Source organism: Silene latifolia, chromosome 6, assembly GCF_048544455.1.
Source record: "Silene latifolia isolate original U9 population chromosome 6, ASM4854445v1, whole genome shotgun sequence".
Taxonomy (NCBI): Eukaryota; Viridiplantae; Streptophyta; class Magnoliopsida; order Caryophyllales; family Caryophyllaceae; genus Silene; species Silene latifolia.
Window position 1 is genome coordinate 79066582 of NC_133531.1, and position 72089 is coordinate 79138670.

At 40.5% G+C, this 72089-nt stretch overlaps 1 protein-coding gene across 2 annotated transcripts; it reads left to right on the forward strand.

Annotated features, from left to right (window-relative positions):
• The first annotated feature begins 20119 nt into the window (after positions 1 to 20119).
• LOC141586908 (putative aarF domain-containing protein kinase At1g71810, chloroplastic) lies at positions 20120 to 35862 on the forward strand. 2 transcript variants are annotated; one of them, XM_074408308.1, is made up of 21 exons: positions 20120 to 20584; positions 21506 to 21550; positions 22658 to 22696; positions 23565 to 23735; positions 25589 to 25741; positions 26053 to 26088; positions 26774 to 26817; positions 27612 to 27702; positions 27903 to 27944; positions 28039 to 28147; positions 28701 to 28815; positions 28906 to 28955; positions 29398 to 29476; positions 31953 to 32003; positions 32284 to 32425; positions 32538 to 32582; positions 33193 to 33291; positions 33715 to 33756; positions 33889 to 34062; positions 34988 to 35107; positions 35579 to 35862. In XM_074408308.1, the coding sequence occupies exons 1-21, from the start codon at positions 20216 to 20218 to the stop codon at positions 35681 to 35683; spliced, it is 2121 nt and encodes a 706-aa protein (XP_074264409.1). In that variant the 5' UTR covers positions 20120 to 20215; the 3' UTR covers positions 35684 to 35862. The 2 variants fall into 2 exon arrangements, with proteins under 2 accessions (XP_074264409.1, XP_074264410.1); XM_074408309.1 differs by lacking the exons at positions 29398 to 29476; positions 31953 to 32003 and having other exon boundaries at positions 20126 to 20584; positions 28906 to 28960; positions 32333 to 32425.
• Positions 35863 to 72089: the final 36227 nt, after the last annotated feature.

Consider the following 72089-nt stretch of genomic DNA (forward strand, 5'->3'; position numbering starts at 1 on the left):
GATTACATAGACATAATTGAATAAATGAAATGAATAATACAACTCATGATCACTAAACTAATCTAGTCAACTATGTTTGACTCGAATGTCATCACGGATCGTCCCGTCTCCCGCATGCAATCAAAGTTAACCTGTAAACAACTGCTCCCTATATGATCAGAATTATCATATGGATCGACACAGGCCACCCCGTAAATAGGTGACATTTACACGGACACAAAAAACGTCAGTTTCAATACACAAATATATGACACGACTCTATAAGTGTAGACGTGACATAATGATGTGATTGAGACTCGACTATACAATCACCATATCGGTACCGGGACACGCCAAATGTACCCATAACCACTGCTGTCAGGGACTTGCCCATGACACCATATCTCACAAAAGGTACCTGGACATATCCAAACGTACCGGATCCGGAAGCCAACCGGATCCCCTGCCAGACGTCGTGCATCAACCACACGAGTCCCTCTGTGACTCAAGTCATTAATGCGCACATCCCCCTTGGAGTGGGAAGCTCCAAGGGGCGACCCGAGCGTAAGACGGTTTCCCAACCGTCTTACGTCTCCTCAACAATCAAGTATCACCACCAAGGTCCTCCAACACAACACAATCACAAACATACATGACAAATGGAAGAACAATATTTAACATGTGACCAAATTCATGAATTCAATCCACGTAAATACTAACCGACTCATGAATGCATTAGTGAGGAAAGACACCCAAATATGCATACACAATATTTAAACCGAGTAGGATAACCTACCTTTTAGCATAATCCACTAGCTAATCGATATCACCAAGTATCAATCTCATAAAACTGTCTCATCCTACATAAATCATGTCATAACTATCACAATTCACTCTATACTAAACTAAAACATAAAATCCCTCATTATTAGTCACTAATTATTCATTTTACATAACTAAATACTAATTAACCTCTCTTAGTAAACCCTAACTCGAATTTACTCATAAGACAAAGAGGACAAGGTGAGATTTCTACTTACAAAGGTAGATCGGGATATAGGACAAGTGTTCCACTATTAATCAAAGCTTGAAGGCCAAGGGAAGGGCATTGGGAGCATTTTAGAGAGAAGAGAGAGGGTTTTAGTGTAAGAAGGAAGAAGGAGAAGAATGAATGGGATAGGGTTGGGATAGAATGAAATCCCGAATATCCTTTCTCGAGTACAACTCAGCACCACTCGACCGAGTGGCACTCACTCGGTCGAGTATACCCTTACTCGACCGAGTGCCAACTCACTTGGTCTACTTGGTCCACTTGGGATTCTACTCGGTCTACCAGAAGTCTACTAGGTCTAGTTTAGGTCTTAGTTGGTCTCGTAGAAGGGTCATCCCTTACTTCCGAGTACATGTGGGTTCTCTCACGTGTCCCTAGGTCTAAGTACGAGTCCCATAAATCTCGGGTATTACAATCTTCCTCCCTTAAAATGAACTTCGTCCCTGAAGTTCGCCACTCCCTCTCTTTCCCAAATATTCCTCGGTCTACTCTCGAACCTCTTTCTCGGTTCTCGTGTGTTCTCTTGCCATCATCACTCTTATTGTTACACAAATATATCCTATCTATCCTATGTCTTGTTCATTCTCAATACTTTGCCACGTATCGTGCTCTTTCTTTTCTAAATTTTCCGAGTTCTTACATTCACTCCCCCTAAAAGATAACTTCGTCCCAAAGTTCGCTATAAGTCTCACATGACACTCTCCCGGTAACCTACCATTGTTGTCACAAGTTGTGTTCTCCAAAGGGTCTCGGCTTGTTTTACTATATCTATGTTATGCATGGCCAAGGTCGGCTAGTTTGTATGATTACTATATATATATACACATGCATATGAGTACTCTTTATGACTAGGCTTAACCACTCTTAATATTCAACATATCATATTGAACCGCCATAACACGTACTAATGTTACAAACTCGTCACGTGGTGTGTACTTAATACTATTATTTACTTTGCCACTACTATTACGGAATGCCTACACATTTTCATATACTTTATGCCATCATATAAACATTTTTAGGTTAACTATGTTTGTATACCACCCAAGCAAGTGATAATATCAAGAGTAAACAATTCATAAAGGTCTATCGTGTGGGTTTTCTATGGTCAATCGACTCTTAGTAGGTCGGCATAGTCCAAAATCAAGGTCAAATGCGTCGTAGGTGGTCTAAAATTTCTAGAAAAGGTCAAATTCCATTGTACTCGGTCGAATTCAGCAGTTACTCGGCCGAGTCAAAGTCAGTCGGTCAAGTGGTCACGCCACTCGGTCAAGTAGGGGTCTTTACAAGAAGTTTTCGGGTCTGTCTTTCGGCCTACTCGATCGAGTGGATCTGTCACTCGGTCGAGTGGGCCATCACTCGGTCGAGTAAGAAGGGTACTCGGCTGAGTGTTGTTGGGTAGTCCAAATTTTCGGCCATTAATGGCCTCCAAGTTCCCCATTAGTCGAGCATACATGTAATGGAGTCCAAACGGTGTTTACCACACCATTCAATCATACAAGGTTCACTAGTATTGGCCTTATGTCCGACTTACAACACGAGGATTAAAGTGTTTAAAGTTCTAAACGATAATGAAAAGTCCTAAGAAGTTCGAATCATAAAACCACCACTACGCGGAGGGCTTTCTCTTCTTGCCAATGCTTGACACTCATCTTTCCCACCCGGAACGACTCTTCCCCATCTTGCTCCTCCTCCTTGTCCTCTTCCTCTTCTTCATTCTCCTCCTCATCCCCCGGTGCCTTACAAGCCGCCTCCTCCCATACTTCATCAAGGTCCATGGCCTCCGCCGCCGTAGATGTTTCCGCCTCACTTCCACTCCCTTGCTAGACATTGCTAGGATAGATCCCAGTATCACCCATGTATGGGTCACGCAATTGTCCCACGTTGAAAGGAAAGTTGATCTCCTAATCTGAAGGTTGTATACCATAGGCCTTGAAGACTCCGTCTGGAGGTGTCTCCGGGTCCGGACCAAAAGCTAGGGTGGTGGAAGGGTCGTACTCCTTGGTTATAAGCTGCCTCGTGCATGTCTCTCAACACAATGTTGGTGTTCACTCGTTGGATGAGGTACGACATGGGATAGTTGGAGTCAAAGATGGGTGGGGCTTGGCGAAATTTCCGACACATGGTGGGGGCATCATAGTTGTAGGTAGAGGGAGTTGGGGAAAAGATGTGGGAGCTTGCTCGACGGGAGCACGAGGTGAGGGAGGTAATGGAGTTGCCTCCCGCTACTCGGTAGCATCATCTAGGTTAAAAGTAAGGCTATTAGGAATAGTATACGTTTGGGCCTCGGGGCGGGGTGATCCCGCTCTCTCTAAAGGGAAAGTAGGGGGTAGATCCTCACCGGCGGAGAGCTTCATATACCACTTATCATCAACCCTCCAAGAGTAGGTGTTGTCCTCCTCTTCATCTACCACCCAAGACTTAGCTCTCAACCAATCAAGATCGAAATAAACCACTTTCTTGGACATGGGTGCATCCACCGCCCCCGATTCTTAAGCTAACAAGTTCTTGGCCAATCGATTCACCAAGGCCCCACAATATAAGGAGCATTGGTCCGCCTCAGTCATCCTCCCAAGGGCAAGACACACCAAAGACACGACATTGAAGTGGAAACAGCTTTCATGGCGGGGGTTAAGGTAGGAGCTCAAGATCAACACCTCCATGGAGTTAAGTTCGCTCGGGTCCTTCCTCCCATAGAGGAGGTTGGTCAAGGAGCGCAAGAAAATATTTAGGACGGGGTGCTCAATGTCACTAGTCTTCATATTACTCACACTAACCTTTTCCTTATCGCGTAAAGATGATAATACTTTGAAGCTTTCATGTCTTTCTCAACCTTATCATGGTGACCCACAACTCGCTTACCCACCCCTAGATGGTCGGCGAAAGCATCACTACCTATGTTAAAAGGGGTATTCTTGAGCCTAAAACTCACATTATGGGTCTCCTTGTCATAGGTGAAGGAGCTCAAAAACTCAAGGGTGAGGTTGTGATAACTTTTCTCCTCCAAATTTTACAAACCCTCCAATCCGAGAACCGTGAAGATGTTATGCACCTTCTTCTATAACCCTAGGACCTCCAAGGTACTTACCGACATGCACTAGGTCGGGGCCATCCTCCTAGTGGCTAGGACCTCGAACTTATCCCAGTGCTCCACACTCCCAAAAGGTATAGACAAGTAGTCCGGGAGGGTGATAGCAGGCGGTGCCTCTTGTTGAGGTTGGTGAGCATTCCTTCCACGACCGGTTCTATCGTTCCTTGTCATGCTACAAGAGAATCACACACAAGATATGAAATGGAAAAGGTAAGAATTTGCAAGCAATTGTTGGATGTGGATGCAAAATTTCTCAACTTCTCAAATTGATGTATATCAAATGAAAGGAATCTCCAAGATAGTTTTTTTGCAATTTTAACCAACTTTTCAAAATTTTCACATGTTACAAATTCTTTTCCGGAAATTAAACTCTTGTGATATAAAATGGTTTTAAAACATGACTTTCATGATGCGTATTATTCTTATTCATCATTCAACTCGATTAATCTTGACTCAACCATGACACATTACACTAGTTTCTTATCATATTAGGCATTTACCAACACTTTAAGGTCTTACTTGAGAGGTTACATGTTGATGTTGTCAATTTAATTTGTTAAACTCGATAAAATGAGAATTAGTCGGGCAGATTTTTAAAAGAGGTCCGGGCAAGTAAAATGCTTTCTTGTCATTTTAAAATCTTTGAGTCGAACAAATTTTAAGTGTAAGGCTACTTCAAGCATTATGGTTTGGAGTTTCGGAGAAATCATGAAAAAGTGACTCAAGTAATAAACAAGGAATTAAAAATTTGACATGGCTAGTGCCGGATTTTTCAAGAAATTGAGACAAAACTTCTTTTAATCCCTCTTATGGAATAGTAATAACCATAAAATTCTCAATCCCACAAAATGGAAAAAAGTATCCTTAAGACATGAAAAGGCATTGTTCATGGAAAAATTTCTCCCAAATTTTAAGACAAAATTGGTTTCATTTTGGGACCACATACCACATTATCAACCAAAATAATGGTCTCATAAGACAATTAAACCAAGTTTTTACTCATGAAAAATCGAAAACTTGGCATGACTTGTCTAAAATTCGAAAATTTAAGACGAAATTTTAAGACGAAATTTATACATATTAAATAAGATTCACTCATGACAACAAAGGTTAAGCCTTTGTTGTCCAATTAGACACAACAACCATCAACAAAATCCCATTATTGACTCAGGAACACCATTTTCGAGTTCAACAATGGTGGACAAAATTTCATCACAAAAATTTGATTTTCATTAACAACAATTGTGTAAAAAGTTTGCTAGTATCATGAATTAAGCAAAATGAACAACTAATTAACAAAACTCAAAGGATTTAAGAGTAGATCTAAGAAACTCAAATTGGGGAAAAAGATGGAAGAAGATGAATGTGTTTACCTTGACTAATTAGTGGGATTAGTTGAGAAAAGTGAAGTAATAGGATGAATTCCAAGCAAAATAGAGCAACAATGGAGGTTTTTGAGGATTTTTGGTGAGGAAAGGGATGAAGATAAGAATGAGGAATTGGGGGAAAATAAGAGCTCTTAGCCGAGCGGTCCATCCCGTGTGAACCCACTCGGTCGAGTGCCGACTGTACTCGGTCGAGTACGATTCCACTCGGTCGAGTGGATGACCCACTCGGTCGAGTGACGGTTTTTGCCAGAATGTATTACCTCCTGGAACTATGTCCACTCGGTCGAGTGCTTGCTTACTCGGCCGAGTTGGTACTCTCACTCGGTCAAGTGATCCCGTTGGGTTTAAATTTTTAATATAATTTTATCGGTATATTTCCTGCAAGACCATGCAAAGTTCGGGAGTCCACCGTCTATTGGTGACCCGTCCCGAGTTATTTCATACGGCGTTCTACTCACCATCTATGGTGCACTACCGTAACACTAGTGGCTACTCCATTAGCATCCATTACTATTCAGACATGATCAAGGACACTAATAGGCATTCAATTAACACACAATGTGATGCAAAGATTGAAACTATTACCCACGCACCAACACATGTTAACCATTTCCCAAACACGCTACTCGCACCAATGTAAGAATTCAACTTCCATACACATGTGAAATTCATAGCATGTAAGAGTTTAACCACAACCATATCATTCATGCAATCACACGACATTGTCTATATCATTCATCCTTATTTGTAACCACCTTCGTAGTGACCAACCGAGACAATAAGTACTAATTTTGACATAAGGGCGCCCACTCATCCAAAATCGATCTCTTATTGTACTCGTGTCGGGTTCATTTTATTAGACACACCTAGGTTCATTTTGGTTCATTGGTTAGGTTCCAAAATCGAGGCTCTGATACCACTTTGTAACACCCCATTCTTACCCGGCCAAGGTAATTGGGAGATGTTACCTTCTCGGTTTTCCGAGGTAATGAAATCGGAGTCGCAATTGAGAAACAATTAACTTAAATAAGTATTTAGTGGATTACATAGATATAATTGAATAAATGAAATGAATAATACAACTCGTGACTTCTAAACTAATCTAGTTAACTATACTTGACTCGAATGTCATCACGGCTCGTCCCATCTCCCGCATGCAACCAAAGCTAACCTGTAAACAACTTCTCCCCATATGATCGGAATATCATATGGATCGACAGAGACCACCCCAAAAATAGGTGACATTTACACGGACACAACAAATGTCAGTTTCAATACACAAACATATGACACGACTCTATAAGTGTATACGCGACAAATCATGTGAATAAGACGCGACTATACAATCACCATATAGGTACCGGGACACGCTCAAACGTACCCACAACCACTGGTGCCAGGGACACGCCCACGACACCACATCTCACACAAAGTTACCGGGACACGCCCAGACGTACCGGGTCCGAAAGCCAACCGGATCCCCTGCCAAACGTCATGCCTCAACCACACGAGTCCCTCCGTGGCTCAAGTCATTAATGTGCACATCCCCCTTGGACTGGGAAGCTCTAAGGGGCGACCCGAGCGCAAGACAATTTTCCAACCGTCTTACGTCTCCTCAACAATCAAGTATCACCACTAAGGTCCTCCAACACAACACAATCACAAACATACATGACAAATGGAAGAACAATATTTAACATGTGACCAAATTCATGAATTCAATCCACATAAATACTAACCAAATTATGAATGCATTAGTGAGGAAAGACACCCAAATATGCATACACAATATTGAAACGTAGGATAACCTACCTTTTAGCATAATCCACTAGCTAATCGACATCACCAAATATCCATCTCATAAAACCGTCTCATCCTACATAAATCATGTAATAACTATCACAATTCACGCTATACTAAATTACAACATATAATCCCTCATTATTAGTCACTAATTATTCATTTTACATAACTAAATACTAATTAACCTCTCTTAGTAAACCCTAACTCGAATTTACTCATAAGACATAGATCGGGACATAGGAGAGGTGTTCCACCATTAATCCAAGCTTGAAGGTCAAGGAAAGGGCATTGGGAGCATTTTAGAGAGAAGGGAGAGGGTTTTAGTATAAGAAGGAAGAAGGAGAAGAATGAATGAGATAGGGTTGGGATAGAATGAAATCCCGAATATCCTTTATCGAGTACAGCTCAGCACCACTCGACCGAGTGACCGGTTCACTCGACCTAGTGGCACTCACTCGGTCGAGTATACCCTTACTCGACCGAGTGCCAACTCACTTGGTTCACTAGGGGTTCTACTAGGTCAACTGGAAGTCTACTAGGTCTAATTTAGGTCTTACTTGGTCTCGTAGGAGGGTCATCCTTTACTTGCGAGTACATGTGGGTTCTCTCACATGTCCCTAGGTCTAAGTACGGGTCCCACAAATGTCGGGTATTATATAATTACTAAATGAGAAATGCACCAAATTGAGTATGAATGGTCATATTAAATTGTTCATCAAGTTCATTATTAAAGTAGAAAGGATAACAATTAACAGACACCTCAAAATGGAATAAAACAACAAATGACCGGAACAAAGGGATTAATAACTAATAAACTCTCTCACAACATTTGAGTGGCTTTTTAACTAACTCAATTAAGTCTGGTTAAACGTGCAACCTGCAGACCGACTCGGTCCTGACGTGGCTAGCTGAACCAAGACACGACGCGGTATGTGCGACGAGTTATCATGGGCCTAGCTAGCCCCTCTGAAGTTGTACTCAACACCGGCTTAAGGTAGAGTTGAGGGCGAACTGATTTGAATTTGATCGACCCAGCTCGACCCTAATTTCCGCACATCTGGCTGGACTGCACACAAATTTGGAGCAGGCCGTGTAAAACATGAAGCGAAAGAGGGGGGTCTGAATGGGTCGAGTCGACACTTAGGTTTGACTTCCTCTCAACTCAATACATGTACTATATGTTAGTGAAAAAATTTAAATTTAAAACTTACTCCTTCCGTCCTAGTGACTTAGTTAATAATTTTGCATTTAGTTTATTTAAAATAAAATAAGAGTAAACTATTCACTAGAGAAAGAGGGAGTGCGAGAGAGAAAAAAGGAACATACATCAGATGGAGTACCTCAGATTTTAATTTTTTTTGAGCATTTATATATTTTTTTGAGCTTATTACCTCAAAATGTATTTGTTTTTGAGCATATGTATATTTTTTCCACGCTTATTAAAGTTTATTATAAGTAGATTTTAATTTTTTTTCTGTTAAAACTCAAATTTAACTAAGCTTAAATGTAATGTTTTTGAGTTTTATTGTACTTTTTTGTGATTAATGTTTAAGTGAATGAACTCGAAAACTTTATAATAAAACTCGTACTTTTAAAAACAAAACTGAAAAACTTTATTACAATGCTCAAAAACTACACATTTGGCGGTAGTACATCGGTTAATATCTACTTTTTTTCTGATAAGGTCCTATCTATACCATCCTTCCGGATGAGAAAGGTAAACGAAAATCAACGATTTTCAAATACCAAGAAGCAAGCATATAGAAAGTAAAAGGGTTGGGGCCACTCTCCCCTTACCGGGCCGACGCCCGAAAACAAGCGTCCATCCAATCAGTCATCGAACATACCCTTGTTAGCCGACTGTTGGCAGCAGGTGGAGCTCATCAATCACCAATCTGCGACCACCTTAAAAAAAAGGAAATGCGGGCAAGGTAGAGCTCCGCGGAGGGTTCGAGAATAGGGTTAGTTGGTTGGGGTTCAAATCTTCTTTCCAAAAACTTTGACTTTTTCTTGGTGCTTTGGGCGCGACACTAGTCTGACTGTGCTTTCTCCACGCCTCCTATACAAGAAACTCTCAAAATCTCATTAGAAAGGAATATCTCCTGAAAGCCCAAGTAAACAAATAAAAAAAGGTAATAAGTGAAAAAACGAGACCTGAGAATGTAATCACAAAAAATGCTAAAGTAGATCCAAACTCCAAAAGTAATGTATGGAAAAAAATTCTTGAAAAATCGCTCTTACATTTCTAGTATCAATAATGATTTAATATATCAAATCTACTTGGTGAGTGCGAATTGTGCCTCTTCAAACCTCATAAACTTGTTACTTGTGTACAAAATTATTTTTTTTTGGTACATAAGAGGGGCGAAGCCCCGAAGTAAAAAGACGAACTAAATGTTAACTAAGCGAGGGAATGCATCCCCCAAAAGATCTTCTCGAAGAATAGCCCGAAGTCCATCTGGTGGAATATCGATAACTGTCGTGCTTGTTGACGAATGAACCCCCGTATTGGCCACCAGCCGGCTGCTCGGTTAGCTTCTCTGAAAACATGATCGACATGGACCATCCAACCAGTTAAATTAATTAGTTCCTTGCAACGACTCACCAAAGGACGCAAGTTATTACTTAGGAGCTGATTATCTTTAATGAAGTCAACACAAGTCTTATTATTCATATGGACTAAAACCTTAGTAATACCCATATCTCTAGCGTGCTCCAACCCTCGACAACTGCTCTCATTTCAGCCCTCATCGAAGTGCATATACCACAGGAGAAAAGAAAACCAGTGATGAAGTTACCCGATTCATCGCGAAATATTCCTCCGCATCCCGCTTCACCCGGGTTGCCCTTAGAAGCTCCATCCGTGTTGAGAAGGACCCAACCGTGTGGAGGAGTATGCCACCGTATATATCGTTCTTCCCTGGAAGCTCCCGGATTGGGTATAAATAATGAGAAAGGGTCAAAGGCTTTCTTCGACATAGCAAATTGACGAAGCAAGAAACGGATAGGATCCGTTGGGTTTTCTTCTGTTCGGCCAAAGACAACGTTGTTCCTCCACCGCCAAATCCACCAACAAGTAATCGCATACTCCATGGACCAATCTGGCGAGGATAAGGGCGAGCAATTACTTGCATTTCTAGTGATCCATAACGGGTAAGGATCATCGTAAAAAGAAGGGTGTGCTGCGTAACCACCTAGCTGCAACCATAATTCTTTGGACATAGGGCAATACCTTAGGAGATGATCAGAAGTTTCGTCTGCTGACTTGCTGTAATACTCCGTATTTATGAGTCTTGGGGTACTCTATCGAGTAGGCCTTACTCTGTCGAGTAAGGGTAAGTTGCGAAATAAAATAGTTTCTGACCTGTTGGGTACACGATCGAGTAGCTGGGGCACTCGATCGAGTCGAAAGTACTCGATCGAGTACCTTGGGTACTCGATCGAGTGTCCGGTTTTACGGGGAGTTTTCTCGGGTTTTGTTAATTATGCGATTAAGGTATTTAAGCTTCGTCGTCATTATTCTAAATCACTTTTACAAAACCTAAATTCCTGTTTAAGAGAGAAATCAAACAAGTTCATCTTCTTAATCGCATTCTTAGCAATTCCCGGAGTTCAGACGGTCAGTTCTTGTCGTTGTTCATACCGTTGAGTTCCTTGCGTCGAGGGTAAGATCTATGTACCCTTTGTATTGTATTTCCTTTGATTTGGTTAAACCCTAATTTAGAGATTAGGGGTTTTATGTGTAGTATGTGATTTGGTAGCCTCTATGTGTTGTATGATAGGAGGAGGGTTCATAGAAGAGGCTTTTGACTCAGCGTGAAGAGAGACCGTCTGATTGTGTGCATACCAGGTAGGATTTCCTACTCAGTATTAGTCCCATAATGGGATATTGGTTGATGTATTGTATTTGGTTGTTTGATATAATAATTGTACTGTGTTTGTGTTTGTGGTTGTGATCGTTGTTGATGGTTCGCGAGGCGTGGCCTCTACCGAGTGGGGTCACTTGCGGGAGTGGCTTCACGCCTAATTTCGCTTACGTGGAACCCGCCACGAAGGGATGTGCACATTAATGGACAGGGTTATCGCTCACTATGTGGAGCGGGGATTTGGTGGGGTAGTGCGGTCCCCCATCGCGAGGGCTGGTCCGGTGGACGGTCAAGTATTGAGATGATGGGAATTGGTTGGTTTGTGTGTGTGTGTGATTAATTTGTCTGTTTATCTTATCATTGTTGTTTATATTGATTGTGTGATTAGTATCGACCCGGTGTTGTTTTGTAAAACTGCGGTGATCCATTCGGGGATGGTGAGCAGATATTGAGCAGGTATTGAGATGAGTCTTGGGATAGTGGGATGCCACGACATGATGATAGGAGTCTTCCATTTTTGTAGCTTATTAGTCATTTACATTTCGAAGTAGAACAGTCAGTTTGAGAACATGTATCGTACTTTTGGTTTGGTTTTGAGGATTGTAACTATTCGCTAAATTATTTATATTAAACGTTGTTTCTTCATTGTTGTTTGATTATCATTGCCTCGGGTAACCGAGATGGTAATGTCTTCATACTTGAGTGGTCCTGGTAAGGCACTTGGAGTATGGGGGTGTTACAAATGGTATCAGAGCGACGATCCTGAAACCTGTAACCAATGAACCTAATGAACATAGGGAGTCAATTAAAATGAACCCGGGGTAAAAGTTGTAGGAGCTAGTGCAAAGGCTTGGGAGACGTCCTAAAGTCGCAGGGGTCGCCCTACAACTTTGAACCGGTCACATGGGGGCAATATTTGTCGAGTCGTATGTGTGTTTGGTTAACTTGTGTAAGAGTGTGATGAAATGTGTTAATTGTTGGGTGTTGAAGTAGAAAGTTGAGCATGTGAAAGAAAATGGTGATATGTGGGAACTTGTTGATGAGATGATAACATGTTGGATGATTTACAATGTGGCATTCAATAACATGATAAAATGATCTCGTAGATAGTAGAAAAGATGCGTAGCATGTTTATTATGATATGATGTGGTTTATAAAGTTTAGCATGTTAGCATATGACGTAGCATGCGGGTAGCTTTTAAGATTGGCATGACTCGATCGAGTGGGACTGACTCGATCGGGTGGGTTTTTGACGATTTTGAGTCCAGAATCGTGTTTTTGGGCACTCGATCGAGTAACTAGGGGTACTCGATCGAGTAGGGGGTCACTCGATCGAGTAGCCTAGCTACTCGGTCGAGTAGGTAGGAGATCAGAAGGTCTGTTAGGGGTCTGATGTTTGGGTACTCGATCGAGTATGTTGGGCACTCGATCGAGTAGCCGTTACTCGATCAGTGGGTTTGGGAACTCGATCGAGTAGGTCTGGGTGGCGTGTTTTCGTGTTTTGAAGTTTAGTACGTGTGTTCATATCTACCCTTTCTTATATATGTATAGTTTCAAGATGCCGCCCAAGAAGACTGCTTTGTATGCGAGAGCTGAGCTTATGACCATGGATGACATCGTTAAGATGTTAGAGCACCAGGATGCTCTTACTGAGACCCTAAAGAAAGTGAATGAGGATAAGAATAAGGATAAGGAGAAGGAGGTTGATCACTCAAAAATCAGCCTCTATATAGCGAGGTTTAACCCGAAAGAGTACAAGGGAGTTGGGGAGCCTAACCTTCTAGATAGTTGGCTGAGAGAGATGGAGAACATATTAGATTTGGTTCAACGTCATCCGATGAGATGAGGTGGAGAACAGTGCGTTCTATCCGAGGGAGGCGGTGGCAAGTGGTGGGATTCGGTGAAAGTGAGTGCTAAGGAGATATATACAAACCAGGGCTTACCTGCTATACCTTGGGAGGAGTTTCGTAGGGTTGTGAGGAAGGAGTTTGTACCGGAACATGTAAGGAGTAAGTTGAGAGAAGAGTTTGATGGTTTTAAGATGACCATTTGAGATGTCTGTGTTTGAGTACTACAGTGTTCAATGAGAAGTCTAGGTATCTTGAGGATATGGGTTTGAGTGAGGAGAATCGGCATTGAGGTTTGAGAGGGGTTGACCCCTAAGATTATGGATAAGTTACCCGTGGGAGTCCTTACTGATGTTAAGGAAGCTTATGAGAGGGCTGGGAGAGCTGAGAGGTTGGTGGAGATGGCTCAGGAGAGGTTAGGTGGTGAGAAGAGGAAGTCTGAGAGCGAGGGTGGTGGCCAATCGAATCACAAGAAAGGCAACCACAATCAGTCTAAGGGATTTTCTTCGGGTCCGGGTTGATCTTTGGGGCTTCCTTTGGGCGTGGCCGTGGAAGTGAGAGTAATAGTTGGGGAGTGACTGCTATATTTTGTGGTGGTGTAGGCCACAAGAGACATGAGTGCACAAGTGCACCAGGATCTTTCCGGAGACTGCGAGAGCTTCGCGAGCAACAGATGGTGGATCATGGCCAAACCGGGAAGTCGAGTTACAGAGTGGAGACAACCGCAACGGCGGTAATTCTTATCGAAACCACCAGCGAGAGCAACAACAACAATCAAGGGTCGGGTGCTAAGCGACCACCTCACCAAGATCTTGTCCGGGAGGTGGGCGGAAGACCGGTGGCGAGTTATTCATGATGGAGAAGAAAGCGGTGAGGAAGATGCGCACGTTATCACCCAGTACATTCCTTGTTAATGGTGTTCCTACCTTTGTTTTGTTTGATTCGGGGGCTTCTCAGTCGTTTGTGTCTTCGAGTCATGTTAAACAGTTGGGTTTGAGAGTATATGAGTCTGTTAGTGAGCAAGTTTTCATACCTTCGGGTGAGTCTGTATCGTGTGGGAGATTGTTCAGAGATGTGTCTTTGATAGTTGGGCAAGTTGATTTCCATGTAGACTTGCTGGAGTTTCCTTTTAACGGTTTTGAGATGATAGTCGGGATGGATTGGTTAGGAAAGTATAAAGCTAAGATAGACTGTCATCAAAAGAAAGTGTCTTTAAGAGGTCCTAAGGGTGTTAGTGTGTCTTATCGTGGGTTTCTAGTCAAACCCAAAGTTAAGTTGATTGCAGCTGTCACCTTGAAGTCTTATCTGAGGAAGGGATGTCCTCTGATCTTGTGCCATGTAAGAGATGACCGGATAGAGAGTCCGACAGATGATGAGATACTAGTGGTGGGAGAGTTTGCAGATGTTTTTCCAGAGGAGATTCCGGGGTTGCCACCGAAGAGGGAGATAGATTTCACCGTTGAGTTGAAGCCGGGGACGGGGCCGATCTCTAAGGCACCGCACCGTATGGGTCCTAAGGAGATGGAGGAGCTTAGGAAGCAGTTGGATGATCTGATAGAGAAGGGATACATTAGACCAAGTGTATCGCCGTGGGGAGCGCCAGTTCTTTTCGTGAAGAAGAAAGATGGGAGTTTGAGGTTATGCATAGACTACGGGGGGAGGAGCGAACCGAGTGACGATAAAGAACAAGTATCCTTTGCCAAGGATAGATGACCTGTTTGATCAGTTGAGTGGTGCAACGATCTTTTCTAAGATCGATTTGAGGTCGGGGTACCATCAGGTGAAGATTAGAGAGGTGGACATACCAAAGACGACTTTCACGTCGAGGTATGGCCATTATGAGTATGTGGTGATGCCGTTTGGGTTGTCTAATGCGCGGCGAGTGTTTATGGATTTGATGAACAGAATCTTGACAGTTCTTGGACCAGTTTGTAGTGGTGTTTATCGATGATATCTTAGTCTACTCTAAGACTAAGGAGGAGCATGAGGAGCATCTGAGGATCGTGTTACAAACTTTGAGGGATCATGAGTTGTATGCTAAGTTATCCAAGTGTGAGTTCTGGTTAGGGAAAGTTGCTTTTCTGGGGCATGTGATCTCTAAAGATGGGGTAGCTGTGGATCCGGCGAAGATAGAGGCAGTGACAAAGTGGGAAGCACCAAAGAATGTTGCTGAGGTTAGGAGTTTCTTGGGTTTAGCTGGATACTACAGACGGTTCGTGAAAGATTTCTCCAAGATAGCTAGACCGATGACAGCGTTGATGAGGAAAGAGAACAGGTTTCGTTGGGATGAGAGTTGTGAGACGGCGTTCCAAACATTAAAGGAGCGTTTGACCACGGCTCTAGTCTTAGCATTACTGAAGGAGCGAGAACTTTGAGGTTTATACGGATGCCTCGAAGAATGGGCTGGGATGTGTGTTGATGCAGAATGGTAAAGTGATTGCCTATGCTTCTAGGCAATTGAAGCCTTATGAGGAGAACTACCCTACTCATGATCTGGAGTTGGGTGCAGTGGTGTTTGCTCTCAAGATTTGGAGACATTACCTTTATGGAGCAATCTTTAAAGTATTTTCTGATCACAAGAGTCTCAAGTACATCTTCACGCAGAAGGAGTTGAACATGAGACAGAGGAGGTGGATGGAGCTGATTGGCGATTATGACATGGAGATCAATGTTGTTGCTGATGCTTTGAGTAGGAAGAGTGTGCATTCTCTGTGTACAGCTCTATCCTTGATGAGGCTGAGGGATGAGGTAACGAGTTTTGGGATACATATGATGCAGAAAGGAGATGCCATGGGTGATATGACAAAGTACATCTTGAGTTTTATGATGATATTCGAGGTAAGCGGGCTTTGGATCCTAAGATAGTGGAGTGGAGAGTGGAGTAGAAAGGGACAGTGTCCGGTTTTTCTATTCATACGAGATGGTAGTTTGAGGTTTGATGGTAGGTGGTGTGTTCCTAATGATGAGGAGCTGAAAAAGACTATCATGACAGAGGCACATTGCACACCATATTCAGTTCATCCAGGTGGAGACAAGCTATACAAGGATTTGAAGAAAACGTTTTGGTGGCCTGGGATGAAGAAAGAGAGAAGCAATTTGAGTTTGTGTCCCGTTGTTTGACATGCCGAGAGTTAAAGGGGAACAGAGACGACCACAAGGTAAGATTCAGTCTTTAGAGGTACCTGAGTGGAAGTGGGAATCCATTTCCATGGATTTCATTGTGGGTTTGCCGAAGAGTCAACAAGGTAACAACATGATTTGGGTGATAGTGGATCGTCTGACCAAGTCAGCTCACTTTGTTCCAATGAAAGATACATGGACTAAGGCACAATTGGCTATGGCCTATCGAAAGAACGTGCTTAAGTTACATGGAGTCCCTAAGGACATAGTGTCTGACAGAGATGCGAGGTTTATATCGAGGTTTTGGAAGGAGTTGCAGGAAACGTTGGGAACAACTTTGAAGATGAGTACAGCATTTCATCCTGCGATAGACGGGCAAACTGAGAGAACAATCAAGACTCTTGAGGATATGTTGCGAGCCTGTGTGATGGATTTTGGTGGTAGCTGGGAGCAGAGGTTGGACTTGATAGAATTTTCTTACAATAACAGTTATCACACCAGTATAGGTATGGCACCGTTTGAGGCTTTGTATGGGAGGAGATGTAGGAGTCCAATCTGTTGGGACGATAGTCTTTGAGGCAAAGTGGTTTTAGGACCAGAGATGGTGCATGAGATGGTGGAACAGATTAAGATGATCAGGGAACGGATGAGAGCAGCCCAGGATCGACAAAAGAGTTATGCAGATCTACATCGTCGAGACATAAAGTTTCAAGTTGGGGACAAGGTTCTTTTGAAAGTTTCTCTCATGCGCGGGGTTAGGAGATTTGGGAAGAAAGGCAAGCTAAGTCAGAAGTTTATAGGGCCTTATGAGATCTTAGAGCGAGTTGGGGAAGTTTCTTATCGTCTGGCTTTACCAGCTGCGTTAGAGAGAGTGCATAATGTGTTTCATGTATCGCAGCTGCGGAAGTATGTGAGTGACCCGTCACATGTGTTAGAGGCAGAGAGCTTAGAGCTAGATGAGTCTTTATCATACCTTGAGGTGCCGGGCGATTCTAGACCGAAAGGTTAGAAAGACTAGGAGTGGTGAGACAGTTTTGCTTAAGATCCTTTGGTCTAACCACGAGACCGAGGAAGCTACATGGGAGCCAGAGAAAGCTATGAAAGAGCGTTACCCTTTCCTTTTGATCAGGTATGTATGGTTACGGGGACGTAACCTTGTTTCTTTTAGGGGGGTAGGAGATGATCGCGAGAAGTTTTTAAGAGTTTTATACCCCTTTTATATGTTGTGTCGGTATGTTTGTCGGGATGAGTTGGGTTAGTATCATGTTTTATGTTGAATTTTGTTTGGCTTTTGAGTCGGGAATGTGGTGGGAGTACCTTTGTTTAGTAGTGGTTTGAACTTCGGGGACGAAGTTCCTTTTAAGGAGGAAAGATTATAATACTCCGTATTTATGAGTCTTGGGGTACTCTATCGAGTAGGCCTTACTCTGTCGAGTAAGGGTAAGTTGCGAAATAAAATAGTTTCTGACCTGTTGGGTACTCGATCGAGTAGCTGGGGCACTCGATCGAGTAAGGGGGTACTCGATCGAGTACCTTGGGTACTCGATCGAGTGTCCGGTTTTACGGGGAGTTTTCTCGGGTTTTGTTAATTATGCGATTAAGGTATTTAAGCTTCGTCGTCATTATTCTAAATCACTTTTACAAAACCTAAATTCCTGTTTAAGAGAGAAAGCAAACAAGTTCATCTTCTTAATCGCATTCTTAGCAATTCCGGAGTTGAGACGGTCGAGTTCTTGTCGTTGTTCATACCGTTGAGTTCCTTGCGTCGAGGGTAAGATCTATGTACCCTTTGTATTGTATTTCCTTTGATTTGGTTAAACCCTAATTTAGAGATTAGGGGTTTTATGTGTAGTATGTGATTTGGTAGCCTCTATGTGTTGTATGATAGGAGGAGGGTTCATAGAAGAGGCTTTTGACTCGTGAGAGAGAGAATCGATTGTGTGCATACCGGGTAGGATTTCTACTCGTATTAGTCCCATAATGGGATATTGGTTGATGTATTGTATTTGGTTGTTTGATATAATAATTGTACTGTGTTTGTGTTTGTGGTTGTGATCGTTGTTGATGGTTCGCGAGGCGTGGCCTCGGCTGAGTGGGGTCACTTGCGGGAGTGGCTTCACGCCCTAATTTCGCCTTCTGTGGAACCCGCCACAGAAGGGATGTGCACATTAATGGACAGGGTTATCGCTCACTATGTGGAGCGGGGATTTGGTGGGTACGGGTGCGGTCCCCCATCGGGCGTGGTGTCGGTGTGGACGGTCGTATTGAGATGATGGGAATTGGTTGGTTGTGTGTGTGTGTGTGTGCGATTTAAGTCGTCTGTTTATCTTATCATTGTTGTTTATATTGATTGTGTGATTAGTAATCGACCGGTGTTGTTTTGTAAACTGCGGTGATCCATTCGGGGATGGTGAGCAGATATTGAGCGGTATTGAGATGAGTCTTTGGGATATTTGGGATGCCACGACATGATGATAGGAGTCTTCCGCTGTAGCTTATTAGTCATTTACATTTCAGTAGAACAGTCAGTTTGAGAACATGTATCGTACTTTTGGTTTGGTTTTGAGGATTGTAACTATTCGCTAAATTATTTATATTAAACGTTGTTTCTTTATTGTTGTTTGATTATCATTGCCTCGGGTAACCGAGATGATAATGTCTTCATACCTGAGTGGTCCTGGTAAGGCACTTGGAGTATGGGGGTGTTACACTTGCATCTTGGGCATAATGGGTCATCAGCTAGACCTCTTCTTACTCGGTTAAAATTAGTCATCAATCGTCCATGAGCCGCAAGCCAAATGAACATACGGATTTTTTGTTGGACTGGGAGTTTCCAAATAATAAGCCAAGTGCTCGGATTATTTTCTGGTGGAGTATCTGCTCCCTTAATTATAGCTAGTGCGGACTGTATAGAGAATTTACCATGAGAGGTACCGTTCTAATAGAGACTATCTTCCATATCGGGGTCCGTCGAAAGGGAGTAAGCAGCTATTTTTTTTAATTCTTCCTCAGGCAAATAATTTGAGAAGGTATCCCAATTCCAATCATCATTCCCATCCCACATCTCGCTTACCGTAGCTCCAAGTATATCCTCGGGTATAGGAGCTAAATCTTTATCCGAGAGACACCCTTTATCGACCCAAGAATGGTCCCAAAACAGAGTGCGTCTTCCATTACCAATGGCTATCGAAGTGCCCTTATATATGAATTCGGATTGCTCGGTAATGCCAGCCCATACATTAGACATGTTAGCTCGTGGTCGGAACATGTCAATATCACATCTTCCATTACAGTATTTAGCGCGAAGAACACGAGACCAAAGGCTAGATGGTTCAGACAGGACTCGCCAGCCAAGTTTTGTTAGAAACGCCGCATTGGATTGTCGGGAGGACCGGATACCGAGGCCACCGCAAGCTTTAGGTCTCTGTACCGTTTCCCAATTTAAGACCACAATATTATCAGTAATTTGACGCCCCGGGACAAAACCACTTTGATTCTCAGATATAAGAAAAGGGAGAACTTTTTTGATTCTATTAGCGAGGACCTTACTTACGATTTTGTAAGTAACATTACACAAGCTGATGGGCCAAAATTGGGAAATATGTTCAGGGGCATTGACTTTGGGAATTAAGATGAGGTGCGTGTCATTTAGTCCCGCTCGAAAACCTTTTCCTTCTAAAGCTTTCATAGCCATGTCACATACATCATATTTAACCTCGTCCCAATTTTTCTGGAATAACGCTTGAAAGCCATCGGGACCTAGGAGTTTAATTACCCTCTAAATCTCAACTATAGAAAAGTACCGCGTACGCCATTCCCACCGTTCGTTGCTGAAGTCCTAAAACATATCTTGAGGTATATATACTTCGGCAGCAGAGGGATATGGAGTATCATCAGTATAAAGTTGCTTATAATAATCGACCACAAGGCCCTTGACTTGTGTACAAAATTATGACTACGTGGATAATTATTTTGTTTTCAGCATTATTTTCCTTTTGAAAATCCATATTTGTGACGATAACTAAAAGAATAAAAACACTGGAACCGCAGAAAATCGAAACCCCCTGAAAATGTCCCTCCTTCTCCGGCCACCAGCTCTACCACTCATCCACCCACAGACATCCACTCTCTCTCCTAAACTCGGCCGAGTCAACTCGCCCGTGTTACCCCGTACCTCTCTCCGCAGATTCAAATTAACAGCGTTTTCCTCCTCTAACGACGTGGACACGTTCACTCAGAACTCGGGGTACCTGTTTCAACTCACTGAGTCGGAGGCTGAGTCACTCTCCGAGTACGATATCGCCAAAATCGGGTCAATTTATCGAAAGAAGCCGTTCATATTGGTTCGGCGGTTAATTCAGATTGTCACTACGCTCGGAAAGTGGTTCGGACTTCGTTACGTTGATGGACTCATGGATAGAGCTGATTCTATGTTCGAGGTGAACTTAAGTTTTACCAATTTTCTGCATTTCTACGGTTTCAAAGTTACTGCTATATACTCCCTCGGTCTCATTTATTTGTTTACATTTTTTTATTCTTTGTGAGCGGTATTTTAATTAAAGGTAAACAAGTGATTGAGACGGATAATTTATTTAGATTGGGAGTACAACAAATATTCATATGTTTTTCAAAGTTGATTTTACGGCGACTGTTGCGAATTGCGGTTAGCGATGGATAGAAAGTATAGTACTTGCAAAGTGAATGTGGAGAGTAGAGAGCATTTGTTGTTCATAATTTGTGCAAATATACTTGGGAGTTCCGGTTTAAAATCGGCCAAAGTTGACTTGATTTGACCATTACGTCAAATTAGGACGATAAAAGTGCGTTGAATGGATGATGAATCTAAATAAGTGTGGTCGTCGTTTGTAATAGAGTAGTAACGTACATGATGTTTGATCATTGGTATGTGTTGTTAGGGTATTCATACATATAATTAGATTCAATAGGAATCGAAAATAGAAGATTGTAAAACGTAATGGGAGATGTCATTGCAAATTTGCAATCCAGGGATTGTTGGTTAAGTTAATGATATGTTTGACAATTTAAGATCATAAGAGTAAAGAGCCAAAAGTTGAGCGAGCTGATAACAAATCCATTCATGAATAGCTGGGAACATTGCTGCATTAGTTTTGTTTAATAATTTAAAAAACTTGTTAGTTGACTAATTCGTGATGTTTTGTAAACTTGTAAGCTGATAATATTACAATATTCTAAATGCCTGCATTGGTTAAGTTGATGATATGTTGGCAATATGCTTGTTGCCATTATCCTTGATATATTGCGCTGTCTAATGAGAGTTGACATTGTGACTGCTGGATTCATTTGACTAGTTTAAAACACGCTCTGAATGTTGTTCGCAGATTCGAGCTGCTGAGCTTCGAAAAATACTGGTCGAACTTGGTCCAGTAAGTATTAGGCTCTCTTTTCTTAGGACTTTTTGAGTACCTGTTCTGAGCCTGCTGGAATATTTGTGTTTTTCGACTTTAGTTAGCATGTCAGTTATGCATAATGTTGTTCTTTGGCTACTTCTACGTTTGCTACTTGGTCGAGAAATTTGCAAGTTTGTACGATGTATAGTTAGGAGGCGTAAGATTGTTTATTGAGTTACAAACATCTTACTTTTTTGCCGGCTCATAACGTACACTATATCAGCTCACACATTGACTTCCAATCTTTCAAACTTTTAAAGACATCGGAGGCATGAAAGATCTTTCATTATGTCATCAACAACAAGAAATGAATAAGGTCTTTCAGTTATGTGTGAATCTCTATTTGTCTTTTTATTTTCTCCATGGTACGAAAGCAATACTTTACTGTTTAAATTTCCCTGTTTTACTTTTACCCAACTTGTAGTTGGTATACAGTGTCCAGTGTATGCGTGCTATCTACATGAATGATACTCCTTCCGCTCAAAAATACTTTTGAAGATACGAAAACTGTACAATGTAAGACATAACTAGTCATCCAAAATAAAAATACTTGTTTCGTGGTATTAATGATATAGTTAGACAAGGGAGGATATTACGTACTATTAGCATAAAGAAATTAAGACAATAATGAAACAGTAATTTTGAAATTGCGAAAAATAAAGAAAAATGGAATGTATTTTTGAAATGGAGAGAGTATATTCCATGTTTGGACTAACAATGTGCTCTTATAGTGAAATGAACTACAGCTAAAACGCCGTTGATCTGATTATGTCAATAAACTTATTAGGTACTTTTATACATGTGGGCTGGGCAAGTTCCTCTGTTACATTTCTCATAAAATGACTTTTTATATAAACAGTTGCTAATTGGATGCATAAACATCACTAATGGAAGTGATTTTGTTATATGGAAATTTAAATTTGCCTTCATGTGCCTAAGCGTAAGCAGGAAAGACCGTTGTGTTATTGATATGATAACAAAAATGAGAATTTTCTATGTGATATTATTTCTGATATTGCTGCTGTTTCTTTACTCGTTTGTTTGGATAATTCATGTTAGCTAAATGTTCTTGTTTACCTGCAGGCCTATGTGAAAATTGCTCAGGCGATTTCGTCTAGATCTGTAAGTTATCTTGTAGAGAATATTTTCCTTTTGAACCTTTGTTGATGGAGACTTAGAATTTTGAGGCTGAAGACATTTAGTTTCAGAGATTCCATCTACATGTACATTTCGACTTGTTATTTTGCTTCAATCTCTCCAATTCTTTCCCTTTCTTATGGGCCGCTGCAGTCATTGTATCAATTTTCGGCCGCGGCATTGCATCGTAACCCCATTTATCACAGATTTTAAGGCTTGCACCTATATTTTTGAGGTGGCGCCCTATTGCCCATATATGTGGTGCTATGACTTAAATCAGACCATCAAAAGTTCAAGACCGATTCCAGATAAGGTCTCAACTCTCAAGCTGAGATTCAATACCATGGCTCCAGCTGCTGTCAGCATTTTAGATGTAATTGTGTCTCAGCTTATGTAAATGTAGGTATACATGAAAATCTAGGTTTCCTTAGACATTCATTCTGCATTCTTCACCTAAATAAAACTCTAAATGACAAGCATTGTTGCGTAGTGCAAAATGGTGAGTAAAATCAAGAGTATCAATGCAAAAATTATGTGTGCTTAGTTTCACAGAGTAGCTATGGAGAAATTGTGAGATTAAGCTAACTGAATGCTCACAAGATGAGATCACCAGTTAAAATAAGTTACCTAATGCTGCAATCCTCTCTGAGAGCCAACTGGCTCGTTTTACTACTGGCCTATTTTCCTGTTTTCTAGCTATATACAACTATATAGCGGTCGTTCTTGTCCATTGCTTGAAACCTTGAATAGCTTGATGTTTAGAATCTAGATTCCTGCCTCTAGATATACCGAGTTGTTACTGTGAGTCTGTGAGCATGTATCAAACTATTCTGTGAATCAATTTTTCTTGTAGGATTTAATTCCACCATCTTATCTGGAGCAACTGTCCGTGCTGCAAGACCGAATTACACCATTCTCAAGTGACGTGGCTTTCAGTACCATTGAACAAGAACTTGGAATGACTTTAGATAAAATGTTTTCGGAAATATCTCCAGAGCCAGTTGCTGCAGCATCCCTCGGGCAGGTACCTTATATCCTGAAGTTCTTCCTGACAGTTGATAATGTTGTCGTGTTGTTGATAACTAGATCCTCCTCTTTGCTTAGTCACACCAAGTTTGTTCATTATATGAAAGAATAGAAGTCGGTCTTCTTCTCGCAGGAGGCCCTTGTGTGTAAGCAACCGGGAGTCGAGGGTCCATGACGAAGCACTACTTACACTAGGCGCAAAGTGCAGGTGCACGCCTTATGCGCTCCACCATTTTCGCAAACAAATTACTGTGTCCAACATAATATATTGTGTAATAATACCTTTATGGTATTTTAAAAAGGGCTATCATGTAAGATAGAGCCATAGAGGAATGATGCAAAACGAATGTCAAAAAGAAAAAAAATTTGAGGAAACAATATAGAATTTGCATATTGCTGCGCATTGCTTGCTGGTCTTATGCACAAGGCGAGCGGCTCTTCTGGCGACAAGAGCTATTCGGCTATTGTTTGAGTGAGCCTTGCATGAGTTGCGCACTTCCGCTTATGCGCTCCTCGGGGCTCAGACGTGATTTGAAAATTGAAACTAAGGTAGAGCAAAAAGGTTTCAGATTCACACAAAAGCTATGGAGACAGCAATGATAAACGTCAAATTGCTTTGTTATGCTATGATCAATAAATATGAGACCAATTACGATGTTACCGGGATTTGTAGTGAGTGGTTTGTTTTGAATATGTGCATTAGATGAAGAATATGCCTCGTAACTTCGCGTTTAAAACTGAAAGAAGGGAAGAGGTTGTGGCTAAATTGAATGAGTTCAGGAGGTGAGACTCCTGAGAGTTAGATCCTTATACAGATATATGTCAGGTATCATTTGGCAGTAGGGAATGATTGTTAAGAGGACTGCTTCCTTCTATCATGGACGAGAGGCCTAGAGGTTTCGCTATTGTGCTGACTGCTGAAAGATTTTTGAAATCCCTTTATTACTTTTTCAGCTCCATTTAGCCTTATACCATGGACGAGAGGCCTAGTAGTGTCTTCTAGACGGACAATATTCTCTTCCCCCTGTGGAAATTTAAAAAAAGTTTCGATTTTCCCATGTGTTATACTGTGTTACTTAGACACGCTGACACGTGTCGGTGTCCGACACGTGTCGGCGTGTCGGACACGGCTATTTGGGGTGAATTTTCCTGTTTTGTGGTCTAAATTGAAGTGTCGAAGTGTCGTGTCGTGTCGGACACCGACACGTGTCTGACACGCGACACGGCAGTTAAGTGAAGTGTCGGAGTAACATAGGTGTTATAGCCTTTTTGGCTCATCGTGCATCATACAAATTTTGTGCCTTGGATTTGATCTAGAGTCCTTGGCTTAGACGGTTATCTAGTTTGACCTGTTGGCTTGTCAGGCATTTCGGATTTCCTGTGCGACATTATAGCAGTCTTCATGCTAGAATCTGTTGTTAGTGGGGTGTCTGAAGAGATTAGTTAGTGAAATTATGGAGTAGGTGTGTTTTTCTGTCGGTAGGATTACTCATTCTTAGACTTGCACCCTTCTACACAACCTATTTCTGGAAGAAAAAACACTGTAGTTGCTAGTAGGCTAAGAGCTTCCTGCTAGGACTTGCAATTAGGAGTTCGTTAGAGGATCATTTTGGCCAAGTTGAATTTTGTGGGCTCCACGACGACTAAATATCACTCAACAGTTAAAAAGGCTTCTCTTATTAACCTTGCTGTGAGCTTATGCTTCACAAGTCATCCATATGTTCTGTTCAATTGTATTCAGTAACTGAGAATTAGGTGTTCTCTTTACAAAGCTGTTGATATATTATGTCCTTAATATGCTCCAATGATTTAAGAGTTCTACACCTAACATTCACTAATAAATCTGAATAGGTTTATCAAGCAAGACTACGGACAAATGGACAGGTAGTTGCTGTCAAAGTTCAAAGGCCTGGTGTGAAAGCGGCCATTTCCTTAGATATCTATATCTTGCGCTTCCTTGCTGGTATAATTCGGAGAGCTAGAAAGTTAAATACTGATCTTCAGGTAATTCTTCTGGTTGCTCTTGCAATAAATACGTATGCACATTGAAAAATATGGCAGACTGGAGTAACTGAAGTGTTAAAACCCCATTCCAGTGAAATTACTAAACTGAAAAATAATCACAATGCTTTAAAATTAATCCTTTCAACAAATATTAAATTATCCCTAACTAGCTAAAAGATGAGCTCAAGTGATTTCCCCAATTAGTAAGGAGGTCCATAAATACCATTACCATCTAGGCCATAATGTATTTTATATACCTGCCTGTTACCAATTCATTATGTATACTGAAAAGGTAGAACTTTTATTTGCAGGCTGTTGTTGATGAATGGGCGTCAAGCCTCTTTCGGGTAAAGTATTTTTTTTTTTTTTTTTTTTTTTTTTTCCTGCAGTTTTCTTCTTCTCTGATCAGCTAGAAGTCTAGAACACTTGAGTATGTAGTTCATACATATACTTCTCTTCTTTTCATTTATGGGAACCATTTCCATCAAGTTTTATCTGTCCTGCCTTTCTATTATTCTTTTAAGTACCGCTAGACGTGTATCTCTTGTAACGGAGTAATTTATTTCACCAACAACCACTGTTCCCATATTAAATGAAGTAGGCTGAATAAGCAAAATGGCAGTTTAAACCATATGGTGTTCTTATATTATGAAGTAGGAATTGCTTGATGAAATGCTAGATGCAATTATCATTAGGTAATATAGACAAACTTTTCTGCGTTTTTATTTTTCCGCAAAAGATCGTGGATATCAAACCACAGTATTTAATCAAGGCCAGGACAGAGGAAAGTGACCGTTTCTTGAAGGTTTTTAAGATCACCTTGACCACAATTTAATATATTCGAGGCAATATTGAACGCAGATTACGGGATTAGTCCCGACAGCCATTACCACAATTAAAACCAAGATTTAACACTACGTATCCAACCACCCTTACCTCGCCATTGATGGCCTTTGAGGCAATGGAGTGAATTGGTACTAAAATTATTCTTAGAACTTCATAATGAATACAGGTGAATCAAATTGAATGCAGGAGATGGATTACAGAAAAGAAGCAAAAAATGGATTAAAATTTAGGTGAGCAAGCTACTATTATTGCTTAACTTTTGGTTATCTTCCAGATAATTCAGTCAGTTGAATGATTTGTATGATCTTGACAGGAAACTTTTTTAGCACTTAATTTGTCATTATTTTGGTACCTTCGAAAATATTGGCTTTTAAGGGTGTGTTTGAATATCATTTGGAGAGGGAAGGGCTAGGGGACAGAGGTGGAAGGAAACGGAAAGGGGGGGAGAGAGGCAGGGAATGGAGTAAGAGAATTTTCCCTCCAACTCTCCTATGTTGGATTGATTTTGAGCTGTCTTGAAGGAGGTAAAGCCGATCCCTCCATTTCTCTCCCACCCTATTTTCTAACCAAACAAGTGAATTTGTAACCCTCCATCTCTCCGATTTCCTCCATCCAAAGAAGCCCTGAATTATTCATCTAAGCATTGATCATTTGGGAAGATGAATTGGAAGTTCAATTACATTTTGACCTTGTCAAGTTGTCGGTCTGTAGTAGTTTTATGGGGAAGAATGAATGCAATAATATCCATACATGTAAACCTTTTTCTGTTCTTTTGGGTTGTTATTTGCACAAGGTTGTTGTTATGACTTGTGGTCATTCAAATGACTATCGTTTCATTGCATAAGAATCTTGTTTCTTACTTTGCTATGTAGGGTTTGTATTCCCTTGAAATTTTTCTGTATTTGAAGGCACCCACTTTTATCTCTCTTTATGATACTTCCTCTTCTGTTCCATTTCTTCTCTGCTTGCTCGTGCCGTACAATAATTGTTGATCTCAGCACGTTATTTCTTCCAAGAGTTGCAGAGAGTTGTATGGCGGTCTTCCAGATGTCGTGGTTCCCCATATGTATATTGAGAAAACAACTCCTAGAGTTCTGATTATGGAATGGATTGAGGTACATAAGATTCTTTTGCCTCACATTGATTTGAATCTTGATTACTCTGCATATGTGCGATATATATCCAACCTCTTCTACTGATTACTATAGATCTGATTTATCGTATTTAATAAGGATGTCAAGGAGTGGCTAGGAACATCCGTTCGTTTACATATAAAGATTGTCTCATTTATTTTACGCCTTGTATGTTAATTTAGGGGCAAAAGCTGGCTGAAGTGAAGGATCTCTACCTGGTTGAGGTAGAGTTAAAATCCTAGATGCTCTTATCAACAACAATTTTCCTGCATCTAGTTTCTGTATCTCGGGAGCCTTAAAAAATGTTTTTCTGAGCAGGTAGGAGTGTATTGCTCATTTAATCAGCTGCTGGAGTATGGATTTTATCATGCGGACCCACATCCGGGCAACCTTCTTCGTACATATGATGGGAAGTTAGCTTATTTAGGTATTTCATCTTTCTAAGTATAACTGTATAGTCAGTAACTCAGTGTAGAGTTATAGACTGGTTTTGATTTTTATCACTTTATTTCATTTTTCCTTTTCAGACATTCAAATTTCTCATAATTGCCATTTTCTTGTTCTTTATTTATTTTGCATTCCTTTGCTTCATAATAATGAGTTCATTTCTAATTGAGCCAATGACTCATTCTTCGTTGGTTTGGGATTCTGGTGGAATAAAGCAAATGACTTACCAAAGTGGACGTGTTTTTTTTTTTTTTTTTTTTTTTTGAATTACTAGTTATTTAATGTAATTCCTTTTGTCCTTTTTGGTCAATGTGAAAACAGCCTCTTTGTGTTGCTAACTCACGAGTACGGATGTGTTATGTGTACATACGAACCCCCACCCCCAATCCCGCAATTTGCGGGTCATAATCCCCCATGTTTTATCATGTGGTAAGTAGGTACATTTCAGATTATTGGATGATATGTTTTCTGAAATCCCGTTGTAAGAATTGCACTGCAACTTTTATTATAGTTGTGTCTCCTTGTACTTCCAGACTTTGGCATGATGGGTGAATTTAAGGAAGAGCTACGTGATGGATTTATTGAAGCCTGCCTTCATCTTGTCAATCGGGATTTCAAAGCATTGGCAACAGATTTTGTTACTCTAGGGTCTGATCAATTGTCTCTTTATTTAATCATATGTAGAGTAATTATTCTTTATAAGATTAATGTACTTATATTATGACTATGAAATGGCAGGCTTCTTCCTCCTACTGCAGAGAAAGAGGCTGTCACAAATGCATTAACAGGTAAGGTGAGTTAAATATTCTGTACACCTTGGGAGTTTACAACTCCATAGTCTCACGACCGTGTGTTCATTAAAGTGAGTTACATATTCATTGATGAATACTCATCACAATGGGTTACCATATTAAATAAGCAAATTGGAAAAAAAAAATATGTTATTTCACTTTGGTCAGTATACCGAGGCATTTCGTTTGATGGATAAGGTAACCCATTTTGATGATTGGAAACTCATTCTGATGAATAATTATGTACTTATATTGGTGCAGGGAGTATTGTACTAATGTACTCCCATGTGTATGTTACTATGATATGAAAATTGGGTATAGTGTTCCTGTGTCTAGTGTCACTAATTTAAAATTAGGAAGCTCTCATCCCTTGTATGCACAAGCATTCCATAGTTTTGCCAAATTATGAGGTTGCTGTTCCTGGAAATTTTCCTCTTAGGTGTCTTCAAAAATGCCGTTTCTAAAGGAGTTCGCAATATAAGTTTTGGGGATCTCTCAGGTGAATTGGGAATAACCATGTAATGTTCTTTCCTACCTTCTATCTGTTCTCTCCATTAGTAGCGTATATACGAATGCTAAACTTTTGGGGCTTACCTAAATATAACAGTATGATAACAGTGACAATATTAACTTTATTATTATTTTAAACTGCTAACTATTACTCGTATAACATATTTTACTAGTATGATCTTTTGGCCACATCAAATACAAATTACAGTTGTATACCCAAAAAAAAAAAAAAAAAAAAAAAAAAAAAAAAAAAATTGCTCACATTTTTACCTTAATCAAAAGCTCTCTATTTGTTTATATGGAGGGTTAGAAACTTAGAACGCATGTAATATAGTAATATACTAAAGTTATATCTCTGTCAAGCTCAGTTATTTTGAAACTTCATATATAAGCATAATCCTCCACTCTGGTATATTAGATATCAAGTAGTCTTTACCACTTCTCTAGATCTAGTCTTATAAGAAATGCATGTAGGAGACACCGAGACGGAGATCAAAGTAGTGAAACCTACAATGACTTAGTCATAAAGACTCATAAGTCATAACCAACTATCTAGTATACTTGAACATAAAAATAGGCAACACTAGTTTCTACCCAATGTCCATTATACAATCTTTTTTCTGTGTGAGTTTTTGCATGGAGATGTCTATGAGATCGTGTTTGGTGGTGAGGAATTGTTACCTTTGCACCATCGCCTTTGGTTACTGATAGCAGAGGGGAGGAGGGGATGAATGGGCTACTTGAATGGAAACTGTTTATGCATGTTCTTGTTCCAGTGGCGGATCTTGAGAGATTTTACGAGGGGGGCCCAGAGTTCATAATTGCAATAATCTTTTAACTCTTTTAAACTACACTTTCACGCACGATTATTATTAATTCTCTCGAGATATTTTACTTAGCAACTAAATTAATTGCAAAAAAGATTGCATGTAATATACTCCCACACAATCATTTTTACGGAGTATTTACCTTTTATAGTCTTTGTCAAATATATTTTAATCAAAGGTAAACAAATGATTGAGATGTCTTAGTCTAGTGGTTAAGACGGAGGTATTGTGGACAATAGGTCCCAGGTTCGAATCTCCCTCCCCCTCTATTGTAATGCGACTAAGTGCGCGCTTCGATTAAAACAACAACAACATCAGAGCCTTAATCCCAAAATGATTTGGGGTCGGCTGACATGAATCATCCTTTCGAACCGTCCATGGGTGAACGCACACCTCAAAATGCGAATAAAAAAAGGGAAGATGAGAAACAAAAAGGAAGAACGAAAATGTAATGAAAAGTCAAGGTAAACTTAGGGGTTTTAAAATCGAATTCCGTCTTTCTTTTATAAAAACTTAAAATTTAAATCGAGAGAAAAGATTAAAACGATTTTAAAAAACCGAAATAGAGTTAAGGCTCCGGAATGAACCATGTAAAATCTATAAGAAAGTGGTTGGTGAAAAAGTGCGCGCTTCGATTGATCAAAAAAAAAAATTTGTTAATAAACGCATATTACAAAATATTAATATTAGATACTTTAGTACTATCTACTCCATAAGATATACGAAGTACAATAGTTATTAAAGCAAGTAAATTGCATAATCAAATTCTTTATTCCACAAAAATATACTCCTTTCGTCCCGATCATTTGTTGTCCTTTGGTTTTGGCACAAAGACCAAGGAAAGGGGAGGGAGCCCATTGCTAAATGACAAGTGGAATAAATTGAGTGCAAATGATCAAATTACTCATCAAATGACTGAGACACTCCAAAATGGAAAAAGACAACAAATGACCGGGACCGAGAGAGTATAAGTAAAACTCACCGTAACAAGAAGTATTTTATTGTTGAGATGATTTCATAGTTACTCGATTGAGATTACCGCTCCAAATGTTTATTTTTATATATAGGGATTAGATGTGTAGAAAGGTTTTATTATTTTGAAAATTAGCGTTTTTGGAATATTTTCCCTAACGTGACAACAAATAATCATAGCTAGCACAATCTAGGAACACAAATTAGAGTATAAAATAAGTCGGGTCTTATATTATGAAACAGTCTTGTAGTATAAAAACCTTCATTTCTTGTTATTAATAAATGAATGTTGCTTATATAAATGGACCGTGTCATAGAATAAGACTGTCTCACACAATAATAAGTGATTTAAGAAATATGAAGTATAAATTACGAGTACTATAGTATTTACCACGAATACTTGTAGTATTTAATTTTATAAAAAGGATTTCTGTAAACTAATGAATTATTTACCACGAATGCTTTAAACAGCATTGGAAAACACGATTCTTTAGTTTTTTTTTTTCTATCTCTTGTATAGGGGGGGGGCAAGTGGTGTGTGCACACTCTGCAGTACATCCGGCCAAAACTCCGGGGGGGGGGAGGGCTGGCCCGGCGCTGGAGTACTGAAATCCGCCACTGCGAGTATATACATGTAATCGTTTCATACTGGCAAGGTTTTGACAAAGCTTATGGATTGTCGCAGGTATAAATTCAAATTTCGTATACCTTCATATTTTTCACTTGTCATCCGCAGGTAAATTGTTTCTCGGAAAAATACTGGTATTTTGCCAGCATTGTGCTTATTTACACTATCTGTTGATTGAATTGTCACAAGATCACTATAGTCTTATAACTTATTGGCTCCGCAGAAGTAAAACTTTTTACATTGGAACATTGTCATTTTGTTGTCGGGAATTATTTTTATATATCTTTTAATAGAAAGATTAGCACTTTCAAAGGTAGAGTACCCCCCACCCCGTTCTCCTTTTGTAGTTAAACTAACTAAAGCTTAACTTACATTTCTGGTTATTCAGTCTGGCTGTATTGGAGGGCATTGCAATTAACTTTGATCCCAATTACAAGGTTTTGGGTAGTACATACCCTTACATTGCCAAAAAAGTCCTAACAGGCAACTCGCCTAAGTTAGTGTCTTCTTTGCAATCCCTTCTTTATGAGGTAAATTCCTTTGTCCCCTGTGGCATTAGTTGCTTATTCCTGATTGTCATTGATTTGCATGGAGTCCATCATATTACATAATTCTAAATTCTTATTCTCTCTGTTTTCTTAGGATGGTGTTTTCAGAATTGACCGTTTAGAGTCATTGCTTACTGAGGTGAGACATCTCACCCACTCTTCTCTTCCAAGCGTCTGCTTTTTCTTGGGTTATGTTTCTTCATCATTTCATGTATTGCATATTGCTAATCAGGCGAATTGTGTTTGATGATATTTGCCCTTTTATAGACTGCTATTTAAATGCATGTGATGGTTAGGCATCTTTTTATCATGTACGATTGACTGTTTTGAAAACAAGAAGGGGAGAAGGAGTTTATTGTGCTACCCTTCCGTGACCAGTGAAGGATTGGGTCACCCAACCACCTAGTGAGTTGATATAGCCATATAGGTCTGTAGACTTGAAGGCAGGGATTCAAATCTAGTTTTACAGTTTCTAATAAGATGTATCTAGTCATCCAATTATTTAAGGGACTTTACCCTTCAAAGATTCACAACTCAGGATTATTGTAGTTGGTAGGTCACTTTTGCTCACAGTTTTTTTCCTCATAGATGAATTATTTTTAAGATCAGCTTCAAGTGTTATTTAAGCTTGTTTATTCCAACATATTCCATGATGTTAACTTGAAAAGCTAGTAAACAACCACTTAAAAGCTAAATTAAATCATCTTGTGTCACACTCTTCCATATTAACATCTTCTTTGTCATGACAGATGCAACGTGCTAAAATAGGCAATGCTCTGGTGAAGAAAGACGAACTTGACACCAGGCTTGATGCCAAGGATATCTTGTCTTTCACGTTAGCAAAGCAGGTGGAGTGAAGTATCGAACTTACAGGGTTCACTATGTTATCTGCGGTCTTTCATTGAGCTTGATAGTATGTGGTGTGTTAGTTATATCCAATGTCAACAAAGATCCATCTGTTGGCTATATGGCACACGTTTGCGTATATAATGGGTGTTTAGGGGTTATACTTCATAAAGGGTGAATATCTCAAACATGCAAAAGTGTACCAGAAAATGACACAGGCTTATGATTATTGGAAAGATAGACTTAATTGTTTGTTTTTGTGGTATTGAACTCATTCGGCGTTTGAAGAATCATCTTGCATTGCTGAATGTCGTGTTCAAGTACCTTCAAGACACACAGAATGATAGCTTTTCTGTTGCCTTTTCTATTCATTGCCTGACCTTGGACAAAGTAATAACATTCCCTCTACATTTGGCATCTTGTAGGGTTCTTTTGTGCGGGAAATTTTCCTCGAAGAAACTGCTAAGGTAAGACATCCACAGAAGTATATAAAACACTTAGAAATGCTTGGTCTTTGCTAGCCCGTTGAAAAATAATTGGAAACGAAGGTTAGGAGGTGAAACCAGTTTGTATCTGATTGCTTTTATTGAAAAATGCAGGGTTTAGATGCTCTCGGGCTAGCAACTCTCAACTCTATAACTTCCGCATCTATCGCTTCTATACCATTTACTGTACCATTTCTAGCATATCAAATGACTGAGGAAGACATTATCAACTTGAGGAACTTCCAACGCCTTGTGCAGTTAGTATCAGGTTCTGAAGGTCCTAGAATAGTAAGTACTTTTGCTTTTAATTGTTCATCATCTCACTTGAGACAACGAAAATGCATTTGATATTTTGAGTGACGAATCTATGATTTTTATTCAGACCGCATTTTATTCCATTTTATCAACTTGTACGTGCCTTTGTTTTTTACTCTCTCCATCCAAAGCATTTGTTAACCTTTGATTAAAATATCCCTTAAAAAGAAGAGAAAAAAAGTAAACAAATGATATGGATAGAGGGAGCCGGTCCATTATCTCTTTAAGGTGAGCAATGTCTTTTTTTTTTTTGGTTACCTCAATCTTTGTTTAATATACTAGTCTTAGATTCTTTACCATATGCATTTTTTGACTCTTCACTATAATATACGAAGTACTAGTTTGTGGTAGTTTTGGAGGGTGTAGCAAACAGCTGTGTTTAAGGTGTGCACTATAATGAGAAATGCCATAACAGAACTTTCAATACTGGTGCCTGGCTAAATTAATAAAATTTCTCTCCAGATTATGAAATTATGAGATTGAACTGTTTTATATGTGTAATATGACCTGAGTTAATGACCTTTAGTTAAAAGAGGTCTTGAACTAAAATTATTTGACTTTTCACTTTGGCAGCATTTCGTTGTTGTTGGTCTGCATCCCGTTTCTGACAAACACGGTGCTCCAATACTTCAATTTAGTCCAAAAACATGAAATATTTTCACAAATTAGAAAGCGCCCGACTTTTGTTACTGTGTCACGTGTGACTCTTGCAGCCAAGTCGTAGTAACATTATCATAGAATAAAACATCACTAAACATTATCATGACCGTGTTTGTGTCACTCTCATCGTTTCTTTTTGTAGAGAGGCGCGGCATTAAATTTAGCTCTGCCACTTTGAATAGCATATAGGTGTGGTGACATACACAGTATAAACCTTATGCTAATTTTTTTTTTGCAGGAAACTGAAAAAATTAATGATCATCAGAGCCAGAGATCAGCTTTGCAAGAGATACCTCAGCTTCTTAATCAGCTTCCAACTACCTGGGAACTTCAGCCGATCCTTGCTTCAGTAAATGAGGTAAAGAATCTTGACTGTGTTGGCCTTTTAAGGATAATAAAAATCTGCAAAAATTTTCTCCAGATCATAATTCTCATGTTCCGGTATAATACCTCAGTGGACCAAGAAATTGGCAAGCGTTTTTGTAATAATGACGTGGAGTAGATATTTAAAATGCAAAATATTTGCATTAAAAAGAGAGCTAAATACCGGGGAATGCAGAGATTGCAGCCCCTCTCAGTCTTCAAGATCGCCTTGCCTTCAAACCCTGCTTTCTCGTTTTGGGCTGTACATGTGTCTATCAAAGATAAAAGAGTAGTAAGAAGAAAGTTGTTCTAACTTCTAACCACTTCTTCCCCGACCGGAGTGTTGATTGATCTAATTGGTCTCACATATGGAATGATCATATATATGTAGAGAATATGTAACAAAGTCTCACTATTTGTACTCGAAATTTTTGCTAACGTGGATTGGTTGGGATTCGCTTCTCAGCTTCCGCTCGAAGAACAACAAAGGCTCTATAGTTTGCCAACTGAAGTGCTTGCAAGATTGTTTTCGCGAATGGTTGCAAGAACGATACGCAGATATTTCCTTTGAATTTTGTGGGAGGTCCATTTACTATTGCAACTCTTGTAAAAGGACACTGATTATTACAAATTCAACCTCCACACTCGGACGAGTGTCTGTGGAGCAGTATCTAAATTACCCATTTAGATGAAAGATATTTTCAACGTGGAACCATTATTGTTAATAAGGCCTTCAAGTTCATCGCAAAAGTGCCTAATTCTGCCTAAAAGGCCGCATTTGAGACGATTCGACTCAAGTACACAAATATGGTCATGTCATTCATTTGGAACCTAAATTAAGTTTAGATGGCACACTTTGCTACCACGTCGATAAGTTTTCAAATTGATAAGCATTACTACTCAAAATGATCGCTGTGTTTTACGTATTATTCGAATTTCTACACAAGCTACTCACGTCGTCAAATTCATCACATTGTAATTAAATTTATCCAAAATTTCGATCATTTTGACAATTTTATTTTGACCCTATTTTTGCCATCAATAATCAATTTTACCCTTCAAGTCTTGCATAAACCGATCAAATTAATGGTCAGCCTACTTAAATCTACTACTCCCTCCTATTCCGAATAACTGTCTCATTTGGACAATGGCACGAAAATTAAGGAATGGAGTTAAAATAATGAAAAGTACTAGTTGGAAAGCCCGTGCGATGCACGGGACTCCTATTAGAATTATCTGTAAAAATATATTCTTAAGCTGATAAAAAAAAGTCCTACTATATTGTCATTGATGGAAACAAAATTCGTGATTGGTATAGATGATAACAGATGAATTATTAGTGATTTTAGCATAAACGTTTTGCCAACGATTAGTATAACATCAAGTGACATAGTTATAGCATGTCGCTAGCTTTTAAATTTTGACAGACACAACCGGTTTTTAATTAAATACAAAACGCTTTCTCTATAAACATGGTGGAACTCATCAATATGAATCCTTAATAACGGAGACATATCTTTATGAGTTTTGCAAATTATTTTACAACTACGTAAAACTGAATGTTGTTACAAAAAACAGCAGGTATCATAATTATATATTTTTAGTGCGTTGAGAGAAAATGGTAGATCTCTTACAACATAATTATACCTTGACTATTTACACTTAAGAGTATTTGCTCCTTATAAACATCACCCAATATCTCTCATTCTATTACATAGAATGCACGGGCACCTAGTAGTATTATCTGTGACAACATCAGTTAGTAGTTTATGTCATTTTTTAAAATAGTTGGGTTACCAAGTTAGTATAATAGTGTCAGTTAGTAGTATATATTTTATGGCACCGCAAAAACGTTATTTTATACATTGCCATGGTCTAGTAATAGAAAACTATTAAATTTAACAAAAAGTCAAACTATGCTAAAAATGGAAGCAATCAACATTTCGGGGGTTGATTTAGATGAAGACAGATTAATCATGAGTTCCTATAACAAAAACGCAACGAAAACGTTGTGGCATTTGCTATTAAACTATGTCAGTTGTATACTAACATTCAGAGATATAGTTGGATTATAGAGTTACCGTTCTTATTGTTTTAGCACCATCTATTTTTTACCGAAATAGTCTTTGACTACTTATCCTTAAAAACTCCATGCAAAATATATAATACGACATCTTAATTTGGTAAATTATGAAAACTTCTTTGTAAACAATGTTCTTCTTGTGGCCTTGATACATTTGGTCTCTATCATCGATGTGACGATGTAGAACGTTAATCTATCGGATGACGTTGTTTTTGAAACTACATAAAGCTTGCCATTAATAAAAATTGGTTTCGGGAGGTAAATTTCAACATGATTTAGTGATTGTCCCTAACTCTTGTTTATTGTTAAGGCGCAGTATTAGAGCCGACAAATAATGACACGACACGAAAACACGACAAGAGTCCGACACTAAATTAACGGGTTTGGGTTGGCATTTAACGACCCATTTATGTAAGTGGGTCGACACAAACACGACACGAGATTTAATTGGGCTAGGTTTGGGTTGAGCACTCTACACACGAACCCGACACGAATAACCTATTTACTAAATTAATCCCAAGTTTTCTTGATCCTCACGTAAATATACTTACACTTTCCAAATATGACATGACACGAAAACACGACACGAAATTAATAAGTTAGGGTTGAGGTTTGATGACCTATTAATGTAATTGGATCGACACGAACATAACACGAGATTTAATTGGGTCGGGTTTGGGTTGGAGAGTTCGTGGCCCGTTTAAATGTGACACCTGAACCCGACACGACCTGATTTGTTTGTCACGTCTACATAGCATGGCCTCAACGTATATTGTCTCTTTTTAAGAGCGAAAAGAATATTTGTATATGAGAAAGTCATTGCTATCCTCGGGTTCAGTACCTTTTGCCGACTTTGGAACCCGTAAGTATCTTCCCTTCTACTATGAATTTTTCAGGGCGATTGATAATAAGATAGATCCCGTTAGATAATCCTCTTACGGAGTTAATGTTCCTTTACAATGTAAACGGCATACCACGCTTGGTAGAGCATACTATTATTAGTTATATTAAAAAAAATCATCATGTATACTCTCTCCCTTTCTTAAACTCTCCCACCTTGCTTCTTAGAGGTCAAACTTTTATAACTTTGACCATTAATATGTCGGAAATCCTGATCAAACTTCCGCATTAACAATTGTGTAGAAGCAATACGGAAGATCATTGCGAAGAGGAAGAAATTCATTTAGTGTGAAATTCCTAAAAGATAATGAATCTTACTCCCAAAGTCTACACCAACTAAAATACCCGACCAAATCTCGCATAATGAAAACAAAAGCGACGCCTAAAAGTAAGGATACCAAATGGGGAATAAGACATGACGAATGTAGGCTTTCTCATACCCGTATTTAATAGAAAAATTACATGCCCCTACTTGTCGCAACTAAAAAATTTCAAAACCATAATCGCTTCAACTTTGGGAGATCTTAAAATAGTTTCCTTCCATTTAAATGTCATATACTCGTCTATTCTATAACTTTCTCAAATAATTCTGATATTATTTTACCCATATATAACATCCATGGTTGGCACGATTTAAAATTCAGTTTGAGTCTAAAACTTTATTTATATTCGCTATATCCAAGTCAAATGCGATATAGTTGGACACTTGTGATAGATTTTCCTTTTTTGATCAAATTAATTTGCTTTTTTCTTATTGTAAAGCTAACAATAATTTTTATTCTTATGTAGAAAGCTAACTTTTATTTTGAACCAATTACTTATTTATTCTGTTCCTCATGATTTTGTAGTATATATGTACCTTGTGTTACAATGCCTAATTGCTAATATTTATTCTGAATAAATAGCTATAATGAAGATTATAAAATTAAAAATGGAACTTGAGATCAACTACTAACAATAGGGTCAAAAATAAGTAAACATTGGCAAAAAAACATCAAGAAGTAATTTAGACATGAGGAAGGTCGGGAGATCATGAAAAATCTCATATTTAGGCTTTATTTCAAAGAAATTGAAATTAGCTTTTGAACAAAATTTCATTTATCTTAATTTTTTTTGGTAAATAATTGATAGATAAATTATTTACCAAAATAAGAGTAGCATGTGAGAAATAAGTTACCTGTTTTTTTTATTCATTCAATTTATAATATTAAATATAGAGAACTTATTATGTCCTTTTATATCATTTTACCAAAAAAAGAGCCAGTAAGAGGATTATACATATGATGTACTACCTCCAATTCTATAGTTTCTGAGTATTATAATAAAGTTTTTGAGTTTTGTTTTAAAGTTTCTGAGTTTCAATATGGAGTTTCTGAGTTTATTCAACATTAAGCTCTAAAAAATTATAATAAAACTCAAAAACATTACATATAAGTTTAGTTAAATTTGAGTTTTGACAAAAAAAATATTAAAATCTAACTTTTAAACTTTATTATGCTCAAAAAAATACACATATGCTCAAAAACAAATAAAGTTTGAGGTAATAAGCTCAAAAAAATACATATATGCTCAAAAAAAAAAAAAAAAATTGGAGGTAGTACATCCGATGTATGTTCCTTTTTCTAAAAAAAGAGCTACCTTTTAGTTAGTTTGCCAAACATTTTTAGCTTAATCAATTAAATTATCATCTCTTAATTTTAGTTACCTTTTAAGCTACAATTTTAGGTTTCAGTTAGTATGACAAAGTAAATTTAAGATATAGTATAGTTATATTTTACCCTTTTGAAATCCACATTTTAAAAATTACTCCCTTTTGAATTTTTTTTGCTAAAATTACTCCCTTAAGTTGCATTTTTTCCTAAAATTGCTTCAATACTTTAATTTAAGTGACTTATTTTCTCTGTTTTTGAACTCTCCCTCCATTTGTCTACATATTTATACCTTTCAAAGTATAAATTGGCTAAGGCACAAACGGAATAAGTTCAAAAATTGGAGTTTTGAAGTAATTTTAGAAAAAACATGCAACTTGGGAGTAATTTTAGCAAAAATTTCAAAAGGGAGTAATTTTAAAAATGTGAATTTCAAAAGGGAGTAAAATCTAATTAACTCGATATAGTATATGAATAATGTTTATATTATATTTAATATGCCATATAATTAGTTACATTGTGTATTTTGAGTACCACCTACTTATATTAGAATAATCTTATTAAAATAAATTTAATTTAATCTACTTTTATTAGGATAACTTTATTAAAATGTTAAGAAATCTACTTTTATTAGGATAATTTTATTAAATTTGTTTCTAAATCTACTCTTCTTAAGAATTCTAAAAAAGTTGGACTCTCTAATATCGCTCAAAAAGTTTCTGCTTTATATATATGTATTGATTGTATATGGGTAAGAATATATGAGTTAAATAATGAAAAGTATTGAATATGATGGTTTAGGGGTGGTAAATAAAGAAAAGAGCCAAGGGTAGAAAAGTCAAAAAAACATGTCCAAATATGGCAAATGGGACAGTTATGTGAATAGACGGAAATGGCAAATGAGACAGTTATTCGGAATAGGAGGGAGTATGTCACTAAAATAGTAAATTGCTTAAGGGTGTGTTTGGATTGAAGGGATTTGGAGAGAAAAGAAAAGGAGGGAGAGTAAGGGGTGTTAATGAGACAAGACAGCTCGCGAGCAGCTCGGTCAAAGATCGACTCGTGCGAACTTGACTCGGGCTCAGCTCGAGAGCTTAATGAGTCAAGCCGAGTAAAGGCTGGCTCGACTCGAAAAGCTCGCAAGCGGCTCGAACTTGTATGATTACCTAAGATATTGCTCATATTTTATAAAAATATTTTATCATGATTGGTTGTGCTTTTTCACATACGAAATTTATTCTTTCACATACGATCTTTTACAATTTTACCCTTGTCATTTTTTTTCCTCCCTCCCTCAATTAATTTTTTTCATCTCCCTTCCCTTCCCCTCACCTCCTTCCCCTTCACCTCCTTCCGTCTGACCTTACTCCGATCAACCCGTGCTCCGTCCGACCTTACTTCAGCTGACCCGTGCTTCGACATCATTGGCAGCGGTTGGCCAAGGTTCACCTTGTTGTAGACTTGCAATATTGTGGATCAATATGCATCGTAATGAATTTCATGTCTAAACTTGTAATATTGGCGTCAAAATGCATCGCAAAATGCAGTGTAGTACACATTTCACCAAAAAAAAAAAAATACAGTGTAGATACAAAATTGTAGATTTATAGTCCTGCAGACTTGCAGACGTTGGAATAGTTCTTTAATGTGTAGATATCAATCTAGTACTAGTCTGTACTATTACCCAATGTTAGTGCATAGTATCTCCCGAGTTAAGAATAATGACTGGATCTTCAGTACTTAAGATAACATTGCCATCGAATTTGTTTGATACTAATTTTTTTTTTTTTTTTTTTTTTTTTTTTTTTTTTGACAAAGGTGCAATAATGTTTTACATTCAAGTACCATGGTTCAGCGAACCATGTTGATATACTACAACATAAAACAAAGCAAATTCAGCACAACGTTTCATCCATTGGCTATCTCAACAGCATTTACACACTCCAAAAGACAAAGGCGGCCTTGGTATTAAATCGGTAACCGTTCTCGGCCAATCATACCTTATGAAAATTTTTTGGCGCATCCACCATAATCAGGTGGGACTGCTTGCAAAATATCTTATGCCTAAATATCGGAAAGATCTGCCGGTTCCAGGACTTAAGTCTAAAGTTACACAACCCTCTTATGTTTGGCAAGGCGTTTGTCGCGTCGCTGTATCCTGTACAGACGCTTTAGCATGGAAAATTGGCAATGGTAAGTCAATTAATCTGCTTTCTAGTCCATGGGTACAAGGTAAATTACCTGTTTTGCGACACGATCAGACTTCTAGTGCTCCGGTTATCTCAGACTTGACTTCTGATGACGGTACCTAGAAACCGCAACGTGTGTTTGAACTTTTTGAACAAGCTACTGCTTAAGGATATTTTAGCTATGGAGCCACCTGTTCCTGACTCTGATTGTAACACCCCGTAAATTTGAAGACCTTTATTATTTTTTAAAAGTAATATTTTAATCCATTTTAATTTAATATTAATTTATTTGAAATAATAATAATTTGATAAAATATAATTTTATTTTAGTTTGAAGTAATGTAATCACTTTTGATAGTTTAGAAATGTTTAAAAGTAATTTAAACTATATTTAAACCTTTTACTTTGATAAAATAGATTTCTGATAAAAGTCGTAATATTGGGATTTTCCCATTTTCTACGGTCGTTGGGTAAACGAGTTTGGATATTGGGCATATGAGTACTTAATCTTTTAGTAAAATCGTGTTTAAGAACTTTAATATTCTCGGAAATCGCGTTCGACGAATATTTCTAATTACCGTCGAAGCAAACCCAAAACGTAAACAATTGACCAACCTCCCCATGACCATTTGGACCGGCCACCCCCCTCCATTTGTCTCCTCTTTCAATTTTCATTTCCTCCATTCTCAATCTATCTCCTCCTTCTCTCAAACACCAAAAACCTACCAAAAATCCTCCTTACAAACCCTAAATCCTTCATAAATCCTTCATTTCTCCACCAATTTGCATAAAACTTATATATTTGGAATCCTCTCTTCAACCCTCATCTACTAGTAAGCTTTATTTTCATTTCCCCCAATTTCGTTTCGGGTCTTATCTTTTTAGGGTTTCGAATTTAGGACTAATTTATGTGTTTTTGTTGTTCTTATAGGTGAAGAATATGAAGATGAGTTAGGAGACTCATATATTGTGGAAGATTATGCATAATTTCGGTCTATAGGATCTTTCTCAAGTTTATTTTGCTCTCTTTCTAGCTTAAGTTAACTATTCCGAGTTACTCGACGAAATAATGTCACATTAGTGTTGTTTATGATGTGTTGGATGCTTATGTGATTAATAACATGTTAACTTTAATTTTCACATGAATTGTTGTTGTTAAAGTTTGTTAAATATGTTGTTTTTCACATGTTTAAGTGTTGAAACGGAATGAATATTGTTGAATGTTGCTTGAAAGGGATGTTGTATTGATGTTGGAACAAATTGCAAATGGAGACTTGTGTTGGCGAGAGAACCGAACCAAAACAGCCGGTTCGGGCCGGTTCGGGCCGGTCGACCCGGTTCATGGCCCGTTGTGTGGGTCGGGTCTTGGGTCTATGGTTTGATGTTTTGGGTCTTTTGTTTGCGTATTTATGTATTTTGGTATTTTTGGCATGTGGGTAATCATTATTATGCGAGAATTTAATTGAATTGGTTATTTTATAAGTTGGCATATTTTCTCTATGTCAATAGTTTTCACATGATAGAAATTAAAAATGGCAAGAGTATGACATTGTGGTAAATTCCGTGATGTGGGCCAAAATGGGCCAAGACTCTGAGCTGGGCCAATTTGACCAAATGAGTTTGGTCAAGCTAGGTTTAAACCGGTCAGCCTCGATTTGACCGATGACCCGTCGCGGGACTAGGGCCGAGGATTTGTCTTTGAGTATGATTGTCTTTTCATATGTTGGTTGTTGGATGAATTGGTTGCCTTTTACTTGAGTCTTCTTGCCTTGTTGCCATTTTAGCTTGTTCTCATGAATTATGAGATCAACGGTTCGCTGAGTTTTGGATTACTAATGAGATTGTGGATATTGTTGGATTGTCAGCTGAATTTACATTTTTGTAGTCTTTCACAAGGAAGGATGTTATCCTAGAGTCCTTGATTTGAGTATAAGTATTTATGTTGCCAGTTTGGACTCTTTGCCCCTTTTATGGTTAAGTGGGTGTCCTACTTGTCTGGTGTGGTGTTGGTTTCTTAGACCATCGTCATAGATAGGCCCTTATAGTCTTTGACGAGTGTATGTTCACCGCTTAATAGCCTTTGTGTCTTAGCTTGGTGGGTTTATATCCAAGTTAGGGGATGACTTCCTGACGTACTCTTAGAAGTATGTAGTCAGCTTAAGTACTAGCCAACCCTTTGGGGGACTCCTTAGGGGTACTCATGTGTTGTTATCATGGGTCTTGAATGCGGTAGTTTTCCGCATGTCGCTAGGTCTGCACAGGTTTAGGACTAGGGTGTTTACCTTACCTCGTGGTATAGACTCGAGTTATAGAGTGACTATTGACTGTACTAGGAACTTATGCCTGTCTCTAGATATATTGTCCTTTCTTGTTTGATGATTCTATGAATCATAGAAGGTGAGATGCAAGCCGGCTGTGGTTGATAGAGTTTGGATTCCTGGATGTTATGTGATTCACATGATAGTGTAGTATGAGTCGGTCTAGTATTCACATGCTAGGACTATGTGTTGTTATATTGTTGTTCACATGATAAGCACGATTGTCTAGCATCTATATGCTAAGGCTATGTGTTATTCATATTCATATTCTTATGTTTACATGTTATATTAATTATGACATTTCGTGGCTGGGAGAACTCGGAGTTACTCCCCACTGACCGTGGCTTTCGTATTTGTATAAAATGCGATCGACAGGTATGGTGATGCTTATATGGGGTTCATGGACGAGCTAGCGAGCAAAGTAACCTTGGGACTTACTTAGATTTGGTTTTATTTGTAGAGACTCTTATACGAGTTTTTATGTCACATACATTTTAGGGACATATGTCTCCCTCTTTACATTTGGTTGTATAACTTTGCTATTCGCGACTTTAGCGATGGTTATGTTATGAAACTTCTATTTAGACCTTGTATGTTTTGACACCTTTCAATTTGGATATCTTTATAACAGGTTCAGGTTTTAAAAATTCCAGGTTTTTACCCAAATGAACCTATTACAAACATATCCATGCAGTTTTATTCTAGAATTATGTGTTTACTTTTCCGCAATGAATGAGGGTGTCACAGTTGGTATCAGAGCATATTTGCTCCCGACGCACGTTTGTGCACCCCCAATATAAATAACTTGACCTTAAAATAATAAACTTGAGAGATGGGTAGGATGGGTAGACTTAGGACCTTATGTTGTAGTCTCTTTGTGATTGCTATTTTTTAGGTGCTAACCAATGTTCTCTTTTGCAAGATGGCTCCTCCAAGATCCGTAGATAATGCAATCTTGCAAGCTCTTACTCGATTCTTCGAATCAAGCAAAACCAACCTCGCTCCTCCTCCCCCTCCTCAGTTTCCAGAAGGTGATAGACCCGGTTCTTACACTTGGGTGGCAAGTCAATTGACTCGAAACAAGACTCAAACTTATGGTGGTGAGGTAGACCCGGTGGCACTCACCGAATGGTTTCGGGAATTGGAGAAGAGCTTTGTCTTGTATGATGTTCGTGAAGAGGACAAGGTGAAATTGGCTTCTCACTTCCTTGTGAAAGAAGCTGATAGATGGTGGACCATGACTAGTCCTACTTCCACTCTTGAGCCTGGTTTTGGTTGGGATCGCTTTAAGGATCTAGTTGAGACTAGGTTCTATCCAAAAGAGCTGAAACAACAAAGGCTTAAAGAGTTTATGAATTTGAAGCAAGGAAGTCTTTCTGTCTAGCCTTTTTACCGACAAGTTCAATGAACTTGCTCACTATGCTTCTAGACTTGTCAAAAATGAAGAAGAAAAGGCTTTCTTTTACCTTGACAAGCTTACTCCAAAGCTTAAGAGCTTGATCCGTAGGGATTCTACTTCCTTTGTCTCAATCTATGATGATGCATTATGGGCCGAGAGCTCTATTCGGGCTATTGATGAAGAGGCACGTGCTTCTCGTACTTCCCTTGGCAAGAGGCCACTCTACTCCACTTATAGGCCTTATGTTGCTCCTTCTAGACCCTTTGTGCCTACTTCTTCCCCCTCTTATCCTAACAAGAAGAGGTTTGTTCCGAGTGGACAAGCAAATCAAGGTGCTCGTGTTCTATCTCCTAGCAACGACAAAAATCCTAAGGGTCGTATGTGCTATCATTGTAAGAAGCCTTTGCATCCCGGAATTGGTTGCTTTGATAAACAATTTGTGTGTTTCTCCTGCAACAAGCCTGGACACAAGGCTAATGAGTGTCCTGAGAAGAAGACTACTACTACTCCTACTGTTCCTGAGAGGCCGAGAGGTCGCATCTTTGTGATGAGCCGTGCTGAGGCTGAGGCACACCCAGACATAGTCACTGGTACGTTCTTAATATTTGATGTCCCTTGTTTGGTTTTATTTGATACCGGTGCTTCTTTGTCATTTATATCGATGAAATTCTCCGACAAGTTACCCCTTGAACCTTCACTTAGAGATAGTACATCAATATCTTTACCCTCCGGCGACATCTTCTCTTGTTCTTATTTTTATTCAGATGTCCCTATATCGATAGCGGAATCTATTTTCCCGGTTAATCTCCTTCGATTTCCACTTGAGGAGTTTGATGTTATTTTGGGCATGGATTGGTTATCTACTTATCATGCTCGATTTGAATGTCGAGATCAAAAGATTGTCCTTAAAAGCCCTTTGGGTACTCGCGTATCTTATCAAGGGGTTAGAAAGCAAACAGGTGTGAAGTTGATCTCAGCTATGAAGATGGTGAATGCTTTGAATAAGGGTCATCAAGCATTCCTATGTATAGTGACTACTTCTAATTCTCCTTCTCTTCCTCCATTGAAGGATGTTCCCATTGTTTGTGAATTTGCGGATGTATTTCCCGATGAATTACCCGGGATTCCTCCTGAAAGAGATGTTAAATTTTCTATTGACCTAGTTCCCGGAACCGGTCCTATTTGCTAAAGCTCCTTATCGTATGGCACCTTCCGAATTGAAGGAGTTGAGAGTTCAACTTGATGACTTGATTGAGAAAGGCTTTATTAGGCCTAGTGCTTCTCCTTGGGGTTCCCCCGTCCTCTTTGTGAAGAAAAAGGATGGATCTATGCGACTTTGCACTGATTATCGTGAACTCAATCGTGTGACAATCAAGAACAAGTATCCTCTTCCACGAATTGATGATCTCTTTGACCAATTACGTGATGCTTCTACTTTTTCCAAGATTGACCTCCGATCGGGTTATCATCAAATTCCGGTGCGTGAGTCCGATATTCCTAAGACTGCTTTCAGCACGAGATATGGTCATTTCGAATTTAAAGTGATGCCTTTCGGATTGACTAATGCTCCGGCTATCTTCATGGATCAAATGAATCGTACCTTTAGTGAGTACCTCGATAAGTGTGTGGTGGTGTTCATTGATGATATCTTGATTTTCTCAAAGAATGATGAAGAACATGCCCTACACCTCCGTATCATCTTAGACATTCTACATCGTCAAAAGTGGTATGTTAAGTTCTCGAAATGTGAATTTTGGTTGCATCAAGTAACTTTTCTTGGACATGTCATATCCAAAGATGGTGTTATGGTAGATCCTGCTAAGATTGAGGCCGTTGTTGATTGGAAGAGTCCGAAAAATGTGACTGAGATTCGAAGCTTTCTCGGTTTGGCGAGTTATTACCGTCGATTCGTGAAAGATTTCTCTAAGTTAGCTAGACTGATGACTCAATTGTTGAAGAAGGAGTCTAAGTATGTGTGGACCGATGAGTGTGAGAATGCCTTCTTAGAGTTGAAGACTAGGTTGACTACCGCTCCGGTGTTGACCTTACCTGAGGATGGTGTGGACTACGATGTTTATTGTGATGCTTCAAAGTATGGCCTAGGTTGTGTCTTGATGCAAAACCGAAGGGTTATTGCTTATGCTTCTCAACAACTGAGGGTTCACGAGGTGAACTATCTGACTCATGATCTTGAATTAGCCGCCGTGGTACATGCCTTGAAGACATGGAGGCATTACCTTATTGGAGTTCATTGCCGCATTTATACCGGTCATAAGAGTTTGAGGTGTATCTTTACCCAGAAAGAATTGAATATGAGGCAAAGAAGATGGCTAGAGTTGGTGAATGATTATGATGCCGAGTTGATTTATCATGAAGGGAAAGCAAATGTGGTGGCCGATGCTTTGAGTAGAAAGACTAGTCACTCTGTGAGCACTATCCGTGTGTTACCTGATGAACTTACCACGGAATTTCAAAAGTTAGGGATAAGCCTTGTTGGGAAGGGCTTTGACTATCTTAGTGCCTTGAGTGCAGAACCCGACTTTTACCGTGAGATCCGTACTTGCCTACCTGAGGATGCTACTTTCAAGTCCATTCAAGCAAAAATCCAACTTGGGCAAGCTAAGGATTGTGTGGTGGATAGTGATGGATACCTTCGTTACCAAGGTAGGATGTATGTTCCGAGAGTAGCCGAGTTGAGGAAGAAGATCCTTGATGAAGCTCACCTTTCTGCTTACTTTATTCATCCTGGTGGTGATAAGATGTATAAAGACTTGAGATTACAGTTTTGGTGGCCTAGGATGAAGATTAATGTCCTAGAGTATGTTAGCAAGTGTCTTACCTGTCAGAAAGTGAAGATTGAGCATCAGAAACCCGGGGGTTTGCTACAACCTTTGGATGTTCCTCTTTGGAAATGGGAGTCCATCTCCATGGACTTTGTGATGGCTTTACCTACGACTGCTAGCGGAAAAGATGCGGTTTGGGTGGTTGTAGATCGATTGACCAAATGTGCTAGGTTTATACCTATCAAGAAGACATGGAGATTAGATGTCCTACCTGGTGCCTACGTGAAGGAGATAGTACGCTACCATGGAGTTCCTAAGGATATGGTTTCAGATCGTGACCCGAGATTCTGTTCCCGTTTCTAGACTGCTTTGCAAGAAGCCATGGGTAGTAAGCTACTGATTAGTACCGCTTTTCATGCCGCTACAGATGGACAGACTGAGAGGACTATCCAGACTTTAGAGGACCTCCTCCGTTCTTGTGCTTTAGACTTCCACACTTCTTGGGAGAAGTGCTTACCTCTTGTTGAATTCTCCTACAACAATAGCTATCATACTTCTATCAAGATGTCACCTTATGAAGCTTTGTATGGTAGGAAGTGCCGTAGTCCGGTCTGTTGGGATCAAGTCCAAGATGCTCATGTGTTGGGACCCGATTTGGTGACTGAGACCATCAATCAGGTTCAGATCATTCGAGAGCGTATGAAAGCCGCTCAAGACCGAGCGTAAATCGTATGTCGATGCCCGTCGTCGACCACTTGCCTTTGAGGTTGATGATCGAGTATTCCTTAAGGTGTCACCTATGAAAGGGGTGAAACGTTTTGGTGTGAAAGGAAAGCTGAGTCCCAAATACATTGGACCTTTCCGTGTGCTTGAGAAGATTGGTCCCGTTGTTTACCGTTTAGAGTTGCCCCCGAAGTTGAGCAAGGTTCATAATGTCTTCCATGTATCTCAGTTGAGGAAGTACATTAGTGATCCGAGCCATGTTATTCAAGAAGAAATCCCAGATTTGGAACCTAACTTGGCTTTGGAAGAAAGGCCGATCCGAATCCTCGAAAGGGCAAACAAGCAACTTAGAAACAAAGTGGTGCCCCTAGTTCGTATCCTTTGGCGTTGTGGAAATGTCGAAGAAGAAACTTGGGAACCTGAATCTTCTATGTTAGCTAAATATCCCGAACTCTTCTCGTGAGGTACCTTCCGTTCCTTTATCTAATCCTTTTGAGTTTTAGCTATCCTTTCGAGTGTTCCTCTCCTTCCCTGGAATATCCTCCGTGTTAGTAGTCATTGCTTAGTTGTATAAGAGCCGTAGTTAGAGTTTAGTCATGATTAGTGGAGTCATTATCCTTATTGAAGAGTTTCGAACTAAAGGTTTTTGAAAATGTTTTAATGTTTCCCACTGGTTTTAACGTCAATGAGTGTTAAGGCTCGTTATTGGAGACGTCCGATAATTAGTTTTCTCAGTTGTTGGCGTAAAAATGTATTTTTGTTCTGATTTGGAATGTTGGTGTTCTCGGGCGACCGACGAGGATATTTCCGTTCCATTGAATGGACACGTATATTTTCATAAGTTCATGTTTTGAAGATGTTGACTGATGCGTGTCATTTATATGATGTTTTACACCTCATTTTACACGCATTTCAAAGCTCAAATGTGTAGTTTTATGCTACTATTTGCCCCATTTCGTCTACTTTCGTATTTTTATGTAATATTGCAGATTTATGCGGAAATGAGGGGAAATCAAGCTAAATCCGTCCCCGAGTACATTGCATTGCATTTGACATGAAGTATTTACTCAAGGAACGAGCTTGGTGCGCATTTCGAGGCCCGAAAGACAAATCCACGAGAATTTAGAAGTCAAGTATCAGCTACTTCAGTCGATTGACCGCTGCCCTTAGTCGATCGACCAGACCACGAGTTCCAGTAGCTACTGTTTAGCGAAGAGCAGTCGATCGACTGCCTTGTGTAGTCGATCGACCACATCGCTAATCTGACGCAAATAAGAAGATCGAGAATTTAGAAGCCCATTGTGTTTTAGGTTTTGGAATAAAGTTACGTGATAATTCTATATAACGTAACCTGCTCACATTGATACATTCATCTAGTTTTCTATCTAGTTTTCATCAATACAATTAGGAAACTAATTAGGGTTTTGCATTCGAAGTTTTAATCATTCAATACAATTTACTTTTGCATTCGGTTTTGATCTCCCTTCTTGCTTTTACGGTATTCTTCTGCTCTTATTTCAGTTTACCCTATTTCGTTCGTAGTATAGAATTGCTAGATTAGTTTCCCGAAGCCGAAATTATCGCTTTATGTTATTTGTTCGTTTAATTATTTCAAGCATGAATTCAGTACTTTCATTCCTAAATTTTATTGTTGTTTTCATCATAGTCATGAGTAGCTAAACACCCTGTGCTAGGATGTAGGGAATCTGTAGCGTAGGCGGCATTAGAATTGTATGACCTAAATCGCGCCATGGTCGATCGACTGGGTTCCCTGGTCGATCGACTGGCCACGTGAGATATGCTTCGTTTTAATTAATTTAATTTCCATATTCGACGAATCGAGTGCACGCGACTAGTTGAATGTCTAGGATTTGACTGACCCAATAAAGATCGAAAGATAGGGAAGAGAGATAGCCTACCTAATTAAGACGACTAGATTGATGAGATCGAAAGATGAGTTAATTTAGCCTTTTTTGTCACTTTTCAGGACGAAAGTTAGTATTAGTGATATTAGGGACCTGTAGCGAGATCGAAATATGCTACCTGTAAGAATGGACCGAGAGGACTTCTTATTTTCCTGTCTCACGTGTTTGTTTTAGACCTACTTAGTATGCTGCCGCCGAAACTATAGTGAACCGACCATCTTAGCACCCTTTTAATTTTTGATTTTATCCGTTTATTTAGTTTACTGTCTTTTATTGCCTTTAGCTATAGACCAACTCAAATCAAACCCCCACATACTGTTACCATTGGACTTAAATAGAACAACTATTAATTGCATCGCCTCCTTGTGGTTCGACCCTGACTGCCACTAGCTGTAGTAGTAGTTTGGAATTATAAATTTATCTTTGGTGCACACAACGACGGGCATCAAATTTTGGCGCCGTTGCCGGGGAGGCAATTGTTTAAAATTTTTAGTTGTTTTAATTTTAGTCTTTTTCTTAGTTTAAGGGACATCTGTTCCTTAAACTATTCTCATATTCTATTTGTAGTTTCTTCTTATGCGCAGGTCACAGGGCGGTGAATTACTACCATTCGATCCTAAGATTGAGAGAACTTTGCGCGTAAAGAGGAGATTGTTTCAAGAACAACAGTCAGAGGAAGAGCCTGGTTCTCATTCTAGTTTTTACGAGAACGAGTTGTTCGAGTAGGATCCACCTTCATCTCCTGTTTCCACTTCTTCAGTCGAGACCGTCACATCTCCAGATTTTCTAGTCATGGCTGAAGAAGCGAGTATAGCCAGTCACTCGGAGCCGACAGCTGTGAATCTTTACAAAGGATTTGCATTACCAGGGGAGGACAGAAAATTCGAGCCGAAACCGTCATACATCAACTTGGTTGAGAGAAACCAATTCGGGGGAGCTGCAAATGAAGATGCAGCCAAGCATATGGAGACATTCATTGATTATTGCTGTTCCATACCCCCACCGACCGGTGTGACCCAGGACCAGGTGAAGGAGACTATGTTCATATTCTCTCTTCGTGATGCTGCAAGGGAGTGGTACAGAGACCTGGATCGAGCTGCTAATGGGATCACTGACTGGAATTCTTTGGCCCTAGCATTCTACAAGAAGTACTTCTCTGCCTCGAAGACGAATGCTATTAGAGCTCAAATCACGAGCTTTAAACAGGGTCCTGATGAGAACTTTCATGAGGCGTGGGTCCGTTTCAAGAAGCTGGTGTGAACTATTCCGCACCATGGGTTTGAGAAGTGGAGCATATGTAATCAATTTTATAATGGGCTTTATGACGATCAGAGAGCTATCCTGGATGCGGCAGCTAGTGGCAGATTCCAGAAGAATGTTGGAGAGACTAAGGGGTGGAAAATTATTGATGATTTGGCCACCCACAAAGCTGAGTATGGAAATTCCAGGGGAAATCAAAGGAGAAGTGCTGAATCTCCTTCTGTAGCTGCATTAGAGGCTCTCACGGCGAGGTTTGATAAGTACGAGTTGGGAGGAGCTTCAAAAGGAGGGATCTATCATGTGAATGCTGTTTCAGACGGTCCTTTCGTCTGCAAGAGATGTGGAGGAGAAGGACATGTTTCAGACAACTATCCTAATCCTTATGAGTCTTGTGCTGCCTTTCAATATTATAGGCAGACAAACACTTATTTTGAGCCGAATACCCATCCTAACTTGAGGTGGAGTAGCCAAAATGTCCTGAATCCAACTCCACCTCCACAGCAGCAGCAGCAGCAGCAGCAGAATTATGTGCCCCCTCATAAGCAACAACAGTTCCAAAAGCCTCTGTATGTCCCTCAGCAGCAGCAGTAGTCCCAAGGCTCTGAATTTGCCGAATTAAAAAACTTGTTGCTAAAAGAGTCTCAAGCTAGAGAGGCCAGGATGAAGATGTTAGAGAGCCAAATTGCTCAATTGGCAAGCAAGAATACAACTCGAGCTCCGGGACATTTACCGATACAGACTGACCAAAAGGAGACCCTTAATGCTATTACTTTGAGGAGTGGGTCTACCCTTGATGGGCCCGCTATGGTCGAGGACATTGCTGAAAAAGATGAGGCAGAACCGAGTCAGAAGAAAGCTGGAACGAACAGTGGAAAGAAAAAGACGATTACCAGGTACATCAGTCGATCGACTGATATACCCAGTCGATCGACCAGTCCGCGAGATACAGTAGCTTCTGGTACGTTATAGGTCAGTCGATCGACTGACCAACATGGTCGATCGACTGACAACGCTGCTGATGGTGAGTCTTTTCGTCCTCCAATGCCCAATAACTTGAGGGACCACTTGTTTCGGGGTAAGACTACTCCGAAAATATTGAGGCAAGACCCAAATGCTGATGGGTCAGTTCCGGTTCCGAAATATGACCCGACGACGATTAATGGTTCATTTTTGAGACGGTCTGAAGAGGGGTCAAGCTACAACAAAGAGAAGGTAGTGGATTTTCAGCCTAAATCCACCGATGCCGGCATGCGAGACCTAGAAGAGAGGGCCAAGTTACTTCTTTCAGCCCCCTATCCAGAGAGATTGGTGCCGACGAAGGAACAGGTATCGTTTAGCAAATTTGAAAATGTTATTCGTAGCTTGAACGTACAAGTTCCTTTTCTTGAATTAGTTAATCAAGTGCCTGCTTACATGAAATTTATGAAGCAACTTTTGTCTAAGAAGAAGTCACTTGAAACTGTGCATACTGTCGCACTAACTGAGGAGTCATGCTCTTATTTGACCCACACTGCACCTCATAAGCTAGAAGACCCAGGTAGCTTTTCAGTCCCATGTAGTATTGGCACCTTTTCTATTGAGAAGGCCTTATGTGACCTAGGAGCCAGTATTAGCGTTATGCCCTTGAGTCTTGCTAGGAAGCTGAAATTAACTAGGTTTGCAGTCACAAACATGACAGTACAGATGGCTGACCGATCTGCGGTCCATCCAATAGGAGTCTTAGAGGACATTCCCGTGCAAATAGGAAAGTTCTTTTTCCCTGTTGACTTCGTTGTACTAGATATGCCCGAGGATGCCCACATTCCTATCATATTGGGTAGACCATTTCTGCACACTGCTGGTGCAGTTATAGATGTTGGTTCAGGGACTTTAACCTTCAAAGTAGGGAAACATTCCATTGGCTTTGCCTAGACAACTAAGAAGAAAGATCCCATGTGGCCAATAACTTGTAATACGGTTTCTGAAAAGAAATCTTATTTTGTGCTTCCTGATATGCCTGTCTCTATGCCTCATTTCTCGCTTATAACACCTCCGCCCCACATTGGGAGCAAATTGGAGGAAGACTCTTCTGTTTTGGATTTTGCAGGAGCTGGTTTGGGGAAGGAAGAGCCGCGTGTTGCTCCAGCTGTGAGGGAGCCAATCGTTCAAAGAGGCGGTCTAGGATGTCTTAGCTATGGAACTGATGAGGAGCCCGAGGATGAGCCAGTTAAAGTGACGGAGTCCGATTTGGATTCTGATGAGCCAGAAGAGGTCATTGCTTGGGAAGATGTTGAAGCCGTTGATCCGTTGAGTTCTGCGGATGTTGGAGTTGAGAAGAGTGCAGCTGAGGAGATGACCACTGTAGAGGCTACTTCCTGTAGCCAGAAGCCGACCAAGTGGGCCATTCCGTGGCCGTTCTTCATCAACTATTAGTTGATTGAGACTTTACAAACATTTTATTGCTTTTTAAGACTATTTATCGTTTTTCGTGTGCGCGAGACTTCGCATTTTAATAAGTTTGCTTAGGATTTTATACACTTTAGACTATTGCTTTGGGTTTTGCGCAATTTTGGGCGCGTTATTGTGTGTATTTGTAGGTTTATAGACCTTGATAGTTCAATTTATTGAGCTAATTCGAAGAAATCAGAACTTACAGCAGGTATTGCAGTCGATCGACTGGCCAGTATGGTCGATCGACTGAGCTGCGATTTCCAGGAGCTTCTGTTCCTGTTCACTCTGGTCGATCGACTGGGTGATGTGGTCGATCGACCACCCTGCGCTGCTGTACCTGTTTTCGATCATTCCCCTGCCGTGTTTGGTCGATTTGCGGAATTGAGGGAGTCTTTTCTCCACTTTATTCTCCGCTTAATTTCTGTTTTCTTCTATTTTCTCATTTTCGCACATAATTTTACCGTACCAATTTTTGCTTTCTCGAAATTACGCGTGGTATTGTTTGTCTTTTCAGGTACTTATTGGTAGCACTGCTGGCTACTGAAACCTCCTAGCTCACGCTGGTTTGGGGAGGTTTCCTTTTGCTGCGCTTAAAGTCTTGTGAGTTTCTGAATTCTTACTTCATGTTTTGTTTAGCTATTTTAACGCAAATTCCCGTTTTCCTTTATTTCATTATATGATTTTGCACAATGGGGACATTGTGCGATTTGGTTTGGGGAAGGATTTTGCGTTGCATTTCATTTACTTGCATTCACGTTTACATTTTGTCTTGCATTGTTTTTTTTTTTTTTTTTTTTTAATTCCTCTACATATACAGAAAATTTCAAAAAAAAAATTCAAAAAATTCAAAAATTTCACGTTTATTTTAGCATATAGGTCGAGTCGGAACGGTAGTATTTCAATGATGACATTGCATTTGCATCCGTTTATGTCTAAGCCTTGCTAATTAACATGTTATTAGTAGAATCATATGCATTTCTACGGGTTTTCGTTAATTATTTGCTGAACTTGAGACTTGACTTAGATTTTTGGCAAACTACATCATTTTCTGAGATTTAGAGCTTATAACTGGTGTCATCTATGACCGGTTTATCTAGGATTGTGAGTAGTTACTCCTTATGAGACATGTTACATAAATGTGCATAAATATGAACTTAATCTGCTTAATACCTGTATGCATTTGGTTTGTGATTTGTTGACACATGTGGTAGAGATTTCCCTTTGTTCTTTTTGCCCATAAGCTCCACACTGCCAAAAATAGCCTTTTTGTCCCGTTAACTACATCCTACACTTAGCCTGCCCTTGTCAAGCTAGTAGTTTATGTTCTTGGGATTGTTACTACGTTTTTGGTGGCATTTGCTCATTTTGAGATGATGATTGGGAAGATGAAAAAGGAATGAAGGAGAGGAAAGAAATAGAATTGATGAAAAAAAAGAGAAAGAAATGATTCAAAAAAGAAAGAAAAAGAGATACGTGCTGTACTGTAGAGGGCGGTCGATCGACTGCAGCCCGAGAAGGAAAGAAGAAAAAAATTAATTCGCATGATTTAAAGTCTTTATTAAATGACGATTTTTGCTCCCATGCTGTATTCATATCTTATGGGGAGTTGATTATATAGAGACTGTGAGATTTGTGCTTGTTATTATCACCGTTTCGATTGAAAGTTTGAGCAAGAAGTTGGAAGTTGTTATAATTTGGTTCCCGTAGTTGCTAGCTTGGCTTTTAACTCTGTTTTTATCCAAATTTATCTTAGCCTCTTCTTACCCATACCTCACATATCCATATTTACCTCGGCATGTGTCATGGTCATTTGTTTGGTTGGAATGCATATGTACGGTTGTAGAGATCGTTTTCATATTAGACTGCATGCATGTTCTTATAGGTCGTAGTTAGGTGAGTGTCATTACAAAATGAATTCTTTCTATCTTTTACATATATTCACCTGTATTTATTGAGTGATTTGAGCGACCCATGAGAGTCCGATTTGATAAGTCTCTATAGTTGACGGTTCAGCAGGTTTTTAACGGCTTCATAACTCGTTTGCATGATTCATATTGCTAATTGATTGTTAGTTGCTGCATTAAATTGGTTTAGGCTATTCGGTTTGCATTTCGCTCTGAGATTTAACTCGTTCCAATTAGGTCTTAGGATCGAGTCTAGTTCTTGCTTGGGGACAAGCAAAGGTTTGGTTTGGGGAAGTTTGATGCGTGTCATTTATATGATGTTTTACACCTCATTTTACACGCATTTCAGAGCTCAAATGTGTAGTTTTATGCTACTATTTGCCCCATTTCGTCTACTTTCGTATTTTTATGTAATATTGCAGATTAATGCGGAAATGAGGGGAAATCAAGCTAAATCCGTCCCCGAGTACATTGCATTGCATTTGACATGAAGTATTTACTCAAGGAACGAGCTTGGTGCGCATTTCGAGGCCCGAAAGACAAATCCACGAGAATTTAGAAGTCAAGTATCAGCTACTTCAGTCGATCGACCGCTGCCCTGAGTCGATCGACCAGACCACGAGTTCCAGTAGCTACTGTTTAGCGAAGAGCAGTCGATCGACTGCCTTGTGTGGTCGATCGACCACATCGCTAATCTGACGCAAATAAGAAGATCGAGAATTTAGAAGCCCATTATGTTTTAGGTTTTGGAATAAAGTTACGTGATAATTCTATATAACATAACCTGCTCACATTGATACATTTATCTAGTTTTCTATCTAGTTTTCATCAATACAATTAGGGAACTAATTAGGGTTTTGCATTCGAAGTTTTAATCATTCAATACAATTTACTTTTGCATTCGGTTTTGATCTCCCTTCTTGCTTTTACGGTATTCTTCTGCTCTTATTTCAGTTTACCCTATTTCGTTCGTAGTATAGAATTGCTAGATTAGTTTCCCGAAGCCGAAATTATCGCTTTATGTTATTTGTTCGTTTAATTATTTCAAGCATGAATTCAGTAGTTTCATTCCTAAATTTTATTGTTGTTTTCATCATAGTCATGAGTAGCTAAACACCCTGTGCTAGGATGTAGGGAATCTTTAGCGTAGGCGGCATTAGAATTGTATGACCTAAATCGCGCCATGGTCGATCGACTGGGTTCCCTGGTCGATCGACTGGCCACGTGAGATATGCTTCGTTTTAATTAATTTAATTTCCATATTCGACGAATCGAGTGCACGCGACTAGTTGAATGTCTAGGATTTGACTGACCCAATAAAGATCGAAAGATAGGGAAGGCAGATAGCCTACCTAATTAAGACGACTAGATTGATGAAATCGAAAGATGAGTTAATTTAGCCTTTTTAGTCACTTTTCAGGACGAAAGTTAGTATTAGTGATATTAGGGACCTGTAGCGAGATTGAAAGATGCTACCTGTAAGAATGGACCGAGAGGACTTCTTATTTTCCCGTCTCACGTGTTTGTTTTAGACCTACTTAGTATGCTGCCGCCGAAACTATAGTGAACCGACCATCTTAGCACCCTTTTAATTCTTGATTTTATCCGTTTATTTAGTTTACTATCTTTTATTGCCTTTAGCTATAGACCAACTCAAATCAAACCCCCACATACTGTTACCATTGGACTTAAATAGAACAACTATTAATTGCATCGCCTCCTTGTGGTTCGACCCTGACTGCCACTAGTTGTAGTAGTAGTTTGGAATTATAAATTTATCTTTGGTGCACACAACGACGGGCATCATTGACTAATTGATTTAAAGAGAAAGACCTACATATATACAATGTTCCTTCTTCTAAGTTTCGGGGACGAAACTTCTTAAAAGGAGGGATGATTGTAACACCCCGTAAATTTGAAGACCTTTATTATATTTTAAAAGTAATATTTTAATCCATTTTAATTTAATATTAATTTATTTGAAATAATAATAATTTGATAAAATATAATTTTATTTTAGTTTGAAGTAATGTAATCACTTTTGATAGTTTAGAAATGTTTAAAAGTAATTTAAACTATGTTTAAACCTTTTACTTTGATAAAATAGATTTCTGATAAAAGTCGTAATATTGGGATTTTCCCATTTTCTACGGTCGTTGGGTAAACGAGTTTGGATATTGGGCATATGAGTACTTAATCTTTTAGTAAAATCGTGTTTAAGAACTTTAATATTCTCGGAAATCGCGTTCGACGAATATTTCTAATTACCGTCGAAGCAAACCCAAAACGTAAACAATTGACCAACCTCCCCATGACCATTTGGACCGGCCACCCCCCCCCCCCCCCCTCCATTTGTCTCCTCTTTCAATTTTCATTTCCTCCATTCTCAATCTATCTCCTCCTTCTCTCAAACACCAAAAACCTACCAAAAATCCTCCTTACAAACCCTAAATCCTTCATAAATCCTTCATTTCTCCACCAATTTGCATAAAACTTATATATTTGGAATCCTCTCTTCAACCCTCATCTACTAGTAAGCTTTATTTTCATTTCCCCCAATTTCGTTTCGGGTCTTATCTTTTTAGGGTTTCGAATTTAGGACTAATTTATGTGTTTTTGTTGTTCTTATAGGTGAAGAATATGAAGATGAGTTAGGAGACTCATATATTGTGGAAGATGATGCATAATTTCGGTCTATAGGATCTTTCTCAAGTTTATTTTGCTCTCTTTCTAGCTTAAGGTAACTATTCCGAGTTACTCGACGAAATAATGTCACATTAGTGTTGTTTATGATGTGTTGGATGCTTATGTGATTAATAACATGTTAACTTTAATTTTCACATGAATTGTTGTTGTTAAAGTTTGTTAAATATGTTGTTTTTCACATGTTTAAGTGTTGAAACGGAATGAATATTGTTGAATGTTGCTTGAAAGGGATGTTGTATTGATGTTGGAACAAATTGCAAATGGAGACTTGTGTTGACCGAGAGAACCGAACCAAAACAGCCCGGTTCAGGCCTGGTCTGACCCGGTTCATGGCCCGTTGTGTGGGTCGGGTCTTGGGTCTATGGTTTGATGTTTTGGGTCTTTTGTTTGCGTATTTATGTATTTTGGTATTTTTGGCATGTGGGTAATCATTATTATGTGAGAATTTAATTTAATTGGTTATTTTATAAGTTGGCATATTTTCTCTATGTCAATAGTTTTCACATGATAGAAATTAAAAATGGCAAGAGTATGACATTGTGGTAAATTCCGTGATGTGGGCCAAAATGGGCCAAGACTCTGAGCTGGGCAAATTTGACCAAATGAGTTTGGTCAAGCTAGGTTTAAACCGGTCAGCCTCGATTTGACCGATGACCCGTCGCGGGACTAGGGTCGAGGATTTGTCTTTGAGTATGATTGTCTTTTCATATGTTGGTTGTTGGAAGAATTGGTTGCCTTATACTTGAGTCTTCTTGCCTTGTTGCCATTTTAGCTTGTTCTCATTAATTATGAGATTAACGGTTCGCTGAGTTTTGGATTACTAATGAGATTGTGGATATTGTTGGATTGTCAGCTGAATTTACATTTTTGTAGTCTTTCACAAGGAAGGATGTTATCCTAGAGTCCTTGATTTGAGTATAAGTATTTATGTTGCCAGTTTGGACTCTTTGCCCCTCTTATGGTTAAGTGGGTGTCCTACTTGTCTGGTGTGGTGTTGGTATCTTAGACCATCGTCATAGATAGGCCCTTATTGTCTTTGACGAGTGTATGTTCACCGCTTAATAGCCTTTGTGTCTTAGCTTGGTGGGTTTATATCCAAGTTAGGGGATGACTTCCTGACGTACTCTTAGAAGTATGTAGTCAGCTTAAGTACTAGCCAACCCTTTGGTGGACTCCTTAGGGGTACTCATGTGTTGTTATCATGGGTCTTGTTTGCGGTAGTTTTCCGCATGTCGCTAGGTCTGCGCAGGATTAGGACTAGGGTGTTTACCTTACCTCATGGTATAGACTCGAGTTACAGAGTGACTATTGACTGTACTAGGAACTTATGCATGTCTCTAGATATATTGTCCTTTCTTGTTTGATGATTCTATGAATCATAGAAGGTGAGATGCAAGCCGGCTATGGTTGATAGAGTTTGGATTCCTGGATGTTATGTGATTCACATGATAGTGTAGTATGAGTCGGTCTAGTATTCACATGCTAGGACTATGTGTTGTTATATTGTTGTTCACATGATAAGCACGATTGTCTAGCATTTATATGTTAAGGCTATGTGTTATTCATATTCATATTCTTATGTTTACATGTTATATTAATTATGACATTTCGTGGCTGGGAGAACTCGGAGTTACTCCCCACTGACTGTGGCTTTCGTATTTGTATAAAATGCGATCGACAGGTATGGTGATGCTTATATGGGGTTCATGGATGAGCTAGCGAGCAAAGTAACCTTGGGACTTACTTAGATTTGGTTTTATTTGTAGAGACTCTTATACGAGTTTTTATGTCACATACATTTTAGGGACATATGTCTCCCTCTTTACATTTGGTTGTATAACTTTGCTATTCGCGACTTTAGCGATGGTTATGTTATGAAACTTCTATTTAGACCTTGTATGTTTTGACACCTTTCAATTTGGATATCTTTATAACAGGTTCAGGTTTTAAAAATTACAGGTTTTTACCCAAATGAACTTATTACAAACATATCCATGCAGTTTTATTCTAGAATTACGTGTTTACTTTTCCGTAATGAATGAGGGTGTCACACAAACAGGTACCGGGACACGCCCAGACGTACCGGGTCCGGAAGCCAACCGGATCCCCTGCCAGACGTCGTGCCTCAACCACACGAGTCCCTCCATAACTTAAGCCATTAATGTGCACATCCCTCTTGGAGTGGGAAGCTCCAAGAGGCGACTTAAGCACAAGACGATCACCCAACCGTCTTACGTCTCCAAAACAAGCAATCAAACCACCATGTCCTCCGACATACAAGACAACACAAAAAATACGATATACCACATAACATGCCAATTACCGATTCACTAAATGCAAATGAATGATAAAAGACTCATTTTATAAATAAATGCAACAATGAAAACTGAGTACGATAAACCTACCTCAAAGCATATCTGCATAAATATACTAATATATTTATACCAATACGTATAAATATACTAATACATTTATACAAATACGTATACGATAAATTAAACTAAATAAACCTGTCTTATACACTACCCCAAATCCCGACTCAACTCAACCACACCACCACCCACTGCCGCCACAGTGGCCACCACCACCAGCCACGGTAGGCCACGGCCGTCAGCCACCACGGCCAGCAACTACAACAACAACAACACGGCTACAACAACAACAATAACAACAACAACAACAACCCGCAACAACACAAACCCGCAACACCATATACGACCACCTTGTGGGCCACCACCACCATGGTGGTCGACTCCCTCACCACCCCCACATCCGACAACCACCACGACAGCCAGCAACAACACAATCGACAACAACAACAACAATAACAAGCAACAACAATAATGACGACAAAATAGGCCGTACAACCCCCCTTTAGACTCAATTTCCGACCACCACAGCCACCCTACTCGCCACCCAAGACCACCACCATACTCTCTTCACTAATCTCGACACAACCAACCCAAAACCAACGCAAAACAACCACGAAAGGTGGGTCAAAAATTCGTCTTAAGACCGTCGCACAAAACAGCTATAACAACAATTTAACCCTATAAAAGTCACGGTTAAACCCCTTTTTGGGTGGTTAATGGTAGTCAAATGATGAGTCAAGGTGACTCGGGGTCAAGGCGGGTCGATGGTATAAATTAAATAATATAAAGGCTAGTATAAGACGATCTTACCTTACGATCTCGAGGCGGAGGGACAAAATCTCCCTTTCTCTCTTCCTGTTTCTCTCTTTCTCTCATCACTCGTGTTTTGGGTGGGTTTTGGTGGATTATATTGGGATAAGATGATGAGTGGATAGGGAGGAGTATATAGGGTGAGGCGGAGTATATCTGTATACGTATACGTGTATCGTATTATTATTATTATTATTATTATTATTATTATTATTATTATTATTATTATTATTATTATTATTATTATTATTATTATTATTATTATTATTATTATTATTATTATTATTATTATTATTATTATTTAGGTGAGGCGGAGTATATATGTATACGTATACGTGTATCGTATTATGTATTGTTGTTGTTGTTATTATTATTATTATTATTATTATTATTATTATTATTATTATTATTATTATTATTATTATTATTATTATTATTATTATTATTATTATTATTATTATTATTATTATTATTATTATTATTATGTCTCAAGCCCAACTCGCTAATATAATAAAATATTATTATTATATAAATATTAAATACGGACGTTTCAACTACTTCCCACTTTAGTAACCTGAGTTTTGAATAAAATTTCATTTTGGTGTCCTAAAACATTTAATAGTCAACCTTTATCTTAATTATATTTTCAGTAAAATAATTTGCAAAATTGGATATAAACTGCATACAAAATACTATAATCAACATAATATTGCAAAAAATGCCTTTACGTTCAAAATATTTTTTTAGTACTCCCTTCATTCATCTTTTATCTTCCCATTTCAATAAAATACTCCCCACATATATTAGAGAAGTGGGAAGATAAAAGATGAATGGAAGGAGTATAAAATACTAAGAATGTTATGTATAGGTCACTAAAGTGGGAAGTAGACAAAACCTCAAGGCACCAAAATGAAATTATGCGAACCTTAGGGGACTAAAGTGAAATTAGGCTAAACCTCGGGCAGAAAAGTGAAAATAGTCATTGTTTTTATTAATGGTTAACTATGAGGTATCACATATGGGTTTAGTTGAATATAAAGTATTCCTTAGTGTAATAAATTAGGTTAAACTCATATATATTGGTTAAGAAGTGAAACGATGGTACATATATATTTAGTAATTTGAAGTCATTTCTTAAAATTGGAACTCTTTTCTGAAAATCTGTTCATTTTGTTATTATAAATAAAGAGTAAATAAAAATGTAAGATAATGAGACTTGATTTTGTTAATAGATAACATTTCAAATAAATAAAAGCGAGTTATAATTTTAATAGAATTAAATCTAAAACTAATCGAGTTTAAGAGTAGTATCCTAATATCCCACTCCCTCCAATCCACACAAAACTCCTGATTTATTTTTTGGAGGTCAAACTTTGAACCGTTAATTCACTCAAAAATATATCTCACATCTCAAAAATTAGATTTCGCATTATCTATTTCACATGAAGTTCATAGGGAACAACCAGTCTTAATGGTAGATAGTCAAAAATAAATTTTTATTGTTTAGAGATGATGGGGCATATTCTGCACCCGCTGACCAAGTCAACATATTGACCAAGGTCAAAGCTAAAAGACAACAAGTCAAAAGAAAAACGGCATAACCGACAAAGCTTGTCGGCTTGTCACTTGGGTCTCGGCTCGGCAACTAGCCGGCCGAGAGGCATATCCGTATACTCGCATCCAGTCCCCTCGGCATGGAGTCAACCAGGCCTGCCGGCCTGTCATGGGTCCCTCGGCCGAGGGTAAGACAGTCTTTCCACCTGCTACGCCACTTGGCCACTACGTGACAAAAGGTGAAAGTCTATAAATACTCCACATCTCTCATTGAGAAATCGACTGGAAAAATCTGGTATAAAACTCCCTTATCTCTCTACAATATACTTTGCCAAGTTAAACATACAACTTATCTCTCTAAGTTTACTGACTTGAGCGTCGGAGTGAGTACGCTCGGCCCCAAGCCAAGCCCTCAGTTTGTTCATCTTTACAGAAAAGAGTGAAAGGAAGAGACGAGCAACGACATCATTCCACAAGCTCAAGTGGTCACAATCCTGCTCCGGAATTACACCCGGAACAATTGGCGCCGTCTGTGGGAAGTACGTACTAAAAGCTAGTCACCTACATTACCAAAAAAAAAAAAAAAAAAAACACCATTCAAAGCCGAGCTAAGAAGATGTCAAAGCAACAAGAAATCGTGGAGTGAAGGAACCGCATTCTTCCAGGATGACACGTTCCGTGCATTCGAGATCGGGCGATCCCCACCGCCGAGTCACCGACACGGCGCCGGGATGCCGAAAGAGCGAACACCACCGCCACCGACCAAGTCACTGTCATGGGACATGTGGTCGATGCGGCCAAATTAAAGCTATTCCGGACCTCGATGGGTAGTACGCCGATTACCCCCCGTCACGACGACGGGGATGGCGGCAAGCATCCACAGTGACCAGGGCCCATAGAGTGACCCCGAACAACTTGTCCGGAGCGATACAAGGAGTTGGGCGTGCTAGAACGCCGGCAGAGCCCGTGGTGCGCAATGGCGGGCACCGAGTCCTTCCCCCACTCGCGGGAGGACAGCGTCGCCGCGACAACAACGAGGCCACCCCAGAAGGAATGAAAGAAGTCCGACTCACCAAAGTCGGACAAGAAGCCCTTCCCGCCATAGGGAGATAAGCCGGACTAAGGTTGCGAGGAGCCGATCGCCGCGTGTCATTCGACACGTGGTCGACAAACCCCTCGCACCTATGTCCTCGAGATCCCCGTGCCGATTAAGTCGAATCGCCGCCCTTATCATACAAAGGGGATAGCGACCCGACCGACCATGCCGAGGCTTTCGAGTCGTACATGTCGGTATAGGAGCAGCCTGATGAGGTGTGGTGCCGAGTATTCCCAACGACCCTGCATGGGATGACTCAGAGTTGGTACAAGGGGCTACCTAATGGCTCGGTATACTTTGTTATGCCGACCGAGAGACAATTTCATAGCCCAAAGATGCTTGCAACAAGAGAAGGGCCGTGGAAACATCGATCTCCTAACTATCCGATGGGGGAGGACGAGTCCCTCCGAAGCTACGTGAAAAGATTCGACGCTAAGGTTCGGCAGATCCGTGAGCCGAACACCGAACCGGCGGCCTTCGCGCCGATGAAAGGCCTCCGAATGGCGAGTTCAAAAACGAGCTGATCAAGTGCGAAGACCTCAACTTAGACTCCGCCAGAAAGATGGCCGACCGAGCCGTAAAGGTGGAAGACTATCACAAAACCTGGGTAGGCCACAGTGAAGCTGGGCACCCAGAGAGGAAGAGCCGCCGGGACAACATAGATGAAGGTCGCCGTGACGGGAATAGGTCACGGCCTGAGAGATCTAATAGGAAACAACACTCGGCGGGCGCCGGGAGGAGTTCGGGACCATACTACCAGAAGCGGTACAGTAGTCTCACCCCCCTGGTCGCATCTCCAGCCGAGGTCTTTACCCTAAGCAAGAATGATGGACAGAAGTGGGCAAGGCCCCCAAGGCGAGGGGGGACGGTGACACAAGCCAGTTTTGCGAGTACCACGGCCACACCGGCCATAAAACTGACAACTGTCGACATCTAAGGAACGCCATCGAAGAGCTAATCCGAAAGGGGGACCTCAGCAAGTATGTAGCTGGAGGCCCAGAAACAAGCGCCGACGGGGCGAATAGAAAATCAGTTTTCCAACGGATGGGAGTAATCCAGGTTGTCATCGGGGGAAACGAGAACGGTGGGTCAGCTAATGGGCACAAACGGCACCTAAATGAGTTATACCAAGCCATCAACTTTGTGCCTAAAACAGCGATCCCCGCTTCCACCATCCCCGATATAACCATTGGAAAGAAGGACTACGAGGGAGTCATCGCCCGCACAAACGACCCGCTTGTAGTCCACCGGATATAGCCAACCACTTGGTCAAAAGGTGCCCGATTGACACAGACGCCTACACGAACATCATGTTCAGGGAGTGCTTTCTTAATCTCGGTCTGAAGATTGGAGACCGAGCCCCCGCATTAACCCTCTATACAGGCTTCTCCGGGGCCGGCCTGGTACCCCAGGGTCAATCGGGATCCGGTGATGTTCGGCAAGCGGATGCGGCTAAAAATGTTTTATCTGAGTTCGTGGTTATCGATGGTTCGTCTGCCTACAATGTTCTCATAGGCCGGGTCACTTTGAGCAAGGCCGATGCAGTGATGTCCATCCGGGCCCTGACATTGATGTACGTCTCGGACCGGGGGGAAGCACAAAAGCTCGTCTCAAAGGATGAGAAAGATGAAATAGTCAATATCCAAGTGTCTGCCAGGGGGTACAACATGCAATCCCTCAAAGTGGCGAAGAAATCGGAGAAAGGGAAGAGCCCATCCTTGCAGCAGGAGGGCGAACCGATGAATACTAATGTCGGCATGGTCGAAGGAGCCGAGACCGAGGAAGTGGAAATTGACCCAGGGCGCACCGTGAATCGCTTCGGTGTCAACCGGAGCCAAAATTCGGGCTGATCTCCTAGACCCTGCGAGGAAGAACAAAGATGTCTTCGCATACTCAGCTGCCGAGACGCCAGGCGTGAGCCGGGAGGTGATCGTTCACAAGCTGAACGTACTCCCCACCGCTCGGCCGGTCAAGCAGAAGATGAGGAACTCCTCGGCCGAGAAGGATGAGGCCATTAAATCTGAAATAGACAAATTATTAGCGGCGGGCTTTATCATGCCTTGTACTTACCCTGAGTGGCTAGCAAATGTTGTAATGGTGAGGAAATCGTCAGGGGCGTGGAGGATGTGTGTTGATTTTACCAATCTTAATAAAGCGTGCCCTAAAGATTGCTATCCCTTGCCTCGAATAGATGGTTTAATTGACGCCACGGCAGGCTACACTATGCTAAGCCTGCTAGACGCCTTCTCAGGGTATCATCAGGTATTTATGGCCGAGGAAGATATGCCTAAATGCGCATTCATCACCAGTCACGGCACATTCATGTATAAAATGATGCCGTTCGGTTTGAAGAACGCTGGCGCAACTTACACTAGGTTGGTGGACAAAGTGTTCCAAAATCAAAAAGGGCGAAACATCGAGGCTTACGTCGACGATGCTATTGTAAAAAGCAAGTCTGACAGCGAGCACTTAGCCGATTTGGGCGAGACATTTTGTTCACTAAGGAAATATAAAATGAAGCTTAACCCAAAGAAATGTAACTTCGGTGTCCGGGCCGGCAAGTTCCTCGGCGTGCTTGTCAGCGCCAGGGGAATTGATGCCAATCCGGAGAAAGTCAAAGCAATACTAGACCTACCGGAGCCGAGAAATCGAAAAGAGGTTATGACGCTGACCGGAAGGATGGCGGCTCTCGCCCGCTTCATCTCTCGGTCGGTCGACAAGAGCACTCCGTTCTTTAAAGTGCTGAAGGGGAATAAAAACTTTAGCCGGGGGAGGAACAGAGCACGGCTTTCAGCAATCGAAAGCCCACCTTCCGACACCGCCGACGCCGGGGGAGATGCTATATCTATACTTAGCAGATTACCTCGGCCACGGCAAGATCGCCGTAATCGTCGGGGAAGAAAATAAGCAAAGCAATACTCAATTTACTTTATCACCATACACCGCCTGGCCGCCGAAAGAAATTACCCACTAATCGAAAAGGCAGCCCTCGCCGTCGTCGTTGCCGCATGGAAGCTGAAACCTTACTTCGACGCACATCCCGTGACGGTCTTAACCGACCAGCCATTGGAGAAAGCATTAGAAAAATTCGAAAAATCCGGCAGACTTATCAAATGGGCAGTGGAGCTCTCCGGCTTTGGCATTCAGTACAAGCCGAGGCCTTCGATAAAGGGGCAAGCGCTTGCAGACTTCCTGGCCGAGTGCACGTATCAAGAAGAATCACATCCCGGCGTGTGGGAAGTGTATACCGACGGGTCCTCCACGGCGAACAGCTCAGGAGCCGACATCCTTATCATCAGCCCTAACGGAAACGAGTTTGAGTACGCCTTGAAGTTTACCTTCTCGGCCTCAAATAACGATTCCGAATATGAGGCGGTGATAACTGGAGTCGAGTTAGCTAGAGCTGCCGGGGCGGAGCATATTGTGTTGAAAACAGACTCGCTCTTAGTGACTAATCAAATCCGAGGAGAGTATGAGACTCGAGACGATGGGATGGTAAAGTACCTAGAGACGACGTGGATGACTCTGATAATGAAATACAAGCTGACAAAAAAGTTGCCGGAGGACCGCAGTCTATCTCAGAAGATAAGAAGGATCGCTGCAAGGTACTTAGTGTTCGAAGGAAAATTGTACAGAAGGTCCGTAATAATACCACTCTTGAAGTGTGTCGGCCCAGCCGACGCTGAGCTTATACTGACAGAGATTCACGAAGGCATATGCGGACATCACATGGGGGCGAGAACGCTAGCCCACAAAGCTCTCCGAGCCGGCTACTTCTGGCCTACCATGCTGAAAGATTCCAGGGCAAAAACCAAGAAGTGCAAGAATTGTCAGATGCATGCTCCGGTAATACATGCACCTTCCCGAGACCGCAATCGGTACTTAATCCCCTACCATTTGCACAAAGTGGGGGATGGATTTATTAGGACCATTTTCGACGGCCTCCGGAGGAAGGAAGTACCTGATTGTCGCCGTTGACTACTTCACCAAATGGGTCGAGGTCGTCGCGGTATTCGCCAAAACTACGCGCCGTAAGAAAGGTGATTTGGGAGAACATCATAACTCGTTTTGGGTTGCCCCAAGTCATTGTATTTGACCACGGCCGAGAGTTTTGGAGCGACACGGTGATGAATTGGTTGGAAGAGCTCGGTATCAAATTTGCATACTCCTCCGTCTGCCACCCTCGAGCAACGGGCAAAGGAGGCGGCTAATAAAACAATACCGAACGGGTTGAAGAAGAAGGTTGAAGATCTAAAGGGAAGATGGGCTAATGAACTACCGGCGCCCCGTGGTCCCTTCGAACCACGGAGAAAGAAGCAACAGGTACGTTCATTCCACCTAGTCTATGGGTCCGAGGCCGTCCCGCAATTGAAGCGGCGGTGCCGACATTTAACGCAAACCTTTAACCCGTCGAAAATGAAGAAGGCCCGAGAGCCTCCCTAGACCTGGTCGAAGAAAGTCGAGATACGGCACGGCTCAACTTGGCAGTATATCAAAACCGAATGAGAAGAGCCTACAAACGTAGGGTCCACAAAAGGGACTTGAGAGTAGGAGATCTAGTCCTGAGAAAGTCGGCCGCAACCAACAAAGGAAACATCCATGGTAAGATGACGGCCAATCGGGGAGGGACCACAGGTGGTTGAAGAAATGGGGCCGGGGACATACGGGGCCGACAGACATGGAGGGTGTGCCTCTAATGAGCCATTGGAACATGATAACCTTAGGAAATATTTCGTATAGCGGCGGAGGTGTCTGAGACCGTTGTGGGCACCCCAACGCGTGATTATATCTTATGAAGAGTGATCCAAGTTTTCCATCGAAATGCTTGTCCCCTCCGTAGTCGTACCAAAGTAGACGCCACGGCCAAAGCCGCGCAGTCACTACAAATGCAGTTGATACTCGCGAAAGCGACCAACATGCTTAAGAACGTATAAGTACAGTTGAGAAACGCAATCGATCGCCTCGGCCAATCCGGGAGTGGCAGAGGAAGCGATCAATATGTCTATAGATACGAATGCAGTCGAACCGTAACCTCGATTGCCTCGGCCAAAGCCGGGAGTGACGGAGGAAACGACCGATATGCTAACATGTTTACAACAGCAGTTGGGAAGCGCAAATCTGATTGCCTCGGCCAGACCGCGAGCAGAGGAGGAAGTGACCGACATGCCAACATGTTGCTCAGCAAATTGGGAAACGTGAATCTTGCTACCTCGGCCTGTTCAGGTGCAGCAGAGGGCACGACCAATATGCTAAAAACGTTTAAGTACAGTTGAGATATGCAATCTAATTGCCTCGGCCAAGCCGAAGGTAAAACGAAAAAAGCGCTCAATATGTTTAAAAACGTAAGAAGACAACTGAATGGAGGATGAGATCAAAGCCTCGGCCAAGCCGAAGGCAAATAAACAAACTTCATAGAAAATGTTTACAAGTGAGACAAGATAAAGTCGACGGCCGTCCCCATAGGGATAGCCTAAGCTCAACCTACCAAAGTTTAACAAAAAATAAAGGAACAACAAAAATTACAACATTAAGACATAAAGCGCCAAAAGGATGGCAGGGAGGAAAGGCTCAAAAGTTGGCCCCCGAACAGCTGAAGCTGTCCGAAGGGCCAGGTGAATCTGGTGACGACCGCCCGTCTCCCTATGCTTGTTGCCGCTCGCCACAAAAGAAGCAGAAAAGATCACCGTCGGTGGACGGCCCGGAAGGACGACTTGGGAGCTTCGCGTGCCTTCGCCTTCTCGGCCTCCTCTCTAGCCTCCTTCACCTTAGCATCATGGGCCGCCTTGGCCGCAGCTTCCTGAGCAGCCTTCACCGCCTTTGCCTCGGCCGCGGCCTTGGCCTCCTCAGCAGCCGCCTTCTCATCCAGAAGTTTGTCAAAATCTTGCCACGGAAAAGTGCCTTCAGGAAGGAGCTCCTTAATCGCATCCCTCGTAGCATCTTCAGCTCGGTCCCGGTACCGGGCACACATTTCAGGGATGATGACGGTTTTCAGCAGCTCAATATCCTTCTCCCTCTGAGCAAGGATAGCCTTTGTGCCCTTATGTTCCTTCGCCTCGGCCAAATGCAGAGTCTTCCATCTTTCCCTCTGCTCAACCATGGCCTTATAACCGCCCTCAAGTTTGTTTCTCTCCTCCCGCAACTTAGCGGCATCAGCCAACGTAAACTCAACCTTAGCTCTCTCGGCCAGGACCACCTTCTCAGCGTCCTCCTTAAGCTTTCGCTCAGCGAGGAAGTCCTGCTTCGCCTTCTCGGCCTCCTCTCTAGAAGCGGCAAGCTCAAGCCTAAGACGTTCGAGCGTAGGGGCAGTTTGAGCCACGAGCTTTTCTTGCTGGATAAGATGAGTGCCGGCAACGTCAGCCCACTTCACCAGCCTTTTGGCCAACCTCATGCCGTCCTCCCTGAGCTGAGCGAAGGAGGCCTTCTTGGACGAGGTGTCGGCGGCGACATTTTTGTCGCCCATCTGCACAGGCTGCTTCTCCAATTGCCGTTCGGTGAAAGCAACAGCTGGCGACGGCTGATCTAGAAAAAACCCAGACAAAGCGTCCATGTCAACATTCATCGACATATCAGAAAGCCTGTCATCAGGAATGCATAAGGAACCTGCTAAATCCGAGCCATGGGTTAGATCCGTACCAGTCCTAGCCTTCTTGGATAGAGGGCCGGCTGACCCCTTCTCTTTCCGTGCCTCGGTAACAGCAGCAGCAGGCGTTGTTTCTTTCCTCTTATGTGAAGGAGGAGGACCCTCCAGAACAGTGAGGTCCTCGTCAACATTGACGACCTCCTTATCTTTTTGGACTATGGGGATTGGAGATCGAGTTGGAGTTGACGTCGTAGCCGCCGAAGACGTTGCTTTTGGTCTCCGGCGTGGCACGTTAC

Coding starts and splice junctions, on each gene's coding strand:
- LOC141586908 (XM_074408308.1), top strand. CDS start 20,216: ATGTCCCTCCTTCTCCGGCCACCAGCTCTACCACTCATCCACCCACAG. Junction 23,736..25,588: donor CTGCAGCATCCCTCGGGCAG/GTACCTTATATC, acceptor AAATCTGAATAG/GTTTATCAAGCAAGACTACG. Junction 34,063..34,987: donor GTTCTGAAGGTCCTAGAATA/GTAAGTACTTTT, acceptor TTTTTTTTGCAG/GAAACTGAAAAAATTAATGA.